Source organism: Epinephelus lanceolatus, chromosome 8 (genome assembly GCF_041903045.1).
Source record: "Epinephelus lanceolatus isolate andai-2023 chromosome 8, ASM4190304v1, whole genome shotgun sequence".
NCBI classification, from domain to species: Eukaryota; Metazoa; Chordata; class Actinopteri; order Perciformes; family Serranidae; genus Epinephelus; species Epinephelus lanceolatus.
This window is the reverse complement of record NC_135741.1, coordinates 43,614,623-43,683,786: the sequence shown is the minus strand read 5'-3', so window position 1 is coordinate 43,683,786 and position 69,164 is coordinate 43,614,623. Positions and strand designations below refer to the sequence as shown.

At 42.7% G+C, this 69,164-nt stretch overlaps 1 protein-coding gene across 2 annotated transcripts; it reads left to right on the top strand.

The window, feature by feature from the left end:
- The first annotated feature begins 19,248 nt into the window (after positions 1 to 19,248).
- On the top strand, positions 19,249 to 68,305 carry LOC117258869 (polyhomeotic-like protein 2). 2 transcript variants are annotated; one of them, XM_033630075.2, is made up of 7 exons: positions 19,249 to 19,480; positions 21,308 to 21,470; positions 43,395 to 43,473; positions 45,517 to 45,628; positions 49,476 to 49,593; positions 49,857 to 50,094; positions 59,428 to 68,305. In XM_033630075.2, the coding sequence occupies exons 2-7, from the start codon at positions 21,333 to 21,335 to the stop codon at positions 59,580 to 59,582; spliced, it is 840 nt and encodes a 279-aa protein (XP_033485966.2). In that variant the 5' UTR covers positions 19,249 to 19,480; positions 21,308 to 21,332; the 3' UTR covers positions 59,583 to 68,305. The 2 variants fall into 2 exon arrangements, with proteins under 2 accessions (XP_033485966.2, XP_033485965.2); XM_033630074.2 differs by having other exon boundaries at positions 19,471 to 19,606.
- Positions 68,306 to 69,164: the final 859 nt, after the last annotated feature.

Genomic DNA, 69,164 nt, shown 5'->3' with positions numbered 1-69,164 from the left:
GTTAATGTGTTGCTTTTAAATTTGAGGATGTTTGACATTGATGTGCGACATAAAGAATCACATTTATTAAAGGTGGAGGCAAAAAGGAGTATGTGCCAGTGCCATCTTGCGCAATTACGCACGAGGGTCACCGCAGTATTTATATGTTTATGGCAATTAGTCTGATCAGACACCCGGCCTGAATTACAGCATGAACCAGTGGTATCCCTGTCCCAAAATACAACGTGTAATTTGAAATACAATTCAAAGATGAAAGTGTAATAGGCAAATACGTTTCTTCATGCCGGTTTTGTCATGAACAGCACATGTCTAAGTACAGCTGATGAAATGAGTGTAACGGTTGTGCTTAATGGCCGTATTTCGAGACATGATAAATGCACTGGAAATATTTAGCTAAATAAATAAATATATTCCATGCAGTCGCGCCATCCTCTCTCCCTCCTGCGCTCACAGAGTGGACAATGAGACGTTAGAGGCAGTGCGGATTAAATACGTATTTAGAAAGAATTTCAATTCAGGATTTGAGTTGGGTTTTACAACGTTTTTATGAAACAATTATCACTCACTCCAAGTGCAAAATAAGGCTGCTGGATTTATTTATTTCAGTGATAACGTGGATCTAAGGTGGATATAGCGTGACATTAAATTTGTGTGAGACATCAATAAAAATCTGACTCCACTTCTCCACCTCGCCGTCTGCGTCGGCACTTCCCAGTGTTTCCAAAATGTGCACACGCATGACTCAGAGTTTGCTTACAGGTGTGCACATTCTCCCGCCAAGTTTATTTTTATAAATCACAACCTTTGCGTGGTAAGTGGCGTACGCCACTTTCAAGCCCCATTTTGTGCGTAAGCAAGCTTTATAAGCTTGCTTACGCACCGTTTTGTGTGTAATATTTATTTGGGGCCTCATTTATAAAGCTTGCTTTATAAGCTTGCTTACGCACAAAACGGGGCTTGAAAGTGGCGTACGCCACTTCCCACGCAAAGGTTGTGATTTATAAAAATAAACTTGGCGGGAGAATGTGCGCACCGGTACGTCAACTTTGATCCTTGCGCACGAACATTTTGAAGACGGGAGAAACTGGCGGCACAGATGGTGAGGTGGTGAATTGAAGCAAGATTCATCTCATACATTTAAAGTCATCACATATCAGACTTATAGACCCGCGTAATCATAAACACCCAAGTCTGCAGTGTTATAGATGTGCTCCTTTAGTGAGCCATTAGGCCTACTACTGTATGCACAATGTTCATGTATCATACTTCCATCTTCAAATGATATAGAGCGGTGGATAGCACTGATTGATTAGTATTAATTGTGACAAGGTGTGTAACAATCAGTCTAATTGCTGAGTAAGCATATAAATAGTGCGGTGACACTCGTGCGTATAATGTTGCACAATGAATGCGCTGGCACTGCTGGAAGATGATGATGACTGGCTAATAAGCCGATTTAGATAGAGCAGTGCTCTTGGATCTATGTGCTGAACTGGGCCCAGTGTTAGACAGACCCACCCGCCGGAACCGCGCCATCCCGGTACATATAGGTGCTGACCACTCTGGCAACCGGCTCTTTCCAGCGGGAATTGACTGCACTGACTGAGTGAAAATGAATTTGTCTATGTGAACCGAAAAAATGCGCATACAATCAATGTATCAATCAATCAATTTTATTTATAAAGCCCAATATCACAAATCACAGTTTGCCTCACAGGGCTTTACAGCATACGACATCCCTCTGTCCTTATGACCCTCACAGTGGATAAGGAAAAACTCCCCAAAAAAACCCTTTAACAGGGGAAAAAAACGGTAGAAACCTCAGGAAGAGCAACTGAGGAGGGATCCCTCTTCCAGGACGGACAGACGTGCAATAGATGTCGTACAGAACAGATCAGCATAATAAATTAACAGTAATCCGCATGACACATTGAGACAGACAGAGAGAGAGAGAGACAGAGACAGAGAGAGAGAGAGAGAGAGAGAGAGAGAGAGATGCAGGTAATGACAGTAGCTTACAACAACATTATTGAAAGTAATAATATTATAGTTATAGTTCTGGCTACTGTGGTACAATATGTTGAAAGTATGTATTAATATCTGGCAGTATACATGTGTGACAACAGTCATATGTGTATAATAACAGTAGAAGTATGACTAATGACTAATAATGGCAGCAGCAGCAGGAGGCATCTGGCAGGACCACGGCAGCAGCACAACCACACACGTCACGCTTGCCCAGGCACAGCTGCGATATGAGTTAATCTGAGAGACAGTGGGGCACAAAGGCTCCGGAGAAGAAGCCGAGTTAGTGACATCCAGAATGGCCGAGTTAGCAAGATGCAATAATAGAATACGAGAGAGAGAGAGAGAGAGAGAGAGAAAGAGAGAGAGAGAGAGAAGGAGAGAAGGTGCCCGGTGTATTATAGGGGGGTCCTCCGACAGACTAGGCCTAAGTCAGCCTAACTAGGGGCTGGTACAGGGCAAGCCTGAGCCTAACTATAAGCTTTATCAAAGAGGAAAGTCTTAAGTCTAGTCTTAAATGTGGAGACGGTGTCTGCCTCCCTGACGGTAACAGGAAGATGATTCCACAGGAGAGGAGCCTGATAGCTGAAGGCTCTAGCTCCTGATCTACTTTTGGAGACTTTAGGGACCACGAGTAACCCTGCGTTCTCAGAGCGCAGTGTTCTGGTGGGATAATATGGCAACACTATGAGCTTTCTAAGATATGACGGAGCTTGACCATTTAGAGCTTTATAAGTTAACAGTAGGATTTTACAGGGAGCCAGTGCAGAGAAGCTAAAACAGGAGAAATATGATCTCGTTTCCTAGTTCCTGTTAGTACATGTGCTGCTGCATTCTGAATTAGCTGGAGAGTTTTTAAGGACTTACTAGAGCTACCTGATAATAGAGTTACAGTAATCCAGCCTAGAGGTAACAAAAGCATGGACCAATTTTTCTGCATCTTTTCGGGTCAGGATAGGCCTAATTCTCGCAATATTACGCAGATGAAAAAATGCAGTCCGTGAGGTTTGTTTTAAATGAGAATTAAAAGACAAATCTTGATCAAATATTACTTCGAGGTTTCTTACAGTAGTGGTAGAGGCCAGAGCAATGCCATCTAGAGAAACTATGTCATCAGATAAAGAGTCTCTGAGTTGTTTGGGGCCAAGAACAATAACTTCAGTTTTGTCTGAATTTAGCATCAGGAAATTGGTGCTCATCCAAGTTTTTATGTCTTTAAGGCAGTTATGGAGTTAGTTAATTGATTATTTTCTTCTGGCTTCATCGATCAATACAACTGAGTATCATCCGCATAACAATGGAAATTTATAGAGTGATTTCTAATGATGTTACCTAAAGGAAGCATATATAGAGTAAATAGGATTGGTCCGAGCACAGGACCTTGTGGAACTCCAAAACAAACTTTGGTACGTAAGGATGATTCATTATGAACATCAACAAACTGAAAACGATCAGATAAATAAGATTTAAACCAGCTTAGTGCAGAACCTTTTAGGCCAATTAAGTGATCCAGTCTCTGCAGTAGAATTTGATGGTCAATAGTGTCAAACGCCGCACTAAGATCTAATAAAACAAGTACAGAGACAAGTCCTTTGTCTGAAGCAATCAGAAGGTCATTTGTAATTTTAACTAGTGCTGTCTCAGTGCTATGATGCACTCTAAATCCTGACTGAAATTCCTCAAATAAATTATTATCATGGAGAAAATCACACAGCTGGTCTGCGACTACTTTCTCAAGGATCTTTGACATAAAGAGAAGATTAGATATTGGTCTATAGTTGGCTAACACCTCTGGATCCAGGGTGGGCTTTCTTAGTAGAGGTTTAATTACAGCTACCTTAAAAGACTGTGGTACATAGCCTGTTAATAAGGATATATTGATCATATTTAATATATGAGTGTTAACTAAAGGAAAGACCTCCTTAAGTAGTCTAGTTGGGATGGGGTCTAAGAGACACGTTGATGATTTAGATGAAGAAATCACTGCGGTCAATTCTTGAAGAGAAATTGGGGAGAAGCAATCAAAATATATATTAGGTTTTACAGCTGTGTTTGAGGTTAGATAGGTACTATCTGAGGACAGGAGGTCATGAATTTTGCCTCTAATAGTTAGAATGTTGTCATTAAAAAAGCTCATAAAATCATTACTGCTAAGGGCTAAAGGAATACAAGGCTCAATAGAGCTTTGACTCTCAGTCAGCCTGGCTACAGTGCTGAAAAGAAACCTGGGGTTGTTCTTATTGTCTTCTATTAATGCTGAGTAATAGTTTGCTCTGGCATTGCGGAGGCCCCTCTTATAAGTTTTGAGACTGTCTGCCCAGATTAAACGAGATTCTTCCAGTTTGGTTAATCGCCAATTCCTTTCAAATTTTCACAATATTTGTTTTAACTTACGGGTTTGAGAGTTATACCAAGGAGCAAACTTTCTTTGCTTTGTTAACTTCTTTTTAAGAGGAGCTACAGAGTCAAGTGTTGTTCGCAGCGAGCCTACGGCGCTATCGACAAAATGATCAAAGTCGGTACTGTTACTGAGGGACTTGGTATTGAATTTAACGACGGAGAAATCTTTTCCTTAAATTTTGCGACAGCACTATCTGATAAACATCTAGTATAGTAACTGTTGCTGAGTGGCGTGTAATCGAGTAAAAAGAAATCAGAAGTAATCAGATAATGATCCGATAGCGAGGGATTCTGTGGAAAGACTTTTAGGTTATCAATATCAATTCCATACGTCAGAACTAGATCGAGGGTATGGTTAAAACAATGAGTGGGTTCATGTACAACCTGACTGAAGCCAATGGAGTCTAATAATGAGATAAACGCAGTAGCCAGGGAGTCATTATCAACGTCGACATGAATGTTAAAATCACCTACAATAATAACTTTATCTGATTTAAGAATTAAACTGGATAAAAACTCTGAGAATTCAGATACAAATTCAGAATACGGGCCAGGAGCACGGTACACTATAACAAATAAAAGTTGCTGCGAGGTTTTCCAGGTCGGATGTAAAAGACTAAGAACAAGGCTTTCAAATGAATTATAATCTAGTTTAGGTTTAGGGCTGATTAACAGACTAGAGTTAAAAATGGCTGCCACTGCCTCGAGGAATGTGGGTATTATTATGACTGGGAGGAGTGGACTCATTAAGACTAACATATTCATCTTGACACAGTCAGGTTTCAGTGAGACTGAGTAAATCAATATGATTATCTGATATTAATTCGTTTACTAACACTGCTTTAGACGATAGAGACCTGATACTTAACAGTCCGCATTTAATTCTCCTGTTTTGTCTTTCTGCCACAGAAGAGGTTTTAATTTTTATGAGGTTGTTATGCACAACTCCTCTTTGTTTAATTTTAGATTTAAATAATTTAGGTGGTCGGGGGACAGACACCGTTTGTATAAAACTATGAAAACTAAGGCTGGGTAACTGAACTAGAAGCTCAGAGAGGCGTATAGGACTGTGTCTCCGAGTCCTGGTCTCAACTCTGGGTTGTCAGGGATTTAAATTACTAATAAAGTTTGCCAGGTTCCTAGAAATGAGAACAGCTCCATCCAAAGTGGGATGAATGCCGTCTCTCCTAATAAGACCAGGTTTTCCCCAGAAAGTTTGCCAATGTTGGGAATAGAATGATGTTATGTGTTTTACTATAAGTTGTGTTTCACTATATAAGTTTTAGATGTGTGAACAATGAGAATACTGAGATGATTTCAGCTGATCTGAATGTGTTTGCTTTGCAGAAGTGGAGAAGTACAGGAGAGGAAGAGACATGAAGTCTGAGGAGCACATACCGCAATGCTTAGATAATTAGTTTCATATATGGTAAAAAGAATAGAAAGTGATATACAGATAGTAAGGTACAGCAGTTGTGTTGCTCTCTTGTCTTTCAAAACAGGAACCACGCCCCCACCGCCAGCGGGAAGGAGTCAGATTAACACGAGGCAGGGGCGTGGTGTGGTGAAGGAGGAAGTGGAACTGCCAATGAGAAGAGGACAACGCCTTGCGTGCACAATGACACTCTGTTACGCTCAAATATACTGGGTCAGGGAAAGGACAGGAGGTCAGACTTCGTGAACTGACACACCTTTGTTGTTCGTCAGGGACGTGAAGTTGAGACCCAGAGCTCTGTAATTTTATTCCTTTACTGCTTAATAAACTACATTAACTGAGACCGAATATCTTCTCCTATTGCTTCATTAAAGAACACGCAGGACTGAGCTCACACATAGCACATTAGAGAGTAGGATGAGACTCTTAGTCCATCACCAATTATTAAGGAAACCCACATCGTTTGCTGGACACCACCTGGACAGCCAGCGATTAAATGATGACATGCGGCTAAACATGTCATCACTGGTCAGGTTTGGGAGGGGTCCAGAGAAAACTACGGAGTCCGACATCGTTTTTGCATATTCACACACCGAGGCAACATTAATTTTAGTGACCTCCGATTGATGTAACCGGGTGTCATTGCCGCCGACGTGAATAACAATCTTACTTAATCTACGTTTAGCTTTAGCCAGCAGTTTTAAATTTGATTCAATTTCGCCCGCTCTGGCCCCAGGGATACATTTGACTATGGCCGCTGGTGTTGCTAACTTCACGTTCCTCAGAATAGAGCTGCCAATAACCAGAGTTTTATCCTCAGCGGGTGTGTCGCTGAGTGGGGAAAAGCGGTTGGAAACCTGAACAGGCTGGTGGTGAGCCGTGGGCTTCGGCTTGGAGCTGTGGCACACCGAGCAAGAGAGAGCAGAGGGAGAAGCCATCGCTAACTGTAAAGCTAATGTAGCTACCAAGGCTAGTAACGTGCAAACAACAGCTAAGAGATTAGTGAGAAAGTCGTAGAAAGGAGGAGAGCTACAAGTGCTTAAACAGAACCAGTGTGGGTTAAGACTTGAAGTAGACGTTAAAGCAACTGAAGTGAGAAAGCAGGCTAGTAAAAATTCTTCTTCTTCTTCTTCTGTTTGGTTTTACGGCGGTTGGCAACCAACTTACTGGAGCATTACCGCCACCCTCTGGACTGGAGTGTGAACAGGAGAGTAACAGGAAACAAAAAAAAAAAACAAAAACATTTAAATCCTTCGTTCCAGCCCTGTCTCTCTTAAAAATACCAGTACCCTTCCATACATGGCTAGTAAAATTCACCAGAGCAGTACAGAGACGCTGTCACAGAAACACCGGAAATGACACAACTCGCTTACCGCAATACGTCAGCACGTAAATCTTCTTCTTCTTCTTCTTTCGTTTAATGGCGGATCGCAAGCAACGTTCAGGAGCCTACCGCCACCTACTGTACAAGAGTGTGTAGCGTCATATCCCCCCTCTAGATTCTACCCATCAACTGGGTCTCTTTCAGAAAGCTGAATAATGCTTTCCTTACAACTTGGATCGTTTCTCTTTCCCCTTCAGTTCCTAGAATTCCAGCCATACTCCAGTCCTGCTGCACTGCTCTGACTTTCCTCTGTAGCCTCTCTCTCTCTGAAGCATACTTTAGACAGTGTATTAAAATATGTTCCACATTTTCCTTAACACCACATCTCTCACACTTGTCAGTATTCTTTTTCCCAATTAAATTCATTGTGTCATTCAGACCAGTATGACCAACTCGAAGCCTCATCATGATGATTTCTTCTCTTCTGTTCCTTTCTTTAAAGATTTTTGTTATAACCGATTTTTGTATGTTGTGATATTTTCTTCCTTTCTGATCATCTTCCCATCTTTTCTGCCAAATTTCCTTGCCTATAGCCCTTATCAATTTTTTACCCTCTCCTTTTCCATAAGGTATTGTGATTGTTATGTTCTTTTCCAGAGCCCTTTTTGCTAGGTTATCAGCTACCTCATTTTCCTTCACCTCTGTATGAGCTGGCACCCAGCAGAACTGTACCTCAATTCCACCCCTGTGAAGTCTGAACAAACTGTGCTGTACTTCAATGAACAAATCTTCCCTGATTATGCTTTTTGACTGTAGGCTTTCCAAAATAGCAACCGAATCTGTACATATCACCACCCTATCGGTCTGACCTCCTCCACCCACTGTAGACTGATAATTGCAGCCACCATTTCTGCTGTGAATACTGACAAGTGGTCTGACAGGCGTTTTGAAATGTTCACTCCAAATAATGGTATGTACACCCCTGCTCCCACACACTCCTTTGTGTTCTTAGATCCATCTGTGAATATTTTGAGGTAGTTGTAATACCTAGTTCTTAGGTATTCACTAGTTCTTTCACCCACTTCACTCAGTCGCCATTCTTTCTTCATATTACAAACATTCATGTCCACCTTTGCTTCAGGGTAGATCCATGGAGGGACCATACTGACTGGACTGGGCTGTGTGAAATCTAAATTATCTATCCCATACTTTTTAGCCCATTCATTTCCTGTCCACCCAAACCCTTTCCTCTGAAACCTGGAATATTCCCAGCAGCTTTGTAGAACTTGTGCAGCTGGATTCTTTGCCCCACTTCCTTTAAGCTTGATCCAATAAGCTAATGATACCCTTTCTCTCCGTAACTCCAGAGGCATCTCTCCTGCTTCTATTAACAGAGCATTAATGGGGGTAGTCTTCATGGCTCCCGTGCATACACGTAATGCTCTGTACTGTAATCTGTCCAATCTATGTAATGATGTTTGAGCTGCTGCACCATACACTATGCATCCATAGTCAAGTATTGACTCCATGAGTGCCCTATACATGTCAAGAAGAGCCTGTTTGTCTGCCCCCCAGTTACATCCAGCCACAGCTTTCAGCAAATTAATGACTTTTTTACATTTAGTTTCCATGAACTCAATTTGTTTTTTCCATGAATATTTACTGTCAAGCCATAGGCCCAGATACTTAAATTCAGCCACCCTCTCTAATGGCTGACCATACATTGTTATATTCTCCGCCTCAATCTTTCTCTTACTTGTGATCATCATATAGCAGGACTTATTTACTGACATCTTAAAGCCCCATTGATATGACCATCTCTCTACTTCCTCAAATGCTCTTTATTTTTTCCATCACATTTTCCATCTCCTGTCTGAGAGAAAGCTCATTATCCAATTATACATTCTTCCATTAATGCCCATTTGATTTAACTTAATAAGTAAACCTTCCCTCCACATTGAATCATATGCTTTTTCTATGTCGAAAAATACAATTACCATTGTTTCTTTCATCTTTAATGCTTTTTCAATATCATTACTTACCCTAACTAGTGCTTCTGTAGTGGATTGACTCTTTCTAAACCCACACTGAATATCCTTTATTAATTCTCTCTGTTCCAATACATACGAAAGTCTGTGTACAAGAATCTTTTCCATCCATTTACACAGGTGGGACGTGAGTGCTATTGGTCTATAGTTATTAGGGTTAGTGTGATCTTTCCCTGGCTTGTTAAATGGCAATATAATTGCCCTTTTCCAACTACTTGGAACATCTCCATCTCTCCAGATTTTATTAAAGAATTTCAACACTTTATTTAATGACACTTCAGGGAGCTGCCGGAACAAGGCATAACAGAGCTGATCTTCCCCTGGGGCTGTGTACCCAGTACCTTTAAGCACTACGTTAAGTTCTTGCGTTGTTAATTTCATGTCTAGTGTTGTTGTAAAGCTTTCTTTCTTCTTCCTTACCTCTCCAAGTTCTCTGAGTATCTTCTCCTTTTGCTGCCTATGCTTATCACCCAGGTGTTCACTGCTATGCACAGCAGCAAATGTCTCACCTAACACATCTGCCTTTTCTTTGTTTGCTATAGTTAACCTCTGACCACTGACCAACGCTGGGATTTTACCAGAACTTTTTTTCCCACTCATTTTCTTAAACATTGCCCAAACATTTTGTAGTTTTATTTCTCTTCCTATGGATGAACAATAGTTTCTCCATGTTTCCTTTTTTGCTTCCTTTATTATCCTTCGGGCTACAGCCCTTTTCCTTTTGTAATCTACAAGGTTCTCTATTGACATGTTCTTTCTTAACATTCTAAGAGCCTTGTTTCTTTCTTTTATTGCTCTGCTGCATTCGTCATTCCACCAGGGGACTACTCTTACCTCACCTTTTGTTGTTCTTTTTGGGATACAAAGATTTGCAGCATTTAAGATATGCTCTGTAACTTCACTAGCACATTCCTCAATATTTCCTTCAAGTGTTACCATGTGTGCAGTCTCCTTACAACACAACCTAAAATGTTCCCAGTTAGCTTTACTAATGCACCATCTGGTGACTGTATACTCTTCTTGTTTGCACGCATTATCATTTATTGTGGTAATAATTGGAAAATGATCACTTCCTAGTGTAGTGTCATCTTTAACACACCATTCACAAATATTCACCATTTTATCTGACACCAGAGTAAGATCTAGTACTGATACTGTTCCTCTGTTTACATTTATTCTGGTTCCTTTTCCATCATTAATACAAACCAGATTTCTCTCATCCATCATTTCCTCAACTACACTCCCGTTATTGTCTGTAAGGTTACTGCCCCATAAGCTGTTATGAGCATTGAAATCCCCACACCAAATTTCTCTCTTATATACTATACCTGCTATTTCTTTAAACATGTCACATGTTAAGTTCCTGCATGGATTATAGAAGTTTATTATCTTCAAATTTCTTTCCTTCCGTGAGCTGCAGAGCTCTACTACAACACACTCTATCTCTTTAGGTGAGGTGATCTCTCTGTAGGCCAACCCATTTTTGATAAATGTGGCACAACCTCCTCCACTATGCTTTTCATCTCTGTCATGTCTAACTACGCTGAATCCAGGGATCCTAAAATCTATCTGTGGTCTCAACCAAGTTTCCTGAACACAAATAACATCTGGAACTACTTCCAGATCATAAATATATCTTTTAAGCTCCTGACCATTAGCTAACAAACTTCTGGCATTCCATTGAAGAATGTGTATAACCATAAATAGTGCATCAAGCCACATCTTTGGTGTTTTCTGCAGCTTCTGCTACTGTCAACAGTGTATGTATTTGATCAGCTTTAATTTCTTTCATGTCGAGGAATTTTCCTGCTGCCTCTACAATTGTCTTAATTTTATCACTTTTCTTCTTCATGTTTACTGCTACATTGATGGCATGGCAGATAAAAGCCACAAAGTTCTCTTTTTTCACTACCATGGTACTGTCATCCACTTTACATTTATGTGAGCATATCCTTTGCTCTGGTACAGAGGGCCCTCGTATTTGGGTCCGATTTCCTTGAGTGCTTGCTCTCTCCACTGTATCCCTCTGTCCCTTTCCACTGACATCCATACTGTGAGCTCCCTCCTTTCTTATTCTCTTTAGAGCTTCTGCATATGAGACATTCTCCATTATTTTGACTCTCTGAGCTTCCCTTGCTTCTCTCTGAACTATGCATCCTCCGCATGCAGCACTATGATCTCCTCCACAGTTACAACATTTCACTTGAGCGTCTTTTCCACATTTTCCATATTCATGCTGCCCTCCACATCGTGCACACCGTAGTTTCCCTTTGCATTCTTTAGCAATATGTCCCATTCTTTGACATACAAAGCACCTGATTGGTTTAGGTATATACTCTCTCACATTGTAATTCATGTACCCAATCTGCACTGATTTTGGGATGCTGTTCTCAAACTGTAGAATCGCTGACATTGAGTCTTTCAGAATACCATCCCTTTTGCTCTTAATCCTGGTCGCATCAATCACTTTCCCTCCTTTGACTTCTTTTTTAATGTCATCCATAGACACACTCAGTGGCATCCCTGAGATTACTCCCTTCAACCTGGCAAGTGCTCCAGGTACATAGGCCTTTATCTTTTCCCCTACTAGCAATGTCATTTTAATGATCTTATCCTGCTGTTGTTTGCTCACTCCATGAATCAGCACTCTCTTTTTATTCAGCAGCTTTGCTAACTTGATCTTACCAATTTCCTGTTCAATTGCTCTTGTTAGTTTGATCGGGTGGAAATGACCCCCCTCCCGATCAAATTCAATCATTACTTTCATCTCATCTGTCTGTTTTTGCTCCTCATGCGCTGTTTTTATTGGAGCGGTCCGCGTCTTCTTGTTATGACTTTTCGAGTTTTCACTTTCTTCTGACCAACTCCTCGCTCTTTCTTGCCTATCTCTAAGCGCTCTTTATTTAGTGGCACGGTGGCCTGGGTCAACACATGGCTCATTCATCCTGACGCACAGCAGTGTAGGGAACAGACTGCAGGCAGGCGCTGCGTGTGATGGCTGGCTCCTGGGTGAGTACATAAACACCACTGTAGAAATTCTAACCATTAAAGCCTGATTTATAATTACTCTTCTGTTATACCTTGCAGGTGACAGTGGCTACCCCCTAAGGCGCTGGCTCCTCACCCCTTTCACCAACCCGCTGAGCGCAGAGGAGGTGCGCTTTAATCAATCAATCAATCAATCAATCAATCAATCAATCAATCAATCAATTTTATTTATAAAGCCCAATATCACAAATCACAATTTGCCTCACAGGGCTTTACAGCATACAACATCCCTCTGTCCTTATGACCCTCACAGCGGATAAGGAAAGACTCCCCCAAAAAAAACCCTTTAACGGGGGAAAAAAACGGTAGAAACCTCAGGAAGAGCAACTGAGGAGGGATCCCTCTTCCAGGACAGACAGATGTGCAATAGATGTCGTACAGAACAGATCAGCATAATAAATTAACAATAATCCGTATGACACAATGAGACAGAAAGAGAGAGAGAGAGAGAGAGAGAGAGAGAGAGAGAGATGCAGGAAAGACGGTAATGACAGTAGCTTACAACAACATTAATGAAAGTAATAATATTATAGTTATAGTTCTGGCTACTGTGGTACAATATGTTGAAAGTATATATTAATATCTGGCAGTATACATGTGTGACAATAATCATATGTGTATAATAACAGTAGAAGTATGACTAATGACTGATGATGGCAGCAGCAGCAGGAGGCATCTGGCAGGACCACGGCAGCAGCACAACCACACACGTCACGCTTGCCCAGGCACAGCTGCGATATGAGTTAATCTGAGAGACAGTGGAGCACAAAGGCTCCGGAGAAGAAGCCGAGTTAGTGACATCCAGAATGGCCGAGTTAGCAAGATGCAGTAATAGGATACGAGAGAGAGAGAGAGAAGGAGAGAAGGTGCCCGGTGTATAATAGGGGGGTCCTCCGGCAGACTAGGCCTAAGTCAGCCTAACTAGGGGCTGGTACAGGGCAAGCCTGAGCCAGCTCTAACTATAAGCTTTATCAAAGAGGAAAGTCTTAAGTCTAGTCTTAAATGTGGAGATGGTGTCTGCCTCCCGGACCGTAACAGCAAGATGATTCCACAGGAGAGGAGCCTGATAGCTGAAGGCTCTGGCTCCTGATCTACTTTTGGAGACTTTAGGGACCACAAGAAACCCTGCATTCTCAGAGCGCAGTGTTCTGGTGGGATAATAAGGCACTATGAGCTCTCTAAGATATGACGGAGCTTGACCATTTAGAGCTTTATAAATTAACAGTAGGATTTGCAATTCAATTCTGGATTTTACAGGGAGCCAGTGCAGAGAAGCTACAACAGGAGAAATATGATCTTGTTTCTTAGTTCCTGTTAGTACACGTGCTGCTGCATTCTGAATTAGCTGGAGAGTTTTTAAGGACTTACTAGAGCTACCCGATAATAGAGAGTTACAGTAATCCAGCCTATAGGTAACAAAAGCGTGGACCAATTTTTCTGCATCTTTTCGGGTCAGGATAGGTCTAATTTTCGCAGTATTACGCAGATGAAAAAATGCAGTCCGTGAGGTTTGTTTTAAATGAGAATTAAAAGACAAATCTTGATCAAATGTTACTCCGAGGTTTTTTACGGTAGTGCTAGAGGCCAGAGCAATGCCATCTAGAGAAACTATGTCATCAGATAAAGAATCTCTCAGTTGTTTGGGGCCAAGAACAATAACTTCAGTTTTGTCTGAATTTAAAGCAGCTGTGCGGAACTTTTTACCATTAATAAAACTGTCCCTAGTTCGTATCACCCCCCCTTGAAGAACCGCATATTTATTTGAACCCAACAGCGACAAAAAAGCCTTTCTCTATATGGCTATTTGGCGTAGCCTCGCTCGGGTCAGACACACAGTGGAAGTCAGCAAACCAGAATACGGCACCCGAGGCGGAAGTGATTCTGCTCGCCCGCAGCAGCCCGCAGCGATTAAACCACAGAAGAAGGAGCCGTGTTTACAGTGTTCTTTGAGTAAGCAGTACGCAGCGGGCATTGCTGAACACATAACACCTAACAGTTTTACCAGAGATGTATCTATGAGGACTTGGTTGTACTTTTGATGCCATGGTGGATAACGAAGGAGCATCATCTAAAATTATCTGTGACTGTGACCATGAACACGAATATACAGCAGGCAGTTGTCCTCAATTTATAAGAAATTCAGAGTTACACCAGAACATTTATGAACAGGTCTTACTTTACTACTAATTTGTGTGTAACGTTAGCATGTTAGCATGTTTCCACTAATTAGTTGGACTGACCTAACGTTAGTAGCGTTAGCTTTACAAGCGAAGGCTGCAGGTAACAGCTTTGCTGTGTTAGGATTATGCTATGTCTTCACTGTGTATCTTCACATAAAAGAATACTCCGACAATCTGGGAGTTATGCCCTTTCTCTATCATTTTCATATTGAGACAACATGATTGATATCTTTTTTGTGTCTGTATGTCCAGTGGCTGGGTCTCAGCGGTTAGCATTGCGCTTATAGGGGGTCAGTACGTCCTGCGCTGTGATCCGGGGAGGGATACACCGGTGAGCAGGCACAGACGTAGCTTGTAAACAAAACTCAGCTGTTTATTTAGCCTAGCGATATCTCCGGATTTTAGTAGCTGCAATGGACGACTTTGAACGCGATTTTGAAGAGTTTCTTGTAGCGGACACAGGCCCAGAGCCATACCTGTTTGAGCCGGAGTACACAGATGAGGAACTCCATGTGTTGAATGCTGAGCGGGCGAGAAGAGAGGCTGAATCCTCTGCTCCCATTTTGCTGCACAAAATGGGATTCGGTGCTACCATCGTTGGGGAGATATATCATCAGGAGGAAAAGCGCCGCAGAGAGTGCATCACAAGGAGTGAAAACTTTGCAGCAATCACTAATCCTGGCGTGATTGAAACTTTTTTCATGTTCCTAAGATGAACTGGAAAAAACGCCCAGGCCTGCAGGAACTGATGGACAGCTTTCAGTCGGGTGAGTAATATCGTCCGTGTCGTCTCTTTGTTTGCTTTTACCGAGTGACCTAGCGTACCTGTTTTGCTGTTTCCACTAATTACTTGGACTGACCTGACGTAAGTTAATCCTCTCGCTCTCCAAAACAAATGCATGCGGTAATTGCCAGCTGCCGTCGGAATTTTACGACACGAGGCTGTGGGTGTCATACCGCTTCGACCAAAGGGGCGCTATAATCAACGAAAACGAAAAGTTCCGCACAGCTGCTTTAACATCAGGAAATTGGTGCTCATCCAGGTTGTACGTCTTTAAGGCAGTTATGGAGTTTAGTTAATTGATTACTTTCTTCTGGCTTCATCGAGAAATACAACTGTGTATCATCCGCATAACAATGGAAATTTATAGAGTGATTTCTAATTTTTGTTACCTAAGGGAAGCATATATAGAGTAAATAGGACTGGACTGAGCACAGAACCTTACGGAACTCCAAAACAAACTTTAGTACGTAAGGATGATTCATTATGAACGTCAACAAACTGAAAATTATCATATAAATAAGATTTAAACCAGCTTAGTGCAGAACCTTTTAGGCCAATTAAGTGATCCAGTCTCTGCAGTAGAATTTGATGGTCAATAGTGTCAAACGCCGCACTAAGATCTAATAAAACAAGTACAGAGACAAGTCCTTTGTCTGAAGCAATCAGAAGGTCATTTGTAATTTTAACTAGTGCTATCTCAGTGCTATGGTGCACTCTAAATCCTGACTGAAATTCCTCAAATAAATTATTATCATGGAGAAAATCACACAGCTGGTCTGCGACTACTTTCTCAAAGATCTTTGACATAAAGGGAAGATTAGATATTGGTCTATAGTTGGCTAACACCTCTGGATCCAGGGTGGGCTTTTTTAGTAGAGGTTTAATTACAGCTACCTTAAAAGACTGTGGTACATAGCCTGTTAATAAGGATATATTGATCATATCTAATATGTGGGTGTTAACTAAAGGTAAGACCTCCTTAAGTAGCCTAGTTGGGATGGGGTCTAAGAGACACGTTGATGATTTAGATGAAGAAATCACTGCGGTCAATTCTTGAAGAGAAATTGGGGAGAAGCAATCTAAATATATATTAGGTCTTACAGCTGTGTTTGAGGTTAGATAGGTACTATCTGAGGGCAGGGGGTCATGAATTTTGCCTCTAATAGTTAGAATTTTGTCATTAAAAAAGCTCATAAAATCATTACTGCTAAGGGCTAAAGGAATACAAGGCTCAATAGAGCTTTGACTCTCAGTCAGCCTGGCTACAGTGCTGAAAAGAAACCTGAGGTTATTCTTGTTTTCTTCTATTAGTGCTGAGTAATAATTTGCTCTGGCATTGCGGAGGCCCCTCTTATAAGTTTTGAGACTGTCTGCCCAGATTAAACGAGATTCTTCCAGTTTGGTTAATCGCCAATTCCTTTCAAATTTTCTCAATATTTTTTTAACTTACGGGTTTGAGAGTACCACGGAGCGAACTTTCTTTGCTTTGTTAACTTCTTTTTAAGAGGAGCTACAGAGTCGAGTGTTGTTCGCAGCGAGCCTACGGCGCTATCAACAAAATGATCAATTCGGGAGAGGTTAAAGTCAGTACGGGAAACCTCTGTTACTTAAGGACTTGGTATTGAATTTAACGACGGAGTAATCATTTCCTTAAATTTTGCGACAGCACTATCTGATAAACATCTAGTATAGTAACTGTTGCTGAGTGGCGTGTAATCGAGTAAAAAGAAATCAAAAGTCTCGCCACCAGACAGAGATCTCCGCCTTCGGGTCTAAAGACTGACTTATGAGTCTATTGTGGCGCGAGCCATCGGCCTCCTCAAAAATCGGTGGAGGTGTTTAGATGCCTCGGGGGGCAGACTGCTCTATCACCCTGCAAAGGTGTGTAAAATTATTAGGGCTCGTGGAGTTCTGCACAACGTGGCACTGAGGGATGCCATTCTCCTCCCCCCTGGCCTCCCTCCCCCACACCATGAGGACCCCGACCCACAACCACCTCCCCGACATGAGTTTCAACAGGGAGCAAGGCTCCGTGAAGGTGTCATGCGGCGTTTGCAAAAAGACAGCAAGTATGTTTCTTTTTTTTTTTACAAGATCTTTAATGGAGCTGGCAATTTCAGACATGACATCACACATGCTACTCATCACTGTACGTATTTGTTGGAGTTCGTCTCTGACTTCATTTATTGCACTGATGGTGTCCCTTTGCGTTTGCAGGACAGTGTCGGTCAGGACCCGGCCACTTCCAGGTGCGCCATGCGCTCGGGACGCACTGGTGCTGGGCGCACTGGTGCTGGGGACAGCCAAGCCTTCAGCCACGGTGCCAAGACATGCCGTGCCCGGAACCTCCTCGTCACCCACCGCTTCCAACTCTAGAGTGACTGAGGACACAACACATAAGTCCACTGCCTTTTAACAAGTCTCTGTTGAAATATTTAATTTAGGGTGACCATATTTTGATTTCCAAAAAAGAGGACATAGACATAGTATTCGGCCGGTCACGACATAGCCAACTTAAATAATACTCGCAGTTTACTCAAAGATGCCTTATCATTTTAATATATTTAAAATTTATATGTATGGATAGAAAATTCAGTTATATTACAAAATAATATCTCTCAAAGACAAAAATTCAGATAGGCCCCAATAGGGGACACATACACACACTAGAGTGTGGCGATCCGAGCCCGACGGTACCTGACGGGTCGGGCCGGGTTTGGTCAAAAATGTAGCTATAAATTGTATTCGGGCTCGGGTCGAATTCGGTCAGCTTTCAGTGAAAATGTAGTGTAAAAATAAATAAAATCCTATTGTCTGTCCTGTTTATGGCTTGGGCACTGCTATTTACGTGACAACACCTGAACATAACACACACAGACACACATAATACATTTAATAAACAGATAAAACTGTACTTTACCGGTCTCCTCCGTGGTCTCTGCCAAATCTGTGTCTCCTTCCTTCTCCGACACTATATGCCACACACGCTGGCTGTCCCAAGGATGGAGGCTATTTTGGTGTCCAGCGGTGTGTGCTCGGGTGTGCCCTTGCCCCCATCTGTAGCAGATAGGCTTTGACGGTGCCATGCCACTCTCCTCTTGGCCTCCACCTTCAGATCCGACCACTTCTTTTTCACCTCTGCCACAGATCGCCACAATTTACAGCGGAGACGACGTGCTGCCACTCACTTGTTTTTCTTTTATTAGTGATGCCACTACTGTGACCACCAAATAAAATAATTTTTCTGGCCTCCACCTCACCCACAAGCATCTCTATGTAGGTCTCCGTGAAATTTCTTTTACTTGTCTTCTCTGCCATGATTGAGCGTAAAATGGCATTGATCAGCAGGCTTATTTTTATGCAAAAACATACATGAGGTACTTTGCATTGACCATTCATGGTAAAATGTGGGTGTGTAGAGTGCGGGATTTGAGGTGAATTTGAGGGAAAAGTGCTTGCAGGTATAGGCACGGTTTTATAAATCAGATTATTTTTGGTGCACGCTATTTGCAGCTTTTGGGCGCACGTACACTTTTAGTATGGATCCTACGCAATGTTTATAAATGAGGCTCCTCCCTTATGTTTAGACTCTGCTGTGACTGCACTGCCCTCCCTCTCACCAACACTAGCTACTACTACAATAGTGTAAAGCTAGACAACGTGCGTAGCCACCATGATACTAGATTGAGAACACTTCGGTATACATGTATGAACTTGGACGACGCAGTAGTTTTTTGGAAATAAAGACAAAGTCAGCTTCCTGGCTGTTACTTTCACCCGCATCGCAGTCTTTCACAGCGGATGAAGTTTGCCTAAACATTCATTTCTGACATGGAAACAGTAGTTTGACAAAAATAAAAGTCAAATTCTCTAATGAACTTTAATCCATATGACAACTCAGCCGATTCCATCCACTATGGATTTTGGTTTAAGCTCAGGAGAAAGGCGTTCAGTGGGTCTATTTGGTCCACATGTAAAGGCTTTAATTTTGAAAGTTGTTGCCGGAAGTTCTTCATATGAATCTCCGTGGCTTGGTCGGTGGGCACACACGCGTGCACCTAGATGATTGTTGTCTGCTACCCGAAATAGGAGAAAGCGAAACATAACGAGGATATGAATCAGTTACTAAGTTTGCGTGTCCTCGTGTAACGGGAGGCTCCGTGGCTCGTGTACTCGGTTTAACGTTCGTCAGTGTTAGCGGTGGCGGACTGGCTCCTCGCCGCTGTGGCGGAGGGAGTAAGTAAATGAAAGCGTTGTTTGGAGCTGTTGGACAAAGAGCTTTTCTTCCCTCTAACGTTACCATTGTTACCAAGCACAGCGCCTGTTTTCTAACTAATTCAGAGGTGCTTTCGGACTGTAAAAGTAAGCTAACTACTCTCAAGTTGTCTGTTTTGAAAAAGGGGGCACGAAGACGCGGGCTTATTGCGCTCTACTTTGATTCATTCACGTATTCAACTAAGTTAGCACTGTAAGCACTGGGTTACATTAATTTGACACAAGGCTAGCTCTAAGTTTATAGCAATGATAATAGCAGTTACCAAAGGTATTGAATTGGTTTGGTGTCCATAACCTCCAGTCAAATGTAATTTGTTAAATTTAAACGGAACGAGGAAACCGTAAAAGGCTTTCTTTGCGTTAGCGAGTTTGGCTTAAACTGGCTTAATAACGCTCAGTACTAACTTACAATTCTTTACAGCCAACTAACTTGATACCCGTTGTGTTATTCACAGTAATAACGCTACAGAATGATGTGTAAGGCAGCTTTTAAATTAGTTTCTCTACTTCAGTAGTCAGAACTTGATTTGAAGTAGATGGTTCCACAACAACAATGTCCACACTAGTCCAGTGATCCTGCGTCACAATCAGAGGACATATAAGCACATACAAGGAAGTCGACTCCGGCTTTAACATTGATAATGTACTCACAGAAAAAGACACAACTCAAACAAAGACAACAGATTTGGACAAATAAAGGTTAACTATAGACAGCACTGTAGTGAACACAAGTGATCCTGTTAGGGGTGGGAATCACCAGGGGATCCATGATACAATATTATCATATTACTTTAGTCACGATACTATATTATTGCAATTTTAAATATGTTGCGATGTGCTGAGTAATGCAATAAAATGCGTTGCGATTATTACCTTTTTTTGACTGTAAATTATGTCCCTAAAGGAAAACTTTGTTAGCATCTAATAAGATAAAGTTTTCAGCCTGTTCATCTCACCTCAGCCTTTTTTTTGTTTTTGCAGCAAAATGTACTAAGTGGACTAAAAAACAATTGATTATATTATTCTAGTAGGCTACCTAAAGTTTAATTTGTATTACAATATTAATAATTTATGTAATAAAATCAATACTTGGCATTGAGTGACTATATGATATTGCCACAAAACTTTAGATCTTGTGTGGAGAGACTTTCACACCAGACAGCACCCTGAAATCTGGCAATTCAAGGTTGTCTTGCTCATGGCAACAAAAAGTCAATAAATATGACTCAAAATTGAGAGTGACACATTGGGAACCACTCTTAACATTTTACTTTACATTTGTTTAAAAGGCATGACTGTAGGCTGGACTTGCAGATGTGCTCAGCTTGTTAGTCTTGACAGATTTTTCGCTAAAACTAGCTACTGTATCATATTGTCTTGTCACGTGATCAAATAGAGACTTGGCATTAGGCAACATCTACATGTTACCCACTTACATACATACATACATACATATATATATACCCATGGGGGTGGTGTGTCTTTCTCAAGCTCGGATCCGCTACCAGAGGAGAAAAAATAGGTCAACATAAAACTGCCATGTTGGAATGATTTGCGTATTGCATTCTTTGTGCATTTGAACATCAGGGGCTAGGTCTCAGGACCACGTGGCCAGCACTTGTTGAGTGCCAGCACTTGTTGAGTGCTGGCCACGTGGTCCTGGGACCTAGCCCCTGATGTTCAAATGCACAAAGAATGCAATACGCAAATCATTCCAACATCAGGGGCTAGGTCTCGAGACCACGTGGCCAGCACTTGTTGAGTTTGCCATGTTTTTTGTGTTGACAGGTGAGGGGTAGCCTGTGCTCCAGTCATGACCTCTGGCAATGGGAATACTAACAGCAGCCAACACAATGGAGAGAGCAAACCAGCCCAGGCCCTAGTCAAGTCCCACATCCTCACCCATCTGATAGAAGGCTTTGTGATCCAGGAGGGGGCTGAACCTTTCCCTGTGAGTACTGAAGCTCTGCATGTGTCTTAACTGTAAAGTCTCTAATACACACGTTGAATGGGATCATTGTATGAATGGTCATAAAGACCTGGGAGTCGACTGCCTACAGTGGCATGCAGCTGGACATATTGACTGGTTGACCTGAGGCCTGTACTAAGAAGCAGGATTTGGAGTTAGTGAGGTACCCTTCGGGTTAACTCTGGATTTTCAGTACTATTAAGATGGTTCTCTTTTTACCGGGATAAATCACCATGGTAACTTATGCTGAACAGCTAACCTGCTCCAGAGCATGTTATGTTCAGAGTATAGGATCATAACCTGTCAATACCCTGACCTCTGACCAATCAGATCACTGAAGAAAAATGTATCCATGGGCAAAAGTCCAGAGTCTCAGGTAACAAAAGCGTAGTCTATTTATCGTTATATGTCAGTAGAAGCATTTGATTGTTCCAAGGCTCTATTCCCACTGGTTTTAAAACAGAGCTTTAAACAAACACAGAGATCGTTTACACACTAAACACATGATTTTAGCAGCATTTTAACTTGTGCTAAGTTTATTTTAATCCACAGTGATAATGTTTCTATTTTACACTCTTATTCCATCACTGCAGCTCAAAATACCATGAGACACCTGTGTGATCAGAGCAAAGAAAAAAAGATGATATTTTATTTGAAAAATGATCCACACACTGTTAAGCGGCTCCTGTTATTATAAATGCAACATTTCAGGCAGATAGACCTCATCGATCACTTAAGATAGGAATCACCAGAGGATCCAAGATACAATGTTATCATAATACTGATGTCATGACACAATATTATTGCGATTTTGAATATGTTGCATAATGCTGAGTATTGCGTTAAAATATATGCAATATATTACCTTTTTGGAACTGTAAATTATGTACTCAAAGGAAAACTTTGTCAACATCTGTTTTATCTAATAAGATAAAGTTTTCAGTCTGGTCATCTCACTTCAGCCATTTTGTGGCAGTGGATTGAAAAAGCAATTGATTATATTAGTCTAGTAGGTTACCAAATAGGGTACCTAAAGTTAAGTTTGTATTTGTCATACTAATAATTTATATAATAAAGAAAATCAATACTTGGCAGTGTGTGACGATACGATATTGCCCCACAAAAATATTGTGATAGTTTGCTGTAGTGGTACTTCCCGTTAGCTGAACAGTTTTGTTTTAAGAACATCCTTAAACAAGTTAAAATCCATCCAGCTCGCAACTTAACCATTCTCTTAACAATCTCAAAGCTGCCTATGTTCCAAGTGACAGAGAAACCTAAATCAGCGAAGAGTAAGCAACGGAGGGAGGCCCGGAGGAGGCGCTGGTGTTTGTATGCTCGTATCGGTTCAGTTACTGCTGACTTGAAAAACGAAATCTTAATAATGAAGAGAGACACGCAGACGGCAATGGCAGCGATCAAAGCTAAAATACTAGCACTTGGCGAAACCATTGCAGAAGTTAAAAGAGCTGAGACCCAGCACTCTAATGACATCTCCGGGCTGCAGACTGAGTTGGCCCGCCTGACAGCAGAAACTGCCAGACTGTCAGGTAAAGGGGGATTTATGGTTAATAATAAATGAATAAATAATACATTTTATTTGTAACGCACTTTACATAGAAAACAAATCTCAAAGTGCTACAGAAGCAGTGTTGGGGGTCGTTACTCAAAAAAGTAATGTATTACACATTACACATTACTTAGGAAAAAAGTAATCGCTTACTTTACTTGATTACTCCCTGGAGAAAGTAATTAGTTACAATACTTGTTACATTACTAGTTACTCTGTAAAATTGCCTGAAATGCATTGTCACGTAATTTGAAAGTTAACAATATAGCATTAAACCTTACATATGTATAACAATCTTAAGGTAGGTATAGTTAACTAGATGGATATACCCAGAGTCGGCTTCATGAGGGGGCACCAGGGGGCAGTGCCACCCCACTTCATTCACTGTGCCCCCTCACTTGTATAAAAGCATATGTTTTCTCCCATCAGTGTAATTGTAGCGATGACTGAAATCCATTATGCTATTAGGCTGTTGCATGAGGTGTCAGGCCAGAGCTTCTTGTTCATTGCACAGCTGGTTCACAAGGTAGGCCCCTAAGCAGACTTCCCTCTTTCTCTCCTTAAGTATTTGCAGGGTTTCCGCCAGAGAAGTTGTTATGCCAGGTGGGGGGTGGTTACTGTGTGTAAAGTTGTTATGATTATATTACCTGCCCACTGGCCCACAGTCATTTAGTTCATTTTTGCATATCAGCGCCACATTCATCAAATAAAAAAAAATTGAATTTTTAAAATACTAAGCGTGTCATCAATACTTAGGAGAGTAGGACAACGGACGTTACAATTATAAACTGGAAGTGTGCGGTCCCTTTGCGCACAGAGTAGCAGAGTGAGACGTCTGTCCTCGCTCCTGCTATCTGCTGTAAACACATGAAGCTGCTCCCATGTCTCCCCGGGTCTCTGTACTTGTTTGCGGCAGAAACTCTCCCATCCTCTGGCTCGTCCCCGCATCTGTGTTCGCCGCTTACAGGTGTTGTGCCGTAGTAAGCACGCCTGCCGTGAAAAGTGGGGTGCTTTTCATGGCAGGCGTGCTTAATACGGCACAACACCGGCTGGACACGGAGGATGACCCGTTGGCAACAGCCTGAAGCCTATCATCACTAACTCTTAAGTAAGGGAAGATTTAGTGATGAATTTATGTAACGCAAGTAATGACTTAAGTGTTTGATAAGTAACTGTAATGTGATTGCTGCATTTAGGGACAGTAGTGCCTTACACTACTCGTTACTGAAAAAAGCCATTTTTGGCAGTTACACCCAACACTGTACTGAAGGCAGTGCAGATATGCTATGCTAAGAGTTACAAACGGACAACATGATAAAATACATCAAAAGGCTTTAGTAAAAAGGTAAGTCTAAGTTGCGTTAAAAAGATTCCACAGTCTGCGGTGCTCTCAGGTGGTCAGGGAGAGCATTCCACAGTCTAGGAGCAGCCAAGCAGAAGACCCGGTCTCCCATGGTGCGGAGTCTGGTCCTGGGGGGGTTATGGTGCAGGAATGATATCCGCATAATAGGAGTCCCAGAGGGAAAAGAGGGCCCTCATCCCACGGAGTTTGCTTCTCACCAGTGTGCCATCCAATGAACTGAGGCTCCTCTGAAGAGGAGCCACCTAGCGGAGGTGGAGTATATCCTACAAAAAGCATCTTAATTGAAGAACCTAAAGCACCAGACTGCCCACCAAATGTGGTAAGATGCCAAAGAGATTTCACTCTGGCCAGGGAGATAATGTGTAACATGCCGAGCGTCAGGTGCAGTAGCTTGCCCCGGCGAGGCTCATTGTCACCCCAGCGACCAACAACACACCTTCACCGACCCAAAGGGGGCTCTGGACTACTCAAAGCGTCACTTCGGGGCTCTGGAGACATGACGTCAATCAGTATGTCACCGTAGTGGACTGTTTTTTATTTTTCACTGACCCGTGTGCATGTTGCTGTTCTATGTTGGTGTTAATTTCTCTGTGTATTCTCAACTTGTAGCTCGTCTCGACACCAGCCTCAAATGCACTGCCTATACGTTATTAGATGGACTTATTTCTAGGGTTCCTACGTGTTATGTTTGAAACTATTTTTGATAGTTTCCTACAAAGTGTGCTGCCATCTTATCATGTGTTTACTTGTTTTTTGTATTCATATTTTTGAACTGGGGGGTTATTGGTGCTGTGATAGAGTATAGCACTTAGAGGTGTGCGCCTTTGTGCACCACAGCTGCAAGACTGTCTGAACGGCTGTAGCCATCGTTTGGGATGGAGACCTGGGTATGGGAGTGGTTGTCAGTGTTTGTTGTTTGCTGTTTGCTGCTTGTTGGGTTGGTTTTTTGTATCTCTTTTTTGTTTCTTTTCTTTCTCCCTTTTTGTTTTCTTTTTTCTCTCCCCCTCTTCTCTGTCTCTCTCTCTCATGGCGTAGCAATTGCTTGGGCCCCACACTCCAGTTTACACAGTTTAGATGGCTGACAGGGATCTGAGTCCAGATAGACCCACTTGCGAATTAAAGACCACCACAGGCCGAAGTATCGATATTTTGGCCAGGTGTTCCATTCAGGTTTTGACTCCAAAGCCAGAGGCGTTGCAATTGTAAGTGGTAAGACAGTACACTTCTCCACCTCTACTGTTATTTCTGACAAACATGGGAGATATTTAATTATTACTGGTACGCTTTGGCCGAAGTATCGATATTTTGGCCAGGTGTTCCATTCAGGTTTTGACTCCAAAGCCAGAGGCGTTGCAATTGTAAGTGGTAAGACAGTACACTTCTCCACCTCTACTGTTATTTCTGACAAACATGGGAGATATTTAATTATTACTGGTACGCTTTGGGATACTCCTGTTATACTAGTGAATGTCTATGCACCCAATTCTGATAATACTGCATTTGCCAACAATTTATTAAGTAAGATTCCCTCTTAACAACCACCTTTTGATATTTGGAGGGGACTGTAATTGTGTTATTGACCTATCTTTAGATTGCTCTACTTCCAATATGATGTCTCCATTTGCCATGGCAAAGTGTTTTTCAGATTTGAAAAATGGACAATTTTGTGAAGCAATCTCTGCCTCCATTAATGATTTTCTCACTTTCATCAAACAAGCTTCACCTCCTACTCCCTCCTATGGGATTCAATTAAGGCCTAATCTCAGAGGGCAAATTATTTCTTATTCTTCTTATCTTAACAAGATGCATAAGGCTAAACTGGATGAACTTTCTAAGGCCATACTCGAATTAGACCATCAGTGTGCTTTTAGTCCATCTCCAGTACTGTATAAACAGCAGCTGAACCTCCAATCCGAATTTAACCTCCTGTCCACTAGAGATGCAGAACATTTGCTTCTGAGCTTACATGGCACACTTTATAAGCACTGTAACAGGGCAGGTCAGCTGCTGGCACACCGATTAAAATGCCTTGCTGCCTCCCCATTAATTCCAAAGATTCTAGATTCCTCTAATAATTCGATTGGTGACCCCTCAGATATTAATGATACTTTTCACATCTTTTTATTACTCCCTTTATAGGTCAGCGGTCCCATCAAACACTGCAAACATGAACCAGTTTTTGGATCAATTAGTGACTCCCTCAGTCACACCTGAGGTTGCAGATGGCCTTGATTCCCCCTTAACCCTGGACAAGGTTGTTCAAGCTATTACATCAATGCAGAGCAGTAAGGCCCTAGGCCCCAACGGGTTTTCTTCCGAGTTTTTTAAAAGATTCCATGCCAAATTGGCCCCTCTGCTTTCATCTATGTACAACAAATCTCTTGACAAGGGATTACTGCCACCCGCTTTGACACAGGCATCTATAGCTTTACGCCTCAAAAAGGGAGGAGATGCTACTATGTGTAGTTCTTACAGGCCACTCGGCCTCCTTAATGTAGATGTAAAGATACTAGCTAAGGTCCTTGCGCAGCGGCTGGAGGTAGTCCTACCAGAAATCATATCCGAGGAACAAACTGGTTTTATAACAGGACGATACTCATTCTTTAACATATGTTCACACTTCAACATAATTATATTAAATTATTATTATTTATTTAATTATTATTTAGAATTTACTCTAAGAAATTCTCTGCCTCCCATGAACCAATTATCACCCTTGACGCAGAAAAGGCGTGTGTCATCGCATTGAATGGGAGTATCTATTTTCTGTCCTTAAGAAATTCTGCTTTGGTAACAACTTTTGCTCTTGGATTCGCCTTTTGTACACATCCCCCAAGCCTGCATCTGCACCAATGACACCAGCTTGAATTATCTTGCCCTTGAACGTGGTACATATCAGGGTTGCCCCCTCTCCCCTCTCCTGTTCACACTGGCCATTGAGCCTCTTTCTGCAGCTCTACATGCTTATACCTCTGTTGAAGGTGTGACACGAGAGGGTGTGGAACAAAGGCTATCCTTGTATGCAGACGATTTATTACTCTATGTCAAAAATCCTATTGCCTCTGTCACAACAATATTGTCAATTCAAGAGAATTTTGTCTCCTCCTCTGGATACAAGCTTAATATTCAGATCAGCAAATGTTTTCCAATAAATCCAGCCAAGCTTCAGCTCCAGCAGACCAATTTGCCTTTCCAGATATGCCGCTCTGGTTTCACATACCTATGTGTGAAGGTAACTTGCTCATTACCAGTGTTGGGCAAGTTACTCAGAAAAAGTAATTAGTTACTTTACTTTTATTACTCCTCAAAAAAGTAATAAAATTACTTTACTTATTACTTGGTATCAAAAGTATTCAGTTACTTTACTCGTTACTTTACTATATTACCCCCCCCACCCCCTCCACCCCCATCCCCTAGTTGTTTAGTCTGACTCATCAATATGCTCACAATATTAGCTTTTTTATCATTTTTTTTATTTATAAAAGGGCAGTCATAGAATGAAAATATGTCTCCCGATATAGCGGGGACGCTAATTTCTGTCTCACATATGACATACAGAACTGGTTAAACAATACGGCTTCATAACTGAGCAGTATTCCGGCAGGAATTGGTGTTCCCTTTCGTTTAGGCACTTGATGCCAAGCTTTACGCACAGGGAATTCAGTTCATTCATTGGAATTTCGGTGATTCTCGCAACAGCCTCGTAGAAGGAATTCCACCTTGTGGATGATGGTACCAATAGCTTTCTGTGGCTGACTTCTTCCACATGTTCTGATGCAACTGTGGACCGACTTGCCTTTGTCCAAAGGGCTGTACATTTTGCAATACTATTCCTATATATAGTCTTTGTCTCTGCACTAGCTATTAAGTATTTTTCAACATCAGTTGTGGAAATTAGATTAATTGTGTTCGAGGCACATCTGTAGTGTGGAGGTAGTGTATACTGCTGGCCATCAGACTCGGCGAGGACTTGTGCAACATCTGTAAAAGTGATGTCCTCCTCGTCATGGACCTCATCTTGCTCAGAATCCGAATCTATAGGTTGAGGTTGGTATACTTTAAAAGCCTTGGTGAAATTTGAGCCATTGTCTGTCACAGTGGCAACAGCTTTGCCGTGCAGTCCATACGATGCATGAATTTGTTCGATTTCTGCGCCAGTCACATCAAACGTGTGCCTACCTCGGATTCTTTTACGTGCAAGGGCGGCCTTGTTGTGTTTCAGAGTTGAGCTGCTAATCCAGTAAACTGTAACACCCATAAAGCTTTTGTTGTTAGCTGTCCAAATGTCCGCAGTGGTGGACACAAGTCTACCTCTCTGAGTGTGGCCCTCAAGTTCGATTCCATCACCGCATGCTCTCTCTCCAAGTAGACCGCAAATGTCTTTCTCTGTGGCAGCTTGGCGTTGCTCCTTGTCGGTATCTTGTCTATAATGTGGCGAAATGAGGGGGAGTCAACGGTGGAAATGGGTAACATTTCTTCTACTGTATATCCAGCAACGAGCTTCTTCAGATTATCTCCGTTTAACGGTGCAGCATCGTGTCTTGCTGCGTTGAAATCTAGTTTCTGTTGTTTGGCACTGGTAGTAGGCCTATCCTCTTCCTCTGTCTCCCCAGCAGGGTTTTTCGTGACAAGTTTGATGTTGCTGTGCAGCCGTAACAGGTGCTTCATCAAATTCGACGTGGTGTTTTTTGTGCTTGCAAGTATTTTGCTGCCACCACAGAGCTTACAGTGGACGCCAATATTCTTTGCATCTCTGATGGAGACACACTCAAAATAATGGGAGTATTTCCAGCTGTCAAACGCCGTGTCCTCTGGCTCTTCATTCTCCATGCTGCTTAACTGTCGCGGACGTGACCTGAGTCTGACCCGACCTGACTAGCCGTGAGCCACGTCATAATCTAAGTTTAAGACAAAAAACAACAACAAAAAAACCCACTTTTTTTGTTAGGCAGTATCGCAGCTTTACTTTGCTTAGTAACTGTAATAAAATTACTGTTTGGGAAATTGTAATACTTTACTTGTTACTGGGTAAAGTAGTAAAATTACAGTGTCCATCACTGCTCATTACCCACCCTTTTCTCTGCAAACTTCATTCCCCTCATCATTCAAATGAAATCAGACCTCCATAGGTAGGGTAATCTACCACTGTAGCTCATAGATGGGATTAATGCTGTTAAAATGAATATCTTACCAAAATTTCTGTATTTATTTCAGTCCATTCCAATACTTTTACCCCAATCTTTTTTTAAGTCAATTAACCAAACCATCACTACGTTCATCTGGGGAGGTGTGGTGCCTAGGGTCAATAGATCCTTACTTCAGAGATGCAAACTGCAAACTTTGGAGTGTGAGACCGGATGGCAGCGTGAGACCGCGAGACCACTGTGGGATTTTGAGATTCAACATGGCGGCGCCTAGCTGCTAGATTAGATATCAACAAACTAGCCAAACAAATATAATTACCTAACGGGTGACAACTCCAGCCTGCACCATCAGCCAGAGTGGAGGACCTAGAAGAGTTTATCGATCAATACTACTACGAGTGCGTCATGGAGGGTCCTGCCGACAACCCCAATAAGAGGAAGAAAACCGACTCAGCCACCGATACACAAGACTTGTTATCCTCCGAATTTAGCATCTTGGAATCCATCAACAAGAAGCTAGAAGTGCTCGGTATGCTTCACCAGGAGATAAAAGACCTGAAGGTAAGCTTGAAGTTCACTTACCAGCAGATTAGCAACCTGCAGCAAAACAACGCTGAACTCCGCTCCACCTTAGCGGCGGTCACGTCAGATGTAGATCTTCTCAAAAAGGAAAATAAACTCCTTAAGGAAACTGTCCTCGACGTGCAGTCCAGAAGTATGAGAGACAATTTAATCATTTCTGGCATCCCGGAGAGCACACCAGACAACCCAGAAGTCCAGGTAAAAAAGTTCATGGTGATGGCCCTCAAGATCCCGACGGAGACTGTCAACAACATCACCTTTCACCGCGTCCACAGGCTTGGACCCCGAGGAGGCCAGCGTCCTTGTCCGATCATCGCCAAATTCGAACATTATCAGCAGAAAATGCTCGTTAAGAGTAAAGGACGAGAGCTAAAAGGCACTTCATTCGGTATGAACGATCAGTTCCCCAGGGAAATCAACGAGAGGCGTAAAGTGTTATATCCCATTTTAAAAGAGCACAGGCAGAAGGGAAATAGGACCTCTCTTGTGGTTGACAAATTATACATAGATGGGCAGCTGTTCCGCCACTCTACCACCACCCCATGGCTCTTCTAAGTGAGATAAGTGCCCCTAAAACCACAAAACAAAGTAGAACCATAGCTTAATTGTATCATAAAAGGAATTAAAAAATAAATAAATAAATAAAAAGATGCGTGTATACATGTATATATATATTGGGGCTGCACTATTCTTGAAATAAATAAATAAATATATGTATGTATATTTCATTCAAAATGGTACTCTGACACATTTCTCCTGCAACAGATAATTAAGCATTCTTGCGATTGCAATGCAATTAATCATGCGGCCCTGGTATGTATGTATGTATATATGTATATATGCAGGTGTATATGTATGTACATGTGGTTATATGGATATATATATATATATATATATATATATATATATATATGTATATGTATGTATGTGTGTGTATGTATGTATGTATGTATGTATACATGTATGTGTATGTATGTATGTATATATATATATATATATATATATATATATATATATATATATATATATAATGAACACAACACTGACTTATTGAAAAGGAAAAAAAGGAAAAAAAAAAAATCTCACAGGGTGTGAATGTACACTTCACATACCCCACCCAGCATTCTCCCTTTACTTCTCTATTTTTTTCCCTCCATCATGTCACACCTAAACTTGGTTTCCTGGAATGTACATGGCATCCGCTCACAGGCGAAAAAAATTAAAGTGATGGACTTTGTCACAAGATTGAAAACAGATATTTTTCTCCTACAAGAAACCCACTTGCTAAAGTCAGAAGAAAAATCTCTTAAAGATCCAAATTTTAATCAAATTTTTTCATCCTGCTATAACAACAGACAAAGAGGTGTCTCTATCATGGTCCACAAGAGACTACCATTTACTTTAAACAGCACGGTAACAGACCCAGAAGGCCACTACATCATTGTTCAGGCAACAATCTTTAACAAATTATATACAATCGTTAATCTGTATGCCCCTAATAATGATGATCCAGCCTTCTTTCACACAATCTTCTCTTTACTATCTAACCTATCAGACAGCTCGACAACTATAATTGGAGGAGACTTTAACACAGTCCTAAATGCTTCATTAGACCAACCTAGCAACTCAGTACACACAAAGCAATCACAATCGGCTAAGGTAATACAGGAATACATGGATGATTTTGGGCTTGGCGATGGCTGGAGACTCAAATACCCATTGAAGAGGGAATATACTTTGTTCTCTCCTGTGCATCGCTCATTTTCAAGAATTGACTTTTTTCTCTTAAATAACTCCATCTCACAAAAAATTACCACAAAAATACACCCGATCATTATCAGCGACCATGCACCAATATCACTCAATCTGCAAATAGAAACCATCCATAAACGGCCCCCAACATGGCGCTTTAATATCTCTTTACTCAAAGACCCAGACTTTGACAAAATGGTGAGACGGGAGTGGGCAAACTTTCTCGAAGACAATGACTCTCCAACTTTATCTCCATCTTTAATATGGGAAACTGGGAAGGCAGTAATCAGAGGAAAAATTATATCATACTCCTCCTACAAGAAGAAAAAGGAATTGCAAGCAGAAAAAAACATTGAGGAAAAAATTAAACAACTAACACAGGAATATGCACACAATCCAAGTGATCAAGTATGGACCCAATTACAGTGTACAAAATCGCAACTGGACAATATTCTATCAAAGAAAACTGAATTTATCATACAACAACTAAGATATAATAATTTTGAACACAGTAACAAATCAGGAAAATTTTTGGCTAATCAGCTCCAACGCAATAAAGAAAAATCTCTGATACCAACAATCCAGGGGCCGTCCGGAAATTATACACAATCTCCTCAGGAGATCAATCAGATTTTCTATTCTTTCTACCATAACTTATATTCAACAGTAAACAATCCAAACCCAGAAGATATTCAGGCTTTTCTCGATAACCTAAATTTACCTCAGTTATCCATGGAAATATGTTAGACGCCCCCCTGACTATTAATGACCTGCAGAGCGCATTAGACAAAATGCCAACAGGTAAGGCTCCAGGTCCAGACGGCTTTCCTGCCGAATTTATAAAACATTTCTGGACAATATTAGCACCACTTTTCATCAGGACAGTGACAGAGATCAAAAAGAATGGAGGTATAAGACCTCACATGAATACAGCAGCAATCAAATTATTACTAAAGCCAGACAAAGACTCCACACTTCCTTCTAGCTACCGTCCTCTATCACTAATTAACAGTGATATCAAAATTATCTCAAAGGCACTTGCTTCTAGACTGGAGAAAATAATCGCATCAATAATTCATAATGATCAAACGGGATTCATTAATGGCAGACACTCAAGCAATAATGTCAGAAGAGTTCTTAATCTGATAAGTAAAGCACAACGCGTTAATACAAAAGCAATTATTTTGTCACTTGATGCAGAAAAAGCCTTCGACAAGGTCAACTGGTCCTTCCTATTTGCCACCCTGAGTGGATTTGGCTTTGGAGAGTCATTTATCCAGTGGGTATCAGCCTTATACAATTCCCCTAAGGCCATAGTCATCACCAACGGGATCACATCTAAAAGCTTCATTTTGCAGAGAGGAACCAGACAAGAGTGCCCACTCTCGCCTCTACTGTTTGCAATATTCATCGAATCATTGGCTATGGCAGTCCGTCAGAACAGCAAGATCATAGGTATCCATTCCGCCAATTCAGAGCATAAAATTAATCTATATGCCGACGACATTTTACTTTATCTACAAGAACCGAAATCGTCTTTACATGAAGTATTTAATCTCATAACACATTTTTCTAAACTTTCGGACTACTCCATCAACTGGTCCAAATCGACAATAATGCCAGTAACGTAGAACTCTTGGAATCCTGCAGACCAAAAATTTTCTCTCCCTGCGGGCAACATAAGATATCTTGGCATAAATATTTCACCCAAACTATCAGACCTGGTCCACCTGAACTTTAGCCTGCTGCTAGATAAGATCTGTGGTGACCTGAAGCGCTGGAATAATCTTCCCATCTCCCTCCTGGGACGAATAGCCACAGTTAAGATGAAAATTCTACCCCAAATTAACTATTTTTTTTCCATGATTCCATTCACACCCACATCAAAATGGTTCCTGTCATTAGATTCTGCAATTATAAAATTCTACTCAAAGAACAAAACAGCAAAAATTAGCCTAAGCACCCTTCAGAAAAACAAATTGGAAGGGGGATTGGACGCTCCTAACTTTAAACATTACTATTTAGCTAACCAGCTACAGTACCTATTGAAATGGTTATATCCTAACGAAGACTACAACTCCTGGCTCGAACTAGAACAGGCGGACTGCAACAATATAAAACTCTCTGACCTCCCGTTTATCACCACTACACTCAGACGTCATAACTGTTTTAAGAACCCAATGATTGCTTCCACCTTATCAACCTGGTGGAAAACACTAGAAATCACAAACTCTCCGATAGAACCTTGCTTGCTCTCTCCAATTTGGCACAACCCGGATTTTGAAATTAACAAAAGACCTCTCCATTTTAGCACATGGGAGATGAAGGGAGTAACTCATCTCCATCACCTTTTCCAAGACAATATACTTATGACATACACAAACTTATTTCAAACTTTTGAAATAAGAAATGGCAATTTTCTACAATATTTACAATTGATAAAAACAATCAAGAGGAGAATTCCAGCGCCTCAGGACACTTTGCAGCCACCAGAATTTGCCAAACATATTACAAAGCTTTCTCCGAGTAATAAGAAGAACCTTTCTAAGATTTATAAATTACTGTCAAAGACCAGTTCTATACATTTATCAACTTTAAAATGGGAAAAAGAACTGGGTGTATCACCGGACCCTGACTTCTGGACTCACATATGCAAAAATACATTTAAGATGACAAGACACACTAATATACAACTTATCCAATTTAAAGTACTCCACAGAACACACATCACCCAACAAAAGATGAATAGAATGGGCTTTAGTCAATCTGACACATGCACTCAGTGTACTCAGAACACTGCAGACACCTACTTTCATGCACTCTGGTTATGTTCACCCGTCCAGCACTTCTGGTCTACAGTCACCCAAAAACTCTCCTCCATTTTGGACTGCAGGATCCCATTATCTCCCAACCTGTGCTTAATTGGTGACCTGATGACAATTGACCTCCCAAACAGCCACTGCAACTCTCTTCTTGTAGCTCTCGCCATCGCCAAGAAAACAATCCTAGTCAACTGGAAAGATAAACAGACCCTCAACATCAACCATTGGCTGAATCTCCTTGTAGAACATATTTCGCTGGAGAAAATATCTGCTGGCCACAGAAACCAATTAACATACTTTACAGAAAAATGGTCACCATTTATTCACTCACTAAACGTGTCTGTATAGTGCCACTCAGCCTGTGAGCATATGCCACCTGTACATATAAATATTACAACTCAAGAAAGACTGTTGTGTAATATGTAACGTGTTTCTGTTAATGATGTAACCCCTAATCCCTCTATCTCTCTCACCACAATATACCACAGCGGTTCATCAGAACTCAAGGTCTTAAGCATGTGTTAGGTGCACCTTCTTCCCCTTGAATCCGGGCCTGCTCCCTGGCTCTGTGGGGGATTGCGGGGCCGGGCGGTTTCCCCTGGGGGCGGGTGCGTCTGGACTGCTCGCCCTGTGTGCCTGGGGGGGGCGGGGTCTCCTCGTGCTCCCTGGGCCTGGGGCGGCGTGGCCGGTCCCCCCTGGGGGGTTGTTTCCGCCCCTGGTGGTGTGGGGTGGGTGGGCTCCTCCTCCCCCCCCCCCTTCGCTCCGCTCCTGCCCTTCCCCCTCCCTCCTCCCTCCCCCCTCTCCCCGTCCCTCCCTGCTCCTCTCTCCTGGCCTCGGGTGGGCCCGGGGTCCTCCCCTGGGTTGCGGGGCCTGGCGTGGGGGCTGGGTGCTGCCCGCGGGGGGTGTTCTGGTGCTGCACAGTGTGGGCCTGCCCGTTGGTGTGCGGCCGCCGGTAGGGGGCGGGTCGGATGGGCTGGGGGTCCGGCTTTGGGTCTGTGGCGGTCTGGGGGGGTACTGGCGGGGTTGCGGGTTGGTCTGTGCTCCTGCGCGTCGGTGTTCGGGGGGGCTGGGTGGGGCCCGTCGTCCGTGCACCCTGGTGGCGCACCTTGTCCTTCTGCTGGGGGCCGATTTGCTGCGGGCGGTGTGGCCCAGGTCGACGCTGCAGTTGCCAGGGGGGCGGGGTTAGGTGGGGGCCCGTTGGGTTTCCTTGGGGCCCGCCTGGCCTGCTGTCCATGGGCGCTAGGGGCCTCGCGTTCCCGGGGTCTGGTTGGCGCCACCTCCTAGCCCCTCCCATCCATCCCTCCAGCCCTCGGGCCGGGCCTACACTGGCCTGGCCTCCTAAACCACATTTAGTTCACTCACCACACATTGCACAGTTTTAATGCACCACATACACTCACTCTTCGAGGTGCAGACCACGGATGGATTGGGGGGCTTCATAATGGGGCAGGCTATGGGACAGTGGTGTCCGGTAGCCCTCCATGCTGCCCCCCAGCCCATCCTTATCTGTTCTCCAATTTTAAAGCACCACATATACCTACATCTTGGGGACAGATGGGAACAGGTTCCAGGTGCCTTATGGCTGCACGGGCTGCAGGACAGCAGTGTGCTGTAGCCATCAGCCTTGCCCCCACCTGTCTCCTATGTCCCTCAATTTTAATGCACCACATCACACTTATGGGCACTCACATTCACATTCACGGTGTAGGGTTAATGTTTCTCCGTCAGGGATCGGAGAATCATAGTAAGAGGGGGGGTGGTGGGTTTACACACACTGTAGATACGCATGGCGTGGCTAGTGGGGCCCGGCCCTCCTGGGCTGAGGGTTGGAGCCAGGGAGCCCATTTACATCATGGTGGTTTGGCTGGGTTCCCGGTGTCTGGGGGGTCCCGTGGACCTGTGGCGGGTGGGCTGGGTGGCGCCCTGGGGGCTCTGTGGGTTCCTGCCGGGGTTCTGCCTCCTGACCGGCTGTGGTTTATGGGCCCTCTGCTATGGGGTCCCGATGGGGGATTGACTGTTCATGGCGGTCCGCTCTCTCCTGTGTGTTGGTGGGGGCCCGTCCTGGGGGGTTCGGGCAGGTGGCCCTTCGCGGTCCCCTGGTTCCCGATGCGCCGGGGACATATGCCTTGCAGTATCACCGCCTCCTTGCCTCCCTCGTCCGCCCGGGCCTGGGTGGGCTCTCATTACTGTCCGGTCCAGCGTCTGCTGGTGGCCGGCGCCTGGTGCGGGCCCGTCCGGTGCGGTGCTGGTTCTCTCCTTGGGTCGGGAGCGATCCCTGGTGCGTCCGTGGGTGGGGGCGGGCGGGTGGTCAGAGGCGGGTGGTGGTTGGGGGGGGGGGGGGTCCGCGGTGGGGGGGCGGGCCCTCCTGCCCCGCCTGTCTGGGGTGTGTCTCTGGCTCTCTGGGGGTGCCGGCCTTCGCCGCCCTGGGTCCTTGGGCCTGCGTGGTGTCCTGCAGCCTCTGCGGCTCCCTGGTCTTGGGGTCTGGGCGCTCCTGCGGTCTTGGGGTGCCATACCGCCCCCCTTCCCCCGCAGGGCTGGCCCTGGACCCTGGTGATGGTTTTCATAAACACATTGGGAGGGTTCAAATACACACATGCATGTTCGATACTTCAGCTCCGTGACGCATCGCAAAGAACCGATGGGATCACTCCAAAGGGGCCCACTTGCTTCTCAAACCTACCACACCCCGCTGGCAACTCTTCTCTGCAATTGGGCTTTCCCCCTCCACCAAGACTCTCACATTTTTGGTGTTCAGTATAGACTTCTCTTTTGTTTTTGTTTTTCAGTACAGTATAGTAGACATGTATATGTTTATTTTCGATAATCTGCATGGAGCACAACCACCTCAAGGCCGCAATACATCAGCTACACTGCCTGTTTCTCCCGTTTTTTTTTTTCGTTTGTTGTTTATTTGTTTGTTTTTCCTCCTTCTTCTCCGCATGCACTGTCACTATATAACTCAGGACTTAAGCACCTGCCCCCTCCCCCTTGCTTGTTTCCTTACTTTCCCCTTGACACACTTTGGTGTCTCAAGGCCCTCTCTGACTCATATTAGGAAGTTTTTCCAATAAAGGCTGATAGGCTAGTCTCCAGGCAGGGTGGGTGACGGTCACAACCACGCATTATGGGTATAAAATACTTGACTGCAAGATTAACAGTGCATCAATCTTCACAAGAAGCTTACACCCTTTAGTGGCGCTAAGCTATGAAGACCAATGCAGACAAGTATAAAAAAAAAAAAAAAAAAAAAAAAAAAATAGAGATGCAAACTGAGTGGGGGACTTGCACTACCTAACTTTTTATACTATTATTGGGCAGTGAATATCGAGAATTTCCTGTTCTGGCTATATGCTCCAGATACTCCATGGTGCCAACTAGAGACCCAATCTCTCACTTCGACATCGCAACACAAGACAATGAGAGTAAACTGACAAGAAGCGCATAATTGTTTTATGTCGATTATTTTGTTTTCATAATCGTTGAAAGCCCAAATCGTAATCTAATTAAAATTTGATTAATCAAGCAGCCCTACTACTGAGTGAAGTTTAGTATATATCAGTCAGTCCTCCAGTCCTCCAGTCCTCTGTCCTCCTGTCCACCTTTCCTCCATTCCTCTGTCTGTCCTGCTCCCTCTCTGCTGATGTGATTCACTGTGTGCAGGTAACATTAGCGCAGGTAGAGAGAGGAGGGGCTGTTTGTCGCAGCCAGCAGCTAAGTTTAAAAGTATTTGCCCAATTTTACGATAAGTGTCAAACTAAGTTAGCCTATATACAGACAGCTGTAAGTTTAGCTTATTAGTAACAATTTGTTATCAGCCAAATTAGCATGCTGTCTAAATCAGCATGTAAGACGTTAGTGACGGTGGGTGAGAAACTGTGGACGGAGCATATTGATATCACTGTCTACATGTTTACATGTTCATGCTCGCTGAACACATGTATTGATAAATTATTGGCCTCTTACTCGCTAAGGTTTAATTTCACATACAGTAATGAGTGTAGCTGCCGTCAACTGGAGTAATTTTTGAGTAATCTTCACTTTGTTTCCAACGCAGCCGATCGGCTGTTCACCGGTTGTGTTTGTCATATCGTGTGTGTGTGTATGTGTGAATGTGTGTATGTGAAGGTGGTCGGCCCTGGCACAGAGCGCAGATGAGAGGCTGCAGGATGATAATTAATTCAACCAAAATACTGATAAAAGAACCGATACCACTAGAGCTTATCAATATTACGGTCTTTGATATTTTAGCCCCAGGGCAAATTTAGTACTGGGTTTCAGAACCCATCCCCACTGGCTTCCAAATTCTCTTTACCTCCATCCCATCTTTTCTGTTATTTTCAGGTCAGGCACTATGTTTCCTAACTTTCCTGCTCTACTGCCAAAAGAGCCTTGGGAGGCCCTTATAATATTACTGCCCAGACAGAGGGCATCCATTCCCCACATCTACTCATTTTTTTTAAAGATATTTTTTGGGGCATTTTGGCCTTTAATCGATAGGACAGACAAGCGTGAAAGGGGGGGGGAGAGAGAGGGAGTAACATGCAGCAAAGGGCCACGGGCCACGAGTCAAACCCAGGCCACTGCAGCAACAGCCTTGTACATAGGGCGCCTGCTCTACCACTAAGCCACCGACGCCCCATCTACTCATTTATTATGTCAATGGACCCACACTCTATAACTAAAATAAAAACTACCTGGGTACAAGAGATAGGGGTTGAACTGGCTGAGGAATAGTGGTATAAAGCAATTGATAGAGTGGGAACCACAACCTCTTGTACTTGTCATGGGCTCATCCAGTTCAGAGTTTTATATAGATTGGGTTTCTCCAAATCCAGGCTATCCAAGATATATCCAAATGTAAAATTGCAAGCCTGTTAGCATTCAATCTTTGAAACCGTCTCTGGTGTTCTCAAGATCAGTCTGCAACTGTGCCCCATAACAGCCATCTTTGGTGTCCCCACTGATCTGTCCTCATTAAACTCTACGCAAATAGACATTGTCGCTTTCTCAACCTTACTGGCACGTCGCAGATGGACAGTCTCAAATGGAAGTCCTCACTGCCACCCTTCATTTCTACTTGGCTTACAGATGTGATGTTCTTTCTCAATCTTGAGAAAATTAAATATTTTCTGAGGGTTTAAAATGACAAATTTGTCTCAAAGTGGCAATCCTTCACTGCCTTGCAGAAGCTCCCTTCAGATGACGGACCCGTAGCTTGTGCCCCCTATGCCCCATATGTTATGTCACCCTCTTACTTAGCTGGGCACCTGTATACCATTACATGATTGATGGCTTATGGTACAGTCAGGGTGCACTTTTCTGCTACCTCTACCAATGAATGATGCTTTTACTGCATGTGACAATTTTGATTTAATTATTTTTTTGTATCATTTTTGTTTTCGTACAGTATATCTTTTTATTTATTTTATTGCATTTCTATTTATGTTATTACTTTCTCCATCTTTCCTCCTATTGTTACAGGTTGTGGGAGGGGGGTGGGTGTGGCTGTTGTTCACTGTGTTGCCCTGTAACTATGGCAAAATTTCAATAGAAATATATATATTAAAAAAAAAAACACTATTCACAGTCATGTAAACATCCCACCATGCACCAGTGCCTCCTCTAAAAAATGTAATGTATGACTGAATGCAAAACAGACATGCTGAGGTAGGTAACAAGATGAAAAACTGACTAAAAATGATCTGTGTTTATGGGGACTTATTTATTCACTAGTATGACAGTTTATTGAATCAATCAGAAAATGAACTTTTGTTTCTCACATGAAAATTTCTCAGTGAGATTTGTTCAGTCCTGCAAACTCTGCCCTGGTGGTTCTGGGCCATGACACACACCAAGCCAGCGGTTGGCTGTTGGCCAGTATTGGGCTGACATACCACAAAAACTAGGGTGACAGACACTCTGTCACCCTAGTTTTTGCGGTGTTTCCCGCACCGTTGCTTCTAGTTGGCCCTTGTCCGTTTTTTTCAGCTGATTCAGCATGTTGAATAGGCAGCAGAGCCAGTTGATGAGAGGACTCATTTCTGATTGGCTGTTCAACATGAGCAAATCAGTGCACAAGAGGAGAAGCCAGAGTTAAAGATAGCAAACAAACCACTAAAGTCAAGAGGGATTGAGGTCAAAACAAACGTATAAATATGTAAATATAATTTGTTTTTCAGCATCGGGTTGTGTTGTTATTGTGCTAACTGGCTAATAAGCACCTTGAATCTGAACTGTCGGTCTGCTGGTTACCCTTTTTGGATGACAAATACAGACTACCGCTGCCTGCTGCTGTGGAAAGTTATTTCCTGTTACTCAGGGGCAGAATGAACATGCTGTTTGCTGTTGGCTGTAGCCTTTGTGGTCTGTTCAAGTGCAACTTTTTTGCCAAGACACAGGTGATGTGATGCAACAAAACAGTCAGTCTTTGCCGCTAGTTCCTTGATGTCTGTTTGGTGTGTCTGGGCCTAGGGGTTTCTTACTGACAGGTTTCTCATTTACAACAATCCAAGTTCATGATACCTTAATTATGCACATTTATAGTATTTACAAATGAAGAAACTTGCTGGAAACCACTTAAAACTGTGAATTGTGGAGTTAGACCATTGAACTGTTTTTCACCATTTCTGTGTCCAGGATTTTTTGGGCAGGGCTGAAAGCCTGCTTGATGACACAATGGAGCAACTCTTAGCATAAGCCCTGCCCATACACCAAGTAAGAACTACAGCCGTTGAGTTTTGTTGTCTGAGAAGATGAATCAAAATGACCATTCTGTTGCAGAGTGAGAAGAATGAATGTTGATTTTCGGGCAGGTCAGTATCCTCTGGCTCTGACTTTGATTCTTGCTCTGGTGGCTCAAACATGTCAGTCCAAAAAAGCTGCTAGATGGAGCATCCATTTAAGTGCTACAGTTAAATGAGGCTACAGCTTTCCTGCCAGTAGGCATGGCTTCAGCACATTCAGTGGACGCGCCCCCAGTGTCTCAGAGCAGACAATACTCCCTATTTTTTCATGATTTTGAAATGTATTTTTATATACTTGCTGACTTTTTAATCATTCTGATTTGGCTGGGTGCTTAATAACACATTTTCCTGTGGTGTAACGAACTCATTACACTTTTTTTTTTTTCTTCACCCGGACTTTAATGTTACCTCTCCAGCCTTGGGGTTTTGAACTGTAGTGTAGGCCAACTGAGTTTGTTTTAACCTGGCTCTTAGCCAGTGACTAGCTTTTACAGTCTGGCAACTCTGCAGTGAAGAATGGTCAGGAGACTTTGTGAAAATGTTGCATTAAACAGGTGCTTTATTTCTTCTGTGCAGAGAACACAAGACGTGCTATAGTGGAAACTGAACTTATCTAGACACTTTTTGCTGACCGCTGTAGCTGTAGAAAAGCATGTGCTTCACTGCATCTGTGGCACTTGCTGGCCCTGTACTTCTCTACAAACAAACGCTGCCAGACTACGTTACAAAACATGTAACCTGTCTTAAAGGGGAAGGAGTGGCTTGTAATATTATAAGGGATAATGCACCCAAAAATGAAAATTCAGCCATTATCTACTAACCCATATGCCGATGGAGGCTCAGGTGAAGTTTTAGAGTCCTCACAACACTTCCGGAGATCCAAAGGGAGAGAGGGAAGCAACACAACTCCACCTAATGGAGGCTTACGGCGCCCCAGATTCAAATGTCCAAAAACACATAATTGAAACCACAAAATATCTCCATACTGCTCGTCCGTAGTGATCCAAGTGTCCTGAAGCCCCAACATAAAAAGTTGTTTGGAAAAACGTCATTTGAATGCTGTTTTTAGCCTCATTGTAGCCTGTAGCTCTAACCGCCTCTCTGTGCACTGCATTCACATGTGCGCACTTGCACGAGACCGTGAGACATGGGCACGGCGTTCATGTGTGTTCACGTGCTTTCGCTGGTCTCACGCAAGCGCACACACATGAGCGTGGTGCACAGAGAATCTAGGGGTGCCGTAAGCCTCCATTAGGTAGAGTTGTGTTGCTACCCCCTCTCCCTCTGGATCTCCGGAAGTGTTGTGAGGACTCTAAAACTTCACCTAAGCCTCCATCAGCATATGGGTGAGTAGAAAATGGGTGAATTTTCATTTTTGGGTGAACTATCCCTTTAATCATGAAAAATGAGAACAATGTGGGTTTTCCTTTTTTATCAACAAGCAAAGCAAAGTTGTAACATGACATGTTTTAATTATATGCATTACTTGACATTGCAAGTCCTGCGATGCAACTATTGCACATACACACATTGCAATGTCGATGCAGAAATCAAATATCACGCAGCCCTACCGGGGACTGTGGTAGAGGAGCTAAATGTAGACCCTGGTACATGCAGTCTAAAGGGTCCTGAAAAAGTTCCTGTGGTGGAAATTGTCTGTTAACAAGAATGAAACAGAGCCTTAGCAGTTTCTGACCACCCTATGCAAGAAGCATTCATTGTCAAAATCTTTGGGTGCCCTAACCCCCACTCCTTTCTCTCCATTTCCTGTTATTCTTTCCTGTCATCTATCAAATAAAAGAATAAATAACTATCCATCTGTCCATTTTTCATACTCAACCATCTATGTCAAGCAAGAGACCAGAGCAAATTTGTTCATAGTGTTCTGTGATTAATTTCAGTTTTTGAGGCATACTTTTTCTATCTGCAGGTGGAACGTCCATCTTTCTCAATTGAGAGCCTAAGAAGACACACTTCAGACTCTAAGATGAACAGCCTCTCACCGAAGGGTAAAACCGCCTCTAGATTTTAAAGGACAACTTCAGTATTTTTCAACCTGGGCCCTATTTCCCCATGTGTATGTGTGCGTATGATTCATGGGTACAACTTGTTCTAAAATTGGTTCAGTATTGAGGGAGGCGAATGCAGCCAGCAGCCGTGAAACGAGCTAAAACGGTAACGGGGGCAAATGCGTCCCGTATAAGTTTGCGCATTAAAAGTGCTTATTTTCGCCACTGACCGTTTCAGATCGTCAGTGCTATGAGTGCTATGAGTAGAGTCAGCTGCCAATCAGTGTTGGAGCAGAGAGGGGGAGGGCTGCCCCGCTGGGTACTGTAAGTGAGTATGTGTGTATGAAGTGTATGTGTTACGCTAGAAGAGTCAGAGGACGGAGTCTTGTACGTGCTACCCCCTGGAGTGTTACCAGAGTTTTTGGAGTGCTCAAATAAAAGGGCCTTTTTCCCGAACGCAAGAACAGGATGTCGCGCAACACCCTGTACAGCTTTCACAGGCTGCCTTTGTCGGACGGCGAGATGCTGAAGTTGTGGCTAGTTGTGCTACAAATGGATGCTAACACTCCTGTCCAGACACTGCACCTTGCAGACCATCAGGTCTGCAGTACTCACTTCTCCCAAGATGACTACTGCCAGCCGAAGAAGAGAAGACATCCAATCCCGAAAGACCTCTTCCTCAAGAAAACGGCTATCCCACGAGTAGAGAGAGCTACAGAGTGGAGCAAAGCTCGTGACATCACACAGCCCAGAGGTAAGGGAAAGGCTAAGTTAGTATGCTATTTACAGAGATAACACTGGCAATCTGAACCGGTCAGTGGCGAAAAAACACACACTTCATACACACATACTCACTTACAGTACCCAGCGGGGCAGCCCTCCCCCTCTCTGCTCCAACACTGACTGACAGCTGACTCCACTCATAGCACTCATAGCACTGGCAATCTGAACCAGTCAGTGGCGAAAACTTATACGAGACGCATTTGCCCCTGTTACCGTTTTAGCTCGTTTCGCGGCTCCAGTTGCATCCACCTCCCTCAATACTGAACCAATTTTAGAACAAGTTGTACCTATGAATCATACGTACACATACACATGGGGAAATAGGGCCCAGGTTGAAAAATACAGAAGTTGTCCTTTAAGTTCTCTGACCAGGAGCCAAGCTATAGAGTCTTGTTAGTCTTGTTAGTCCTGGTCAATACACAGATATGTTTTCAGTGGATGTTGCTGGTGATGCTAAATCTGCTGCAGAAACCTGCACAGGACTGATTTTTAAGACCTGCTCTCAAACAGGCACTGTGCTGTGCAGTAGCTCAGTCCATAGGGACTTGGGTTGGGAACTGGAGGGTCGTCTGTTCGAGTCCCTGTCCGGACCAAATATGGAGTGTGGACTGGTGGCTGGAGAGGTGCCAGTTCACCTCCTGGGCACTGCCGAGGTGCCCTCGAGCAAGGCACCGAACCCCCCAACCGCTCGGGGCGCCTCACCAAAGGCAGCCCCCTCACTCTGACATCTCTCCACTTTGTGCATGTATAGGTCCTGTTTGTGCATGTGTGTGTCTTTCGGACCTGTGTGTAATTGACAGCAAGAGTGAAAAAACTGAATTTCCCCTCAGGGGGATTAATAAAGTATATAAAATTAAAATTAAATTAAAAAAAATAAATAACACACCTGCGCAGCCACATTGCCTGACCAAATCCTATGATAACCGCACACTGTTCAAATAACTCAGATATGCAGCATGTTTAAAGTGATCATTTTTGGACATTTCATACATGTGAAACTAAAATAATATATTCCAAAATAAAGACAATTAGAAATACAATTCAAATTGATATTTTTTTTCTACTTTCCTATTAATGAGCAGAGCATCTCCACAGTAAACATGTCTGTTGTTAACACACGTGATTGAAACAGCTCTCATATTCCATCTGGAGACAGAGCTGACACACAAAGTCAGCAGTCAGAGAATTAACATTTTTAACATTTTTTCCTGGTGTTTGTCTGTGTCCAGCTGACCGTGTCTTGACTGTGTGTTCCATCAGAGTTAAAAGCCCAGCAGGAGCCAATGCTGACCTGTGAACTGTGTGGTAGGGTCGATTTCGCCTACGTCTTCAAAAGGTCCAAGAGGTTCTGTTCTACAGTGTGTGCCAAACGGTAAGGCAGTGCAGGAAAGACATTACTGTCTCATAATTTCCCTCATTTCCACAATTTCCTCTGTGGTGAAAATTGTGTCCTGATCAAATTTTTTGGATCCAATCCTCATTTGAGTAATGTTGTAAATCTGCAGATACAGAGTCCAAACTGATGCTTGTTACTAACCTCAATGTTGATTAAAGGTTCTGTATGTAACTTTCAGAAAATCCTTGTTGACACCAGTGGCTGTTAAGTGAACTGCAGTCATCAATAGCCCCTTTTCCATGGCAGTAACTGTTATCATTTACCCGGGATTTTGAAAAACCTCAACACTTTTCCACCGAAATTACCAGGGGAAAAAAATCTTTCCCTCAACCCCAAACTTTCCCTGAAAAAAGTACCTAATAGGGGGGTAGGACTTTTCAGATTCCCTGGAATTCTTGAGGGGCAGGGCGGTGTGCTGAAGAATGCTTATTGGTGGAGCACACACTTGCAGCATTCCGCACATCCGTGCCAGTGTGGCTGCAAACTTTATTTCATTTCTACAAGCTTCAATTCATTTGTGTTTTGATCAAGGATGGGTACCGAAACCTGGTACTAAATAAGCCCCCGGGGCTAAATTATCAAAGACCGTAGCATTGATAAGTGCTAACTAGACCTGTCACGATAACAAATTTTGCTGGGTGATTAATTGCATCAGAAATTATTGCGATAAGCAATAATATTGTGTAATATTGTGCTTTTGAGACCATTTTTAGTATTGTTGTAATTTTGCTGTTTTTAGACCATTTTTTAAACTTACATAATGATAATAAAGGCATATTGATGCAAATACACCCTTTTAAAGAGAAATAAACATTTATTCAACAAGAATATTTAGGAATGCAAAAAAGAAAATTTAAATATCCGAAATAACACGTAAAAATATCAAAATAAATAAATAAATACAAAAAAATAGACTCAGTCTCTCACTCTCAGGTGTGCGGTTAAGTTGGTCGTATTCGCTCTTTTTGTTGAGATGGTTTTAGAACAAACCCGGCACACCGGCTCGTCCAAATTACTGGGCTTCCCTCTGTCTTTTGGTTTAAATCCAAAATACTCCCACACAGCGGCCGTGGCATTTGGTTTAGGAACAAGTTCCATGTCTTTCTTTTATGCTCAACTGTTTTTTTCTCCGCCTCATCTCCCCCTCACGAAGATCGCAGTGAGTGTGTGTGTGTGTGTGTGTGTGTGTGTGTGTGTGTGGCAGAGTCCTGCACTGGGTCGGGTACCCGCGTGTACCCGACGGGTACCTGCAAAAACAGCTGATTTGCGGGTGGTTTTTAAAAAAAACATTTTTTCCCGGGTTCGGATCTGGGTGGAAAAAATAACATGCGGGTCGGATTGCGGGTTTTAGATAAACACATCAGTCATTAGTTCGGTAAACTACAGATAACTATCTTGGTCATTATTTACTCTCTGAGGATCGCCTCCGCTATTTCGCAACGGTCATTGGTTCAGCTGTTTACATGCGTTTCACCATCTAATAACACAATTTGTGATTGGACGACAGAATCAACATGGCTGCCACCGTCTAACAAGCGCCACTTCCAAAACAGTAAATAATTATTTAGGTATTTTAGAAATAAGTGGATAAAACGTACAAGTATCACTTTATAATGTTTCTGAAGTGTTTCCCTGATGGATTACTTCTCTCCTTGATGGATTATAAAAACACGTGACGGCTCGTAACTGCTGAACGTCGCTCTGGACAGAAAGTAAGTCTATTATTACACATGTAAAGTTCCTTTACATAGATTAAAAGTTTAAAAGCATTAAACGTAACAAACGAGTGCTTTTACACTCGTATGGGAGAAGAACACAGAGGGTTGATGATGGAGCTGAAGTCAGGTTTTTATTGTGAGAGCTGCTTAATTCAGGTCATTGTTTACTTACTGGCACCTTAACTGTGGCGATGTGCTGTTCAATATTCAGCCAATATGACCCAAAATGATCACTTTAAATCCGGGTTACGGGTCAGGCTGCGGGTCGTGTTTCAACGGGTCGGACCGGGTTGCAGTACTAATTGGCCTGATGCGCGGGTTTGCGGTTCAGGTGCGGGTTTGTACGTCCCCGGGGCGGGGCGGATCTTGAAAACTGAACCCGTGCAGGACTCTGGTGTGTGTGTGTGTGTGTTTGTGTGTGTGTGTAGCCCATAGCCCCGCCTCCCCCACAGAGACAAAGACACTTGATGACAAGAGCTAACCCTCCATTCATTACGCTAATGAACCAACTCACCTGGCTGCCAGACGATGCACGGCAGTGAACGCTCTTGTCGACCAGTCTCTTTGGTGGAGACAGACGAGAAAAACAAACACACATGAGTATGGCAATTAATCGCGGCCGGAAAAGTTACCGTCTCCCTTTTAATTTACCATGCAATTAACCGACTTATCGCATATCACGACAGGCCTAGTGCTTTTGGTTCTTTTGTGCCAGCGCTGAACTCCTACACACACACACACACACACACACGCCTACACGACATGGTAACTGGTGAACAGCCAAGCGGCTGCAGTGGAAACAAAGTGAAGGTAACACAAAAATGACTCCAGTTGACTGCAGCTACACTCATTACTGTAAGTGACATTAAACCTTAGCGAGTAAGAAGCAAATACTTTATCAATACATGTGTTCAGCAAGCATGAACATGTAAACGTGTAGACAGAGATATTCAGTATGCTCTGTCCACAGTCTCTCATTCACCGACACTAACGTTATGTTTTACACAAGGACAGCATGCTAGTTCAGCTAATAGAGACTTTTTTCCAGAACTTTGAGGTGCGGTGGAAAAGCAAACCACTCAGATTACAAGGAATTCTTTTACCCAGGTAAATAAATTCCTGGGAATAAAATTTCCTGGAAATGTTGGTGGAAAAGGGGCTGTTGTTGCTCTCGCTCACACTTAGAAACGAACGAGCACCTGGGCCAGTATTTCGAAACACTTAATCTAGATTAGAATTATCAGAATGGGTTTAAATCTCAAAACTAGGTATTTCAAAACAAGGACCCAGTTGTTTGAAAGTGATCTGATCGGATTTCGGCTATTAGATTGGATCAAATCTTGGAAAGGAAAAAGTTTAAAAAACAGATTTGATCATGTAATTCTGTCTTGGTTTTGATCTGGATCAAACCCTCAGTGTGTGTTGTTCTGTAGTTTTTAGTAGGATTGAAATTACTTTGTTCCAAAACATTGGAATTGTCCTGAAGCTAGGAGAATGGTGATTTCAGAGTGGATTTCAGTAACAAAATGTTACAGACCTTTTAAATTTGTCAAATGTATGTACACATTTTTTTATTTATTTATTGCACTTGATTTGTTAACCATTGCAGTAATAAAGAAGACAAAGTGGACATTAGGCTTTGCCTGCGTCCAGACCTTTGAATCTACCCACTCCACTGAGTTTTAGTTGACTGATTTGTCTAGCATTGTGACATGAAACAGCAGTTTCTCAGTTAAAATAAAAAACAATCCAGTGAACACTGCAGGGGGACAAGTGATCAGCTAATGACAGACACGACTGATGCCATTGTCAAGCTGTGCGTCAAAACCAATAAGGAGTAACAACAAAATGGCAAGCACTATAGACAAGACAGACACTGCTATTGAGGCTGTTCTAAATCAACATGCCTCCTTAGTATTGCCTGAAATTGAAATTACCTTCAAGCAGGTAGCCCTGATGTAATGGAAATGCAAATCCCTGTTGCGCTGGGCTGATGGCCCAAACCAAACCAAGCCAGCACATGACTGTCAAGTGATAGAACGTTTAGTATCAGGCCTGGGTCTTAAAGACTGAATTTCAGCTTACCATGTTAACTTTCTTTGTAGCTACAATGTTGGATGCACAAAGAGAATGGGTCTCTTCCCAAACCGTAAAACCACCCTGGAGAAACAAAGAGCACTGAATGGAAACTACAAAAACTGCAGTTTAGAATCTAAGAAGAAGGTGAGAAACAGTGAGCTTTTGACTTTTAATTTCTAATGTTATTTTGTGCTGTCCAGTACTGTAAAGGGTAACTGCCCTTTATGTAACAAGAAACCTGCTTTTTTAAAAAAAAAAATCCAGTGTGTCTTCTTTATCTGACTTATAGCTGTGATCAGATCTCTATGTTAGATCATGTCATCATGTCTGAGGCAAATATCATTTAAGTCTTGGCTCCCCTCAGCTCAGTCTTTTCTGAAACCCATCTGTCTGCTACCTCTGTGCAGAAGCCTGCTGCTGCTGCTGCTCCTCCTCCTCCTCCTCCTCCTCCTCCTCCTCCTCCTCCTCTGTCCACTGGTCACTCGCTCCAGCCTGCACAGGGAGAGTCCAGCCAATGTTCAGACTTGTCTGGCTACAAAAGACCCCCATCCCCCCTGTTGGCCACCCAGCCCCACAGCTTTCTGCCCAGTGACCCCAGCCAGTGGAACATAGAGGACGTCTACGAGTTCATCTCCTCTCTGCCAGGTGGGCATTGCCTCAGCTGTTACAGGCTCATTCATAACAAAATGTGCAGATTTTAGTGGCACCTTTGCCTTAAGTGTCAGTGTATAGGTGACAGGAAATGATGGAAGAGAGAGGAGGCATGCAATACAGGTCCCTAGTTAGACTCCAACCTGAGATGCTGATTTTGCGTGTACATCACCTGATGAGAAACTGAAAACCTATTTTCAGTTTCTCACTGTAAGCGATGAATACTCTGTTTTCTGTCAAATTACAAACAAATGAAAAACTTGTAGTGAAATGCTCACTATGACAAGTTAGTATTAAATATTGCCTTGTTGTAAATTTGGCAGATGTAATCCATTAAAAGGATAGTGCACCCAAAAATGAAAATTCAGCCATTATCTACTCACCCATATGCCGATGGAGGCTCAGGTGAAGTTTTAGAGTCCTCACAACCCTTGCAGAGATCCAAGGGGAGAGGGGGTAACAACACACCTAATGGAGGCTGACGGGGCCCCAGATTCAAACGTCTAAAAACACGTAATTGAAACCACAAAATATCTCCATACAACTTTTTATGTCGGAGTGTCAGGACACTTTGATCGCTACGGAAGAGCAGTATGGAGATATTTTGTGGTTTCAATTATGTGGGGCGCCGTAAGCCTGCATTAGGTGGAGTTGTGTTGCTACCCCCTCTCCCCTGGGATCTCCGTGAGGGATGAGAGGACTCTAAAACTTCACCTGAGCCTCCCTCGGCATATGGGTGAGTAGATAATGGCTGAATTTTCATTTTTGGGTGCACTATCCCTTTAAGTAATTTCTTGTTCCAGTTTGTCCAGGCCTGTTATCACTGGAGATGAAGTCAGTTGCTCAGATGAGTCTTATATAATTCATTCCCCACCCCTAATGTTGATGTCAAAGAGGACCTTTTATGCTTATTTTTAGGTTAAAACTGAGAATATGTTTACATGCTTTAATGGTCAAAAAAATAAATTATTGTCCTCATACTGTCTTAGCTGGAACACTGTTTAGCACCTGTCTCCTTAAGCCCCCCTCCCAAAAAAGCCCAATCTGCTCTGATTGGTCAGCGTTTCCAGGTCCTCTGTGTCTCTGTGCCTCTATGTTTCTGTGTCTCTGCACTGTCATTGTAGCCGAGGAATGTCTATAACAGAGAATAATGGCATATTGAACTGTGGAAAAACCACCAACTAAATCTTCAAAACACAACTGGACATGTTCCAGCAGGAATATGATCCAAAATCAGGGAGAAATTTACATCAACCACTAAAAGACTAAGTTTTCCTGACGTTAGTATGTAGCTACATGTACGTAGCAGTCTACTTAAAGCCATGGAATGATTGTAATGGAGAATAGCAGCACTTTACTGTGAAAAATTCCCATTAAAACTTCTAATCACATTGGACATGTTCCAACAGGAAACTGATCTGAAATTGTAAAGAAATTAACAACATCAGCAACCAAGATTCTATGTTTCCCTGACATTAGCATCCCTGGAGCAGATGACTACATAAAGAAATCTGGCACACCATGACGTCATACTGTAGCCAGAGCAGAAAAAACTGTTGGAAACAAGTATTCAGGTTGAAAACCTGAGGTCACAGATTATTTCTACATGATGAGGTGTACTTCTGCACCTCATTTTTTGAAACTTTGGCCACATTTAATAGGAACAGTCATCAATGTAACTCCATACACACGTGGACAAAATTGTTGGTACCCTTCTGTTAAAAAAAGAAAAACCCACAATGGTCACTGAAATAACTTGAAACTGACAAAAGTAATAATAAATAAGAATTTACTGAAAATTAACTAATGAAAATCAGACATTGTTTTTGAATTGTGGTTCAACAGAATAATTTAAAAAAAAAACCTAATGAAACTGGCCTGGACAAAAATGATGGTACCCCTAGAGAAGATTGAAAATAATTTGACTATAGGGACATGTTAAACTAAGGTGTGTCCTGTAATTAGCATCACAGGTGTCTTCAAACTTGTAATCAGTCAGTCTGCCTATTTAAAGGGTGAAAAGTAGTCACTGTACTGTAGGGCTGCAATGATTAGTCGACTAATCGATGACTAATCGACTATAAAAATAATGGGTGACTATTTTAGTAGTCGACTTATTGAGTCATTTTTCATAGAAAAGTACTATAGAAGTACCCCAAAATACTCTTATTGCAGCTTCTTACGTCCAAATATTGGCAGCTTTACACACTCTCCCATGATGGTGAACTAAAACCCTTTGGCGTGAGTACGAAACAAGACATTAGATGACATAATTTTGGGGTTTGGGAGAGTTAGTTGCAGCCCTACTGTGCCGTTTGGTATCATGGTGTGTACCACACTGAACATGGACCACAGAAAGCTAAGGAGAGAGTTATCGCAGGAGATTAGAAAGAAAATTATAGACAAGCACGTTAAAGGTAAAGGCTACAAGACCATCTCCAAGCAGCTTGATGTTCCTGTGACGACAGTTGCACATATTATTCAGAAGTTTAATGTCCATGGGACTGTAGCCAACCTCCCTGGACATGGCCGCAAGAGGAAAATTGATGACAAATTGAAGAGACGGATGGTATGAATGGTAACCAAAGAGCCCAGAACAACTTCCAAAGAGATTAGAGGTGAACTCCAAGGTCAAGGTACATCAGTGTCAGATTACACCATCTGTCGCTGTTTGAGCCAAAGTGGACTGAATGGGAGACGACCAAGGAGGACAGGACACCACTGTTGAAAGCAAATCATAAAAGACTGGAATTTGCCAAAATGCATATTGACAAGGCACAAAGCTTCTGGGAGACTGTCCTTTGGACAGATGAGACAAAACTGGAGCTTTTTGGCAAGTCACATCTGCTCTATGTTCACAGATACAAAAATGAAGCATACAAGGAAAAGAACCCTGTACCAACTGTGAAACATGGAGGAGGCTCAGTAATGTTCTGGGGCTGCTTTGCTGCATCTGGCACAGGGTGTCTTGAATCTATGCAGGGTACAATGAAATCTCAAGACTATCAAGGCATTCTTGAGCGAAACATGCTGCCCAATGTCAGAAAGCTTGGTCTCAGTTGCAGGTCATGGGTCCTCCAACAGGATGATGACCCAAATCACACAGCTAAAAACACCCAAGAATGGCTAAGAACAAAACACTGGACTATTCTGAAGTGGCCTACTATGAGCCCTGATCTAAATCCTATTGAACATCCGTGGAAGGAGCTGAAACATGCAGTCTGGAGAAGGCACCCTTCAAACCTGAGACAGCTGGAGCAGTTTGCTCATGAGGAGTGGGCCAAAATACCTGTCGACAGGTGTAGAAGTCTCATTGTGAGTTACAGAAATCGCCTGATGGCAGTGATTGCCTCAAAAGGTTGTGCAACAAAATATTGAGTCAATCAATTTTATTTATAAAGCCCAATATCACAAATAATAGTAATTCTGGCTAGTGTGGTACATAATGTTGAAAGTATATATTAATATTTGACATTATACATATGTGACAATAATCATATGTGTATAATAACAGTAGAAGTATGACTAATGATAACAGCAGCAGCAGGAGGCATCAGGCAGGACCACGGCAGCGGCACAACCACACACGTCACACTATCCAGGCACCGCTGTGATATAAGTTAACCTGCGAGACAGTGGAGCACAAAGGCTCTGGAGAAGAAGCCGAGTTAGTGACATGCAGTATGGCTGAGTTAAGATGCAGTAAGAGGACATGAGAGGGAGAGAGAGAGAGAGAGAGAGAGAGAGAGAGAGAGAGAGAGAGAGAAGAGAAGGTGCCCGGTGTATTATAGGAGGTCCCCCGGCAGACTAGGCCTAAGTCAGCCTAACTAGGGGTTGGTACAAGGCAAGCCTGAGCTGGCCCTAACTATAAGCTTTATCAAAGAGGAAAGTCTTAAGTCTAGTCTTAAATGTGGACACGGTGTCTGCCTCCCGGACCGCAACGGGAAGATTATTCCACAGGAGAGGAGCCTGAAAGCTGAAGGCTCTGGCTCCTGATCTACTTTTGGAGACTTTAGGGATCACGAGTAACCCTGCATTCTCAGAGCGCAGTATTCTGGTGGGATAATATGGCACTATGAACTCTCTAAGATATGACGGAGCCTGACCATTTAGAGCTTTATAAGTTAACAGTAGGATTTTAAATTCAATTCTGGATTTTACAGGGAGCCAGTGCAGAGAAGCTAAAACAGGAGAAATATGATCTCATTTCTTAGTTCCTGTTAGTACACATACCGCTGCATTCTGAATTAGCTGGAGATTTAAGTCAAGGGTACCATCATTTGGTCCAGGCCAGTTTCATTAGTTTGTTTTTTAAAATTATTCTGTTGAACCACAATTCAAAGGCAATGTCTGATTTTCATTAATTAATTTTCAATAAATTTTTATTTATTACTTTTGTCAGTTTCAAGTTATTTCTGTAACCATTGTGGGGTTTTCTTTCTTTAACAGAAGGGTACCAACAATTTTGTCCAGGTGTGTATATCGGCAGTCTATACGGTAAAGCATTAAGTTTTGTTTATGTTTTTATGCCTCCATGTCGATGAGAGCCATGGCCCGAGGCATTGTGTTTTGTCAAAGTCACTGTGACCTCACAAAAGAGGTTTTTGGCCATAACTCAAGAATTCATATTCTAATTATGACAAAACTTCACACAAATGTCTAATAGGATAAATGAATGATAATAATAATAATAATAATAATAATAACAACAATACATTAGATTTATATAGCACTTTTCAGGATACTCAAAGAGGCTTTACAGAGCGCAACAACAGCAATCAACAAAAAACAAAACAAAGAAAACAACAATAACAAAAAAAGAATCCATAGGGGGGCGATGACATTTTACATGCAAAAGGTCAAAGGTCAACTTCACTGTGACATCATAATGTTCTGCATAAAACACTTCATAAGACCACCTGGCAATCACTATGGACATTAATATCCCCATCCCCACTCCTAAAGCAAAACGCACAATATCCTTCAGAAATCTCAAATCCATCACTCCCTCAGCTCTCTCAGCCTCACTCACTAACATAATATCTACCTCCCCTCCCCTATTCTCCGACAACCCCACTGACCTTGTCCACTATTATAACACCACCCTCTCCTCCTGCCTAAATCAGTTGGCCCCCATCAAAACTAAAACCGTCTCCTTCACTCACTCTGCCCCCTGGTACACCCCTGAGCTCCATGCCATGAAATCTCGAAGGCGTCAGCTGGAAAGACTCAACAAGAAGACTAGCCTTACAGTTCATCTTCAAGCCTACACAGACCACCTGCTACACTACAAGAATGCCTTCAACACACACACCGGTCCAACTACTACTCTCATCTCATACACTCTGGCTCCAACAACCTCAAAACTCTTTTCTCCACAATAAACAAACTTCTCAAACCCATCGACAACACCTCCACATCCTTCACAGTCAACAAGTGCAACTCATTCTTGTCATTCTTCCAAACAAAAATCAACACCATCTACAGCAACCTGACCACCTCCCCTCCCTTCCCGACCCCTCCACCTGCTCTTCCCCCCACCTCTGTCCCGCCACTGTCACACTTCCCCCAACTGACTCCTCTGGACCTCACAAAAGCCACTACAGGTATGAGTAATTCTACATCAGTTCATGACCCAATCGCTTCCTCACTTGTTAAGTCCTTTCTCCCTTCTATGTCCCCACTCATCTCAAGAATTATCAATGCCTCCCTCAGCTCTGGCTCAGTCCCGTATCCTTTGAAACTCGCCGCTGTCACCCCCATCCTCAAAAAACTCGGACTCAATCCCGACATCATGACCAACTTCCGGCCCATCTCCAACCTCCCCTTTCTGTCAAAAATCCTGGAGCGCGTTGTTGCCACTCACCTCAAAACCCACCTCACCTCCAATGACCTATTTGAGACGTTTCAATCCGGATTCCAGTCACAACACAGCGCTGAAACAGCTCTGCTCAAAGTCACCAACGACCTCCTCTCCGCCACCTCTGGACACCTCAACATCCTCATCATGCTCGACCTCACTGCTGCATTTGACATGATTAACCACTCCACCCTCCTCTCCCGTCTTAAAACCTGTTACAACATCACTGGCATGGCTATCCCCTGGTTCAGATCATATCTCTCCAACAGACAGCAATTTATCCATATCAATAACTGCACCTCCTCCACTGCTCCTCTGTCCCATGGCGTCCCCCAGGTTTCTGTGCTTGGTCCTCTCCTTTTCATCCTTTACATCCTCACGCTTGATAACATCATCCGCCAATACAGCCTCCATTTCCACTGCTGTGCTGACGATGTCCAGATCTACATTGCCACCAAATCCATCACTACAGCAATCTGCTCCTCACTGAAATAAAATCCTGGATGCAAACTAACTTTCTACAACTCAACTGTGACAAATCAGACATGATCCTAATCGGCCCCAGTTCCCTTACTAAAACATCCATAATTTCAGCCTTAATGTTACAAATTCTACACTTTCTCCATCTCCACATCTATACAACCTTGGAGTCACTTTCGACAACAACCTTTCATTTGAACCGCTCATTAATCATATCACCAAAACCACTTTCTTCCATCTAAAAAACATAGCTCGGCTCCGCCCCTCACTCACCTTCTCCACTGCAGAAACTCTGATTCACGCATTCATAACATCCAGACTCGACTACTGCAATAGCATTCTGTATGGTTCATCTTCTAAAGTCCTCAACAAACTACAGTACATCCAGAACTCTCCCGCGACCATATCAGGCCCGCCCTCCAAAACCTCCACTGGCTCCCAATTCTTCAATGCATCCAGTTCAAAGTCCTTCACCTCACCTTCAAAGCCCTTAAAAATCATCTTACCTTAAAATAAATCTTACCTCACTGACCTGTTGCACCCCCCCCCCCCCCCCCCCCCCCAAGCAGTCTCCGCTCCTCTGATGCAAATCTCCTCTCTCTACCACGCAGGACCAAGCACAAAACCTGGGGGGACAAAGCCTTCTCCACTGCCCCCTCCCTCTGTAACTCTTTCCCCCAACACATCCATAACTGTACAGACTTAAACTCCTTCAAATCTTTGGTCAAAACCCACCTGTTCAGGCTTGCATTCAATCCCGATACCCTCTCTTAACTGTGTTTTACTGCTCTCATGTTGTTTTTATCTTGTTTTTTTGTTTTTGTAAAGTGTCTTTGAGTGTTTTGAAAAGCGCTATACAAATAAAATGTATTATTATTATTATTATTATTGAAACTGTGCTGATTGTATAGATCCTCTGGGCTGTCGGAGAGAGAATGTGTGTGAAGCATCCATGTTATCAGAGACATGGGTGTAAACTAAGGGAAATTTGACTGATGCACGCAGGGATACAACCGCAGAGGGATAATTCTGGTTTCTCACTGTCCTGCCTACCTGTTCCTTTTTGTGATAGGGCAGATGGATCTACATGAACCTGGGATAAGTGAAACTATGTTTCCATTCCAGATCCCCGAGTTGACCTCGCAGATCAAGCACTTTAATTTCTTTTAACTTTCTATAAAAAACAATCTGAACTATGATTTTCCTCTGCAAAAAGCTTTGGCTGCATCCTGCAATAGAACAGGATTATTATAATCATTGTGCTCTAGATAAACCTTCAGTCTCTCTGCCATTCCAGCTGTAAATGTAGCACTATTCAACAACCCTGTGTTTAACATCTGTAAGTTTTCTTTGGAGCACAATGTAGGTGGAGCTTGAAGTATATTCAGGGTGGTCTGAAAGTTTCTACAATCCCTACTCCAATGCTAATCATTATTACACGAGAAAATATTGTTTCTTTTAAAGAAGCATTTTTCCGATTATCTCCAAAGACTTATTTATTCCTTTCAGTAATACAAAACAATACAACAAATTAAAAATAAAAAATAATGAATAAAAGTAGGTTTTATTTGGACTTACATACGGATACAGATGTTTGTAATACGTACAATGTTAAAGCCTCAGTGTGTAAAAATGGTGAGTAACAGTGACATCAGCGGTCAAATTCTAGATTGCAGCGCTCACTCGCTCTCACTCACCCCTCCCGTCGGGTAAGTGACGGTGGCCTTGTAGGACAAAAAGCCTTGTGCAGACAGCAGTTTTTCGAGTTTTTCAGGAGCATCTAGCGACGAGGTGAATATTTATTTAGGAATCTAGACCATGTTACGATATGTTATAGCTTACCAGTGAGATATAGGTTATCTGTGAGATAGATGTTAGGAGTGCTTTATTTCTAATTGTTTTGGTAACACGAGCATTAGCACAGTAATGCTAAAATAACAAGTTTTATGTGATAGTCACGGCACAGTGCGGCAAGTATAGGTTGGTACGATTATAATATATGCGTTTTCAGAGTGTTCTTCCACAGGACACAGGGAGATGAGGAAGACGGAGAGGAGGAAGACCAGGGAGAGGAAGGGGGCAAGGGAGTAGAGGCGGTGCAGGAACGGCCAGGCGAAGACGTGTGTCTTGGCTACCCAGAGGGAAGAGGAGGAGGAGAGGGTGACAGCCTTCGCAGTAGTGTGAGAGGAATCAACAGATTAGGCTGTAGTCTAGGCTAACCATTTAGCTGTAGCTCTAGGATAACGTTAGCCAAGGCTAGGATAACGTTAGCACGTAAACGTAGCTGTCACTCGAACTTAGACGAGAGGGAAAAGTAGTTGCAAACATGAAGCCAAAATGATTTTAAAATATCAGATTGAATTACCTGTCTAGCAGAAAGCAGGCAACCTCCGCATCCCTTGTAAAATCCTTCTCCTTCAGGAGTTCTTTCCACCTGGAATAAGCAACACCGATATTCACTCGCGTTTTGTCCCGTCTTCGCTTATCTGATCTTTTTCTTTTATTTGGTGGCGTGGTTTCCCTCTTGCAGGGCAAAACATATGTGTAGTCCTCCATTTAAAGTGTGACAGAATCACAAAAGTACAAAGCAGGTTGACGCAGAAGCGCCCCGGATTGATCTTCACCTTAACCGTCTCCAGTGACGGCAAGTTCTAGGTAAACGCAAAAGGCAAAGCGCGTATATCCCTTTTGGCCACTGTATTCAAATATGGCGACGCAGGAGGGCAGCCTCCAGCAGACCACGCCCTGCCTGTATATATATATAGAGATCATTCTAAGCCTATGAGACAGCTTCCATTTGTATGTGAATTGCATTACACTTTAGTAAATATATATTTATGAAAGCAATAGTTGGTATTTGCTAATAAACAACCACGTAAATTACACATTGTAACTTAAGAAAACTCTGGTGACAAATGGATGAAGTTAGCCATCATGGTGATTATCATGAGACATTTGAGCTAACTGTTGGTGGTCTATGGCTGCAGGTTGTCTGGAGATTGCTGAGGAGTTCCGTTCTCAGGAGATCGATGGACAGGCCCTGCTGCTGCTGAAGGAAGACCATCTCATGGGAACCATGAACATCAAACTGGGCCCTGCGCTCAAGATCTTTGCCCAGATCAGCACACTTAAAGACACGTAGCCCATCTCACCCTTCACACACACACACACACACACACACACACACACACACACACATACTGCTGTCAAAGGAAGCTTTGCTGTGATAGACAAACATGATGTGCTCAGGATCCCACAAGGTGTCTTAACTGTGCGTTGAGTTCAGGTACTGGGCCAGAATTGTTTGCTGGACGTTTTGTCATGGCCTGTTGAACATGAGGACATCAGCTGGGACTGTTCCAATCACCTTTTACACTGGTAACATGACTCTGGCACTACTTCAGGAAAACCTCAGCCCATAGTTTGACAAGAATGGTTGTTAGGTAGGCTGTGTTGGGAAAAGTGTTTCTTTGAGAACATGTTGTTTTCATAATGTATTACTGTTCTTTGGGTTCCCGCAGGGGAGGTTGAAGGTTAGCAGTTGATTTGTTCTAGTATTTCTCACAGGAGTATGACTCAAGGTTTCAGATGTGTGCCCAACATTCTGGAAAACTAAACTAAATAGCCACTTGATTACAAGATCAGTGTCCTGTGCATCTTGTGCAGAGCTACAGTCAGTTTATACTACCTACATATCAAGGCCCTGCACTGCCGTCTCTTTGACCTCTGGACATATCAGTCACTTGGGTGCTCCTAAAATTCATAAGAGGGAGAATTTTGAAAAAATCAAAATCAATGGAGGATAGCAATAAAGGTAAAAAAAAAATAATGACATCAGGTATGCAGCAAAAGGCTGCAGGCTGGAATCAAACCCACAGCCACTGCGGCAACAATTTTGCCTTTGTATATCGGATGCCTGCTCTACCCACTAAGCTACCTGGTGCCCTGCTGCACTATCTCTTCCAGCCACCAGTGGCAGCGCTGAGGTCACACCTTCCCACTTGTGGAAGGCTGAATCCAAATGTCCACCCTCTGGACTCGCAGACTTAGCCCTCACGAAAGTCAGTTGTTCATACTGTGATATGTTCACTGTCAACATGTGAAGACTGCAAACAGCTGATAGACAGGCCTCAAGTCTGTTTCACTAATTGCCGTGGAAACGTTTGAGCAACAACTACAGTCATGTACATGGTGATCGCTGCTGTCATATTCTGTCTGTTCATCTGTACCTGCAGATAACAAGATATAGGCTAAATCCCATGTAGGCTACAAGCTTTTTTGGGACTGAACTTAATGATATTTATACATTCCTATGTAACAATTCAGGCTTCATTCATTCAAATGCAGACATGTTTGTAAACCAGGACCAGACTGTGACTAAATAACTTTGGTAGTACTTAGATTGTAGGAGTGTAAATCACCAGTTTCATCACGATACAATATTATATCGATTCTTTGGACAACAATACAATATTGTCTGATATTACAAAGTCTACCATAATATGATTTCCATTAAATACGATTCAGGTGTCTGTGATCGATATCAGGCGATGCCCATTAAATGCCCATTTAACAGTCTGTTGTAGATGCTGCCACCCCTTTCCTTTTTTACTTTTGGTCATAAAACACATGAACACATAAATACTAAGTACAGTAAAGTCACTCTAAACTGACTCCACCAACACAAATAAAACAGCAAATGGGACTAGTTAACATTCAGGGCTTTCTGTCAGAGAGACCTTTCTGGAAGAAATCTTTTCATTTTAACTCAAACCATCATCTTTTCCATAAGACTTCAGGAATATCTGGCTTAAAGCCCTGAGGGCAAACTTCCATAAAAGCCATAAAACACAGATTAACAACAAGATCATCCAACAAAACTATAACATTCAGTTCAGTAATAACTGTCAAGGTTCACGGACAAAACAATTGTTTTTTGCTAATTACCCATTATTAGCTTTAGCATGTTTACATTGCATAAATCAGCCTAGTGGCTAACAGACATTTTTCCTATTCTCATAGCTTAACAAATTAAATGCAGCGTTATAATTTTTTTAATCACCGGTGATTAAAGTCTCTGCATCTCCTGACAGAACAGCGTGGTTGAATTTCAGCCTGCATGCACGGTTTTTCAGCCGAGCATTGTTGAAACAGAACAGCTAATGTTGCTGTAGTGAGAAGTTAGCAGAGTGAGATGCTCGTCCAGGCAGGTAACGCTACGTTATCTCGTAACATCATGTTTAGATACGCCATTTGCTCTGTCTGTTGTCCTGTATTTTCTCCAAAATCCCAAATATTTCCACTCTGTTGATTTATTCCCGAGTAAATAATGTTATCCTCATCGTCTTTCTCTTGGCTGCTTGCCATTTGCCTGTCGCTGTTTGACAGTGACACAGGCTTTCAAAATAAAAGTCTATGCTAAAGATGACGAGATGGATCGATGTTTTCACTTTGCATCGATGATATTGGATCGTTGATCACTAAATCGATATATCGATCCAGATCGATGGATCATTACACCCTTATTAGATTGAAGACCTTTTATTGTTTCTCTGCCAGTTTTCTTTGTCTATATAATTGGCATGACACTGCACAGCTTTTAGCCTGTCAAGTAGGCTGCAACAATAAAATGCTTTGTGATTAGGCTACCTTTATACCTATACCTATATATATCCTTCATTTCTGTATCATGATGTGGTTGAAAATTATTTCTGGCCTACAGGAACCAGATGGTGTTTAAATACAATAACTGCTTTACACTTTTACAATACCTTAGGCGATAAGTGAAAAAAACCCTGCAGTGTTTTGTCCATATTGCAATGAATCATGGGTAATTAAATCAGTTAAGTCTGCACCCCAAGCTGACTCACTGGAGGTCTGCAGAAAGTCCCCTTGAGGCACCTTGTGGACTGGATGAGTTTTGGTTTTGGATAGCCCTCTGCACTCTCAGACTTCCGGGAGTGCACCTGTAAAGCCTGCGAGTCTGCAAGTGCGGTGAAGTCTGGACATTTGGATTCAGCCATAGAGAAACCCTGTGCCATCTTCAGTTGTACATGGTTGTTATGACTTCAATGATGGACATTTTTCTTGATGATGTCATCAGCAGATGGAGTTTACTCAGTTTTTTTGTGATGTGTGTGTGTGTGTGTGTGTGTGTGTAAATTTGATGAGCCACTCAGTGACTGATGATGACGATGCAGGATTGTGATGCAGTAGTTTGACAGTCCTTGCCGAGGGCTAAAATACTGAAAGTCCGCAGTGTGTGTTTAGACTGGAAGCAGCAGGAAACTGCCAGCCTAACTGTAGCAGCAGCTGTGACAAAAAACATCCAACAACTTCAAAGCTGTAACGACTGACAGAGTGGTGCAGCAATGAGTCCTTTTAATACCAGTAATGAGTTAGGATGTTTGCACTCCCTGTTCCCTCATCTTGACGTCAGTGGGTTTTTTTGAAAGGATTCTTGGTCATATGCCTGTGAAATAAGGTCTGTAGTTGAAGGATAACTTTGGCATTTTTCAACGTGAACCCTATTTCCCCATGTAAATTGGTCAAAGGGACTAAAGTGAACAACAGTTTTTGAAATTGGTCCAGCAGTGAGGAAGCGGGCAGCAGCCGCACAACAGGTGGTAACAGAAACACATGGGCAACTGAACACTGTTACTGTATGTCGATTAAAAGTGGTTATTTTCACTATAGAGTGGCTCAGATCTTTATGAAAATGCCGAAGTTAACCTTTAACACAAGCTTAATAGACTCTCACATTTTGTCCATCTCCATCATAAAATACATCAGGAAATACCCCACTCTGAATTTTGATGCTTTTATTTCTCTTAAAAAAGATGGTTGCTAACAAGTGGCTAAATGAGACTACAGAGCATTATCACACCAAACAAGGCTTGGCAGCCTCGTTGTGGTTGCGATGTTAAATCATGTGACCGTAATGTTGATAGTTTACAGCCTAACATTGGATTTTTACTAAACAGCCATTACATTTAGGCTTCAAAAATCATAAAGTGGTGTTCATCTGTGAAGATTATCTTGCTAAACTAAATATGTAAGTATCATAAACTTTAGTTTGCCACAGAGCATATTTTCTGCAAAACTCAAAACCCAGTGGAATAATCCACTTTTTTGTTGAGGCAACTAGGACGATGCTAACATCTAGACTGGCCCACAAATAAACCTCGTCCCTGCACCGCTCCATTGTGATTTATTTTATATTGACCAGCAGCCATTAACAAGGTCCAGTACTGTGAGTAAAGAAAATAGTTTAGAAGTAAATGGAAGATAGACTTTTTGCAGTCCATTTTCATCTCTGCTCCCAGTCTTTGTGCCAAGCAGACTAAAGATGTCCTGGGCCTGTCTCTGCTGGACACACAGAGAAGCCCAGGAGAAAGGTAAAAAACAGAAAGCCGTGACTCTGTTACCACAGCACACAAGCTTATTTCCCTAAATATCAGACTTGTCAGAAAAGGCTGTGATTGAATGTCCAGTTTCTTAATTGTGATAATGGAAGAATCACTGGCCTGAGAACAGACACTGATGATTTTAGGTTTTGGAAGTGATAGCACTGAATACAAACACACTGACTTAATAAACCTCATGTTTCCAGGTCAAGGCTGATTTATACTTATATGTCACAGTGTCTCTGTACAGGAGCCGGACATGACAGTCAACACATATCAACAAACAAGCTTTTTTTTTTCATGTAGCAAAGCCATTTTAATGCGGACATTCTGTTCACCCTCACTGGTATGACTCTGGGTCAGAAACAGTGAAGGAGATTGAATGCAAACATGAATTTTCTCATGTTCCACAAAACTGCCATTTAGTGTTGCAGCAGTGATATTACAGTGATCAAGTCAAGTCTATGCATACAGGAAATGATTGCCATTAGTGCCTATGGGACATACTGACAGAAGTATGATTCAGGCTTGAAACATTGTGTGAAAGGCTGTGGATATATTGTCATTTCATTATACTTTTACCAAAGTTAAGTGAGTGTCACTGCTGAATTGCTGTCACCACAAATTTGTGGGGGTGTGTGTGTGTGGGTGTGTGTGTGTGTTGAGGTATGGTAAATGGTAATGGACCTGCACTTGTATAGCGCCTTTTTAGTCATTAGACCAATCAAAGCACTTTTTACATTACGAATCACATTCACCATGGCCTAGGCTACCATACAAGGTGCCACCTGCTTCTCTCTTTTTTTTTTAACACAGCCATCGGGAGCCATTTGGGCTTCAGTATCTTGTTCAAGGATACTTGGACATGCAGACTGGAAGAGACGGAAATCGAACCACTGATCTTCCAATTGGAGAAGGACCCGCTCTACATTGAGCCACAGCCGCTGATGTCCTGGTTCATTACTGCAGATGGTATTAAATATTTTATCAGTTGTATTCCAAAGTAGGCTGACATCTGCAGACCAAACTTAATATAAAAAAATACAAATAGAAATTAGTCTGGAACCTCTCAGTTCATTTTCAATTTCCAAGGGCCGTTATCAACATGTGACTAAGCACTGAGCGACCAGTGACCATGTCCGCCCGGTGTAGATGGCCAATCGCAATCCAGTTGTACCAGCTAACCACAGCACATCAGGGCAGAACTAAGCAGGTGGGAAAAAAATAATGCCTGAACGTCAGAAAAATTTAAACAGTCCCTGCAGCGTACAGAGATGAGCTGGTATCACAGGGTGTTTCTCAAAGTCAAGGATCCTTCCTTGGGAGGAAGGATCCTGCAGAGGCAAGGCAAGAGTCCTCCCAAGCATTCAGTGAACAGACACTGGAACAGACTAACAAGTGTCCCCATGTGATAATCATTAACCCTCAGCAGACTGAGGTTTCAGTTACTGTGATCATTTTGGCACTCTGTAATGTTATTGTACAATTTTAAACACCAGTATTGTCAGAATCATGAGACTTTTAGGGAGAATATATTTCTGGATCATATTTAAGAGTAAGTGGAGAAATGCAGTAAAGGCAACAGCTAAAAAGTTCTAAATTATCATTAACAGTATGAACACAGACTCACACAGAATCACTGTCATTTCAAAGTGATCCATATTTCTGTGTGTCACCACACACTCTGCTACAATAATATGAACAGATGTGATCTGATGAGCTGCGCTGTTCTGAAACAGCTGACCACGCCGATTGTACATTGACACTTAACGCTCCGTCTCTGCTGTGAATTCATTCATTTAAAACTTTTATGTTTTGTCTAAATCACGTTATTTCAAAAAATCTCATTATTTGGCAGTGGACACAATAGAAAGTGTAAATTATGAGGTTTCTGTCTATTTTTTTCACGCTTGGATGATAAAAACTGGTGGATATATCAATCCAAATAAATAACATTAATCTAAATCCTGCCGAGCTCCACTGACGCAGGTTTCATTGAAGAAGCCCCGCCCTCACTTCTAGCAAATCGTGTACTGTGCAAAGCATTGTGGGGATTTTATACCTGCGGAGGATCCACACATGCATCCTTCGAATTTCTCTGAAAGAAGGACTCAGTCCTTCTTGAAACTCGGAAGGATCCTTGAGCGTCCTTCAAATTCGGCTGTTTGAGGATCCTTCCTTGACATTGAGAAACACCTAGTGAGCTGAGGTTGTGGTTGCCCTGAGAGACGGTGACAACTAATTAAAGACTGATGAGTTTCACCTGATCCAAGTTGTGTCTGCTGCCGGTGACTCTGTGGGCTGAAGATTCTCAGCTGCAGGTGATTGAGGGAGGTGAACTGATAAGAGAGAGCCCAGGAAGAGCCCAGGTGTGTGTCTGGGTAGCGGAGCTTCAGGTACGTTGGGGCAGCATTCCCAGGGAAGCAACTGTTTGCACTCGCGGAAGGTGGGTGGGGGCCGTTCGTAGCCATTTAGGGCTGCCAGCGGTGAAGACGGGTAGAGTAAGGAATAGACGTTCCTGTGATAGGGCTGTTGACAGACAGGGACTGGGGAATTAGGAGTGCCTTACCACTGCCCAGCTCTGAGTAGGAGCGTCTTGTCATGCCGTCAGTTGCTCCACCGTTCCAGCGCTGGACCGACGATTCCGTCCGCGGGCTCTTGCTGCTTACGAGCCGGGTCAGACCAGTGTCACAAGCCTCGACCCTGGGGGAGGGTCTTGGCCAACTGGCCAGTTAAGTGAACTGTACATTTTAAATGTTAAAATTAGTGTTATATGTTTAGTTCGGTCCCTCATTGTCCTGGTCAGTTTCTTCTGTTGTTGAATGTAGCTTTTAGGAATTTTAATCAAACCACCACAGCAGGGGATTCGTGGGAAAGGGGGAGGAGCTGGGAGGAGGTTAGCTGGTCGGCAAGTCGGCAAGTCCCGCCCAGTCTAATTACATGGCCCCATTCAGAGTGAAACTCAGTGTGTCTACCTAAAGTGAAATGGTGTGATTTACTGCATGGGGTTTAGAGTGCTTACCTGCTGTGTTTTCCCATGTGAGGGTTCGCTTGTTGAGAGCCATGTTTGCCTCCTTTAATATAAAGTGATTTGGTGTGCTGTGGTGCTGAGGGCGGCTGGTTAGCTGGTGGGGTGGATTTGTTGGAGGGGGGTTGTGTTAAGGTTTGGCCAGTTCTGGACCCTTTGCATGAAGAAACTGCTTTGGCTTAATGAATTGATCAATAAAATAAAGTGCTCATATTTCCTCATACATCGTGGTATTGTGTGTTTCCTTAACTTAAGACTGATGACTTTCTCGCAGATTTTGTGTTTAGATGGGCGGATACAATTTCAGAGTTTAAAAAAACTCCCTACATTGCAGAACCAATAGTAAATCCGCAGGGCGGTCCTTCGGTGGCTTGCTGAACTCTTGTGCTCGTAAACATAGTCCGACTGCGTTAAAAGTTTTAAACAAAGTCGCTGTTAGTCCTTCATTTCCACAATCTTGTGGACTGAGCACACGTTTGATAAAGCGGAGTTAAATCTCTCGGCATCCATTTTCAAGCCCTCTGTGTGTTTGTTTCCTTGCGGACGAGAAAAGGGGGAGCGCACATTTCCGGGAGGGCGTGTCCTTTTCAAAAATGCAAGAGGCGTTGCTTTGTTGCCGGCCGTTTTCTCCGGTGTGTTAAACACACTTTAGAAAGGAGTGTCCCCAGACTATCAGAAGGTGGCGATCTCTGATTGTCTGGTGGCGAGACTAATAAAGTCTATGTTTGGTATATTAAACTTTTGCCAAATCCTGTTGGCAGTACAGCGAACACATCTTTCTTCAGTGAAGGATAGGGGCATGGACCTATCTACCATTGCTAGAATTAGCAGCACTCAGGGCGAGGCGAGCGCATCTGTAGAGGACAAAAGTAGCACAGTCGAGAACAAGATGCTTCAGGTTTGTCCTTGCAGCTGGCAGAAAGTAACATCAATAAAAGGCCTCAGAACTCATCAGGGAAAGAAGAAGTGTGTGGCAAAGAAAGGGCAGAGTAGCCACATTGATCAGTACTTCCTAAGAAGTCAGTCGGATGAAGTCCAGCGACAGGTAGAAAACCACAGTTCACAGGATATCAGTAATACTGCCACTGAGGAGGAGGACGAGGGGGTAATAAGAGAGGATGCAGATGACAATGAGGCCAGTGTGCCAGTCAGAGAGAGAACCATGGAGCAAAAGGTTAGAGTTAGATGGCCTAGGGCAAATGACAGTAAATAATGGGAGATAGTTAATAGAGATTTGTCAGTAATTTTAAGCAGGCTTAGAAGAAATGCAATAGAAAAGATGGGAGATGTAATTTACTCATATGGTGCAGAGAGGTTTGGGGTGCATGAGAGAAAGAGGAGTGAGAGGGTACAGTCAGGTAAGTCTAGGCGGCAAAGAGAAATAGAGAAGTTAGTCAAGGAAAGGAGACAGTTAAGAAAGCAGTGGAAAAAGGCTACAGAAGAAGAAAGGGAGGGAATTGCAATTGCAAGAGGAGTTGAGAAGCAGGCTAGCAGTTCTTAGAAGGGCAGAGCATCTCAGGAAAAAGAGGAGGAAGAAGGAACAAGTAAGGACAGGTTTTTTTAGGGACCCTTTTAAGTTTGTTAAAGGATTGTTTAGCCAGGAAAAGGGATGGCAGCTTAAAGCAGAAAGGCTAGAGGTTGAAGAATATTTGAGAAATACATTACAATACATAGATATAGAGAAGAATAGGATAGCAGGTTTTACACCGGATATCCCTCCATTAAGCCCTGTGTCCATATAGCGCCTTTTTCTGAGCACCAGAAGGCGGCAGCGTCTTTTTTCAACTGTTCGGATACGGATATTTCCAAGTGGAAATATTTAAGGGATAAGTATAGAAAGGAAAGAAAGGCAGAGAAAGAGAAGAAGAGTGGGGCAGAAGGTGGACAGGAGAAAAAACGATGGAAATTTATGAACATATTGGCTTTTTTAGAGCCTCCCATCCAAGACAGGGAGACAAGCTCCAACTTCAGGGAGGACACACAGGCAGAAATAGTGGAGCCCTTGCTGCTGTCCATGTCTCCATCATTTAATATGACAGAGGTAATGATTTACTTGAGGTTATCATCATTATGATCAATTGAGTGCAATCAGGGATTGTAGGTGATATAGACAAGTTTTTATTATTAAGCATAATAGCAGAAATATGCACGTTAGTTTACATAGCAAAAAATATCTAATATTTGTTGAATAACTGCATGTTACTTGTGGATGTGTAGCTTTTTTTCTTATAGTAATTTATCAGATGACCCAAGGTTGGAGCAGCGAGGAGGAGGAGGAGCAACAAAGAAC

What these genes read in the sequence shown, in the direction of transcription:
- LOC117258869 (XM_033630075.2), top strand. Translation starts at nt 21,333, where the DNA reads ATGACCTCTGGCAATGGGAATACTAACAGCAGCCAACACAATGGAGAG. An exon ending in GAACAGCCTCTCACCGAAGG is followed by an intron (nt 43,474 to 45,516) that starts GTAAAACCGCCT and finishes GTGTTCCATCAG; the next exon opens with AGTTAAAAGCCCAGCAGGAG. An exon ending in TCTACAGTGTGTGCCAAACG is followed by an intron (nt 45,629 to 49,475) that starts GTAAGGCAGTGC and finishes CTTTCTTTGTAG; the next exon opens with CTACAATGTTGGATGCACAA.